The sequence below is a fragment of the Sus scrofa genome, chromosome 14, assembly GCF_054392235.1.
Source record: "Sus scrofa isolate SSC_HxYL_T2T_F1_AM1 chromosome 14, Sscrofa_HxYL_maternal_Yorkshire_Landrace_v2.0, whole genome shotgun sequence".
Taxonomy (NCBI): domain Eukaryota; kingdom Metazoa; phylum Chordata; class Mammalia; order Artiodactyla; family Suidae; genus Sus; species Sus scrofa.
This window is the reverse complement of record NC_139396.1, coordinates 37,501,077-37,553,657: the sequence shown is the minus strand read 5'-3', so window position 1 is coordinate 37,553,657 and position 52,581 is coordinate 37,501,077. Positions and strand designations below refer to the sequence as shown.

At 40.2% G+C, this 52,581-nt stretch overlaps 1 long non-coding RNA gene across 2 annotated transcripts; it reads left to right on the top strand.

Moving 5' to 3' along the window:
- The first annotated feature begins 1,636 nt into the window (after window positions 1-1,636).
- LOC146396498 (uncharacterized) lies at window positions 1,637-36,787 on the top strand. 2 transcript variants are annotated; one of them, XR_014826558.1, is made up of 4 exons: window positions 1,637-1,728; window positions 15,264-15,380; window positions 29,466-29,559; window positions 31,860-36,787. It is a non-coding gene; the product is annotated as an uncharacterized LOC146396498 (long non-coding RNA). The 2 variants fall into 2 exon arrangements; XR_014826557.1 differs by lacking the exon at window positions 1,637-1,728 and adding an exon at window positions 13,608-13,702.
- The last annotated feature ends 15,794 nt before the right edge of the window (window positions 36,788-52,581 follow it).

The window sequence follows — 52,581 nt, the reverse complement described above, 5'->3', positions numbered from 1 at the left end:
CGCTTACGTGAAGTATAAAGTCAAACGCCCGTGATGTTCTCTTTATTTCAACCATGATAAATGGTGTTCATTTGTTTAAGTGCATGTGGCAGCTTTAGTGTTCCAACTATAAATTTTGGTTAACTTCTATTGACACGCTGTATTAAACTTAAGAAAAACAAATTACACTTCACCCGTTTTAATTGACTAAATGTGTCAAAAACACAGTAAGTATAACACGAAAGGTCAGAGCCTTCGTCTACACTGTAATGGGTGTCATGGCAGGGATCCAACTTTTCTTGTACATTTCATTTTTCACCAACTTTTAGGACGAGGCATACGTTTAGCATTCACTTCCACTTCTCATTTGTACTTCAAAGTTTATCACAGGCTGTGTGACTACCAAGAACACTTTTCTCTTGGGCTATTTCAAGTTCTCCTCACGCTGACGTGCATGCCTGGAGAATGCCGACGTTCTCCTGTAAACAAGGGCTCGAGAATGTACCGCAGCATTCTCGGGAACGAAACGCTGATTTATAGCTCAGCGCAGATCACTGTGGCACCACCTGGAAAAGACCTGGTTTGCCTATCTATTCCCCGCTTCCACGAATGAACATGCAACCCAGTGGCTAGGTGCTGGATTAAACCTGCACCCTGGCCTCCCTTGGGATCTGATTAAAGTGACCAGTTGGAATTCTTTTGCTTTACATCCAATGGTTTATATAGGTCTTTATTCCTCTGGGAATTTATTAGCTTGCGGCCGGATGATTAAATACTATTAATGAAGCTTTCTCTCACCTGCTGCCATCCACCCTTTTTTCTTTTTTCTCCTTTGGTCTGGTGTCTTTTCAATTCCTTTCTCAAAATGACTTCCTTTTCAAGGATTCAAACCTGCATTTCCAGTGCGAATTTACGTCTGGAAAAACTCTAATCGGGCCAGGTGTTTGCCAAGTGTTATGTTTCGGATTGCAGAAAACAGGGATTCTAAATCCTAACATTTATGCTGTTTTCATCACTGCTTGTCACAGCCTCATTCCTTATGACCCGCTCAGCCAACAAGAGACCCCATGTTTTATGTTGGCAATCACAGGAGACTGTCAGTATTTGTTCTGCTCTGATCAGCTTCGGGGTGGGAAGTAGACAGCGGTCCTTCTCCAAAAAGCTCAGACACCTGATGCAGGCTAATCAGGGGTTTCGATTCTCCTTAAAGAAAGGATGAGACCACCCTCCAGCCTTAGGTCAGGGGATCACGACCACTGTGAAGATTCGACGAGAATGCGTCTGGTTCTAAATGACGGGCTGGCAGACTTTCCCCCAAGGGCCAGAGAAGAAAACTTAGCCTTGAAGTCCAGATGGTCTCTGTCACAACTCCTCAGCTCTGCCATCCGAGGCACAACCTGCGGCATTATGTAAACGCATCGGTGTGGCTGAGGGCCAATAAATATTTATGGACAATGAAATTTGAATATCATATAAATTTCATGTGTCATGGAACAGTCCTCAGACTTTTTTCTAAGCATTTAAAAATGTCAACACCTTTCTTTGCTGGGGGGCCCTACAAAAACAGTCAGCGGGCTGGAGGTGGCTGGAGGGTCCTTGCGTGCCAACCCCTGCTCGAAACAAATATAATACTCATTCTAAAAGGCCCGAGAAGGTTAGACTCAGGAAGTTTCTTTTTGAAAGAATGTGGCTCTGGTCTCCTACAAATAAGGATCGTCTTCCTCCCTCCCCTCCGTTTTGAGTCAGGAGGTAAATATGTGTGCATTTTCGGTCTAATCCTGTGAGCATGAGGTATAGTGGGGTGGTTGGTGCCTGGCCTGCATCTACTCTGCTTTCGCCATGCCCATCACACCCAGCTTCTCTGCCACTTTGTGCAGCAGGCACGCGAATTTCTGTGTGAGGTTTTCTTTGGCTCCTGGAGCGCTTTGGCCCTTGGGGAGGCTTAATGCTGGACATGCCGCGACTTTAAGGCCCTTTGGGAGTAGCCCTGGGCCAATGACCCAGTGAGTCAGAGGGTAAGATCCCCAGCCTGGGTTCTCTCTGAGGGGTGGTCTGCTCTGTCTCCCTGGCTCCTCAGTGGGGTTGGAGTCCCCACAGCTAACAGCTTACAACCTGCTCCAAAATATCCCCTTTATTGGCCTCCTTCCTGCTCTGTTTCACCCCCACTCCTCTCCTGGTTCCTCTCAGGCTTCCTTCCCCATTAAACCCCCTGCGTGCTGGATTCTCACAAGATAGCATGTTCTCTTTTTTTTAGAGTTCAAGTTTTTCTTTTCTTTTTTTCCTTTTTAGGGCTGCACCTGCAGTATATGGATGTTCTGGGGCTAGGGGTTGAATTGGTGCTGCAGCTGCTGGTCTACACCACAACCACACCCACATCAGATCCGAGCTGCATCTGCGACCTATACTGCAGCTTGCGGCAATGCTGGATCCTTAACCCACTGAGTGAGGGCAGGGATCGAACCTGCATCCTCATGGACACTATGTCAGGTTCTTAATCTGCTGAGCCACAATGGGAACTCCAAGAGGGCATATTCCTAAATTAAAAAACTGCCTTTTGTAAATAAGGAAGGCTGCTGGATGTGGTTATAAATCTTAAATGTGTGCTTTCTTCTTTTGTATCTAGTCAGATGAGGCCACCTGTCCTCCAAGGATGGCAGGGTTTGACCTCTTCTATCCTCAGCTGAAGGGCAGGTATCAGAATGATGGTGATGGCCATCTGAATGACCACTAACCAAGGAGCTTTCCAAGATGTGGGGTGACTTCCCCACCCATGTCTCACTGATTGTTGTGCCCAGTATGCTGTGACACATGGCACAAGGAAATAGGCAGAAGGGACATTGTGCATCCTCTACCCCTGCTCCTTTCTGCTCCTGTGACATGTCAAAGACTGTGGCTATGACAGCTCACTTTCTCTTTTCTGTTGTGAAGTGTAGGATTGGGATGAAGAGAAATAACATGGCCTCTTTGAACTCCAAATCTTGGATAGATTTTCACCATGCGTCTAGCCCATGATAGATTTCCTGACCACCTTCTGCAAATTTTCTTCCAAATCACCTTTGTTTTGTGGGGCTAGGACAAATTATTCAGAAAAAAAAAACCAGTCCTTAAAACTCTTTAAAAAGTAGTTAAGAGTTTTTCCCTGACAACACCCTAGCTCCGTATGGTTCCTTCATTAGTAAAAAGCATGGATATGCTTTATTAATATTCCTTCTACGGGCTCCCATTTTTGAAAAGTACATCTTCACTACTTGCAGTGTAACTGAAAAAGGAATAGGGGTGACCGAAGCCTTTTTAGGTTAAACTTTTCTTGAGGAAAGAGAAATAAAATGGAGAAACGCAAAGGAGAGACACGGGTTGCTTTTAAAGCAGCAAAAGAGGATGGGACCAAGATTTGAGACCATTAAATACAGAGTTTTTTATTTTATTTTATTTTATTTTATTTTATTTTATTTTATTTTATTTTATTTTCCCACTGTACAGCAAGGGGGTCAGCTTATCCTTACATGTATACATTACAATTACAGTTTTTCCCCCACCATTTCTTCTGTTGCAACATGAGTATCTAGACATAGTTCTCAATGCTATTCAGTGGGATCTCCTTGTGAATCTATTCTAGGTTGTGTCTGATAAACCCAAGCTCCCGATCCCTCCCACTCCCTCCCCCTCCCATCAGGCAACCACAAGTCTCTTCTCCAAGTCCATGATTTTCTCTTCTGAGGAGATGTTCATTTGTGCTGGATATTAGATTCCAGTTATAAGTGATATCATATGGTATTTGTCTTTGTCTTTCTGGCTCATTTCACTCAGGATGAGATTCTCTAGTTCCATCCATGTTGCTGCAAATGGCATGATGTCATCCTTTTTTATGGCTGAGTAGTATTCCATTGTGTATATATACCACATCTTCCGAATCCAATCATCTGTCGATGGACATTTGGATTGTTTCCATGTCCTGGCTATTGTGAATAGTGCTGCAATGAACATGCGAGTGCATGTGTCTCTTTTAAGTAGAGCTTTGTCCGGATAGATGCCCAAGAGTGGGATTGCGGGATCATATGGAAGTTCTATGTATAGATTTCTAAGGTATCTCCAAACTGTTCTCCATAGTGGCTGTACCAGTTTACATTCCCACCAGCAGTGCAGGAGGGTTCCCTTTTCTCCACAGCCCCTCCAGCACTTGTTTAAATACAGAGTTGATAAGAGAGAATGGTTGTGCTTACCTAAAGCCAGAGATACTTAAAGAGAAGCAGATTTATATGTACTTTTTAAATTTTTTAAAGGGGAATGTTTAAGGTTTTTTTTGTTTTTTGTTTTTTTTTTGTCACACCTGGGGTATGTGGAAGTTCCCAGGAGAGGGATCTAACCTGAGCCATAGCAGTGACACCAAATCCTTAACTACTAGGCCACCAGGAAACTCCAAATTTATATTTTAATCAAGAGTTTTAGTTTTTATTAGAAGCCCCTACCACAACTTCAAGCTGCATGTCAGATTTTAAAGAATGTATGTTTGAATAATTATCACTGTCTTAACTCCTAATCCCTATGAACATTAAATCAATGTTTACTTGACCAAAAATTTCTTAGGTACTTTGGCCTAGAGGATGACGTGAAAGGCTAAGGTAAGAAAAGGAAGACCAATGATTGACAGGAATTATGCTTTCCGTTCTTGGACGCCTCAAAATGAAATAGATGCATTCATATAATTTAGAATGGGCCCTGCTGTATAGCACTGGGAACTATGTCTGGTCACTTGTGATGGAGCATGATAATGTGAGAGAAAAGAATGTATACATGTATGTGTGACTGGGTCACCTTGCTGTGCAGTAGAAAATTAACAGAACACTGTAAATCAGCCATAATGGAGAAAATAAAAATCATTATAAAAAATTTAGAACAGGGCTTTGAATCTACACTGAATATGGCCAGATTGGGTCAGCTGGTGATCAAGATGATTCAGGAAAGAAAAATACAGTTAAAAATAGTCCCTTGTCTATAAAGAACTATGTATTAGATGAAGTCTTTTCCTTTAACATTATTACAGGTAAGAACTTGGATGGATCAATGGATTTCCTTAATTAATTCTATATATAGGCCCAACGCTGGGTACTAAAGACGGGTTTAGGACATGGTCTCTGGTTTAGGCAGCCTCTGGTGCCTTTATGAGCAGCACCAAAAATGGTACAGGAAAACCCAAGAAGTGCCTTACACTCTTTGATGGGTTCCACTGCATCCTACTGTGTGGTCTTTGCTTTGCTTGATCATAGATTCATATTAACTTCATCCATTCATTCACTCAGTATTTTTGGTTCATCTACTATAAGCTAGATATTGTGCTAAGTGTCTCAGATGTCCTCAGGGAGCTTACTCTCTTGTCTTTAGGACAAACCAACACTGAGATTTAGGAATACATGAGAAATTCTTGAGGTCCAGGAGTCATTAAAATTGAATTATGATATTATTGAGTCCCAATATTATCCAGATATGAAAGCTAAATTATAGATGACAGCCTTTGAGGACAGCTTCCTGACAACGTATCACATTGTTTCAGGAAGAAGTAGAGTCACATGAAAATGGGAGGTGAGTTGAAGATAGGACATCTTCTAAAGTATGTGCAAAGGTTTAGTCACCAACTCTTGTTCTTAATACTCTATACTATCCATGGATCAACATTCAGCCCAATGAGTTTTCAAGTTTCTTACTGGTCATTTCTTTTTTTTTGTTTTTAAGGCCATACCCATGTCATACGGAGTTTCTCAGGCTAGAGGTCTAATTGGAGCTGTAGCCGCCGGCCTACGCCAGAGCCACAGCAACGCGGGATCTGAGCCATGTCTGCAACCTACACCACAGCTCATGGCAATGCCAGATCCTTAACCCACTGAGGGAGGCCGGGGATCAAACCCGCAACCTCACGGTTCCTAGTCAGATTTGTTTCCACTGCACCACGATGGAAACTCCTCTTACTGGTCATTTGAATAATCCTGCAGATAAAGTTTTTTGCATTATGGATGGGATGTCCACTACCTCAAGATTACTGCCAGTCTCAGCTGCACCTCATCATACATCATCAGCTTTCAGCCCACCCTGCCCACCTCATCTTACACTTCATCATGTCTTGCATTCTTTGGGAGCTCTCTGTTCTGTTAAGGAATCTGTCTCTATTGTTTATGAATTCACTATTTCCAAACTGAATATAAATTAGCGGAACTTTATTGGTATCCAAATTAGTTCTTTTAAATTTATCAAAACAAGGACTATTGCACATTATCAAAAAGGAATAATTCTTATGATAAAAAGTGGTCAAGAAATATTAAATGATACTACATAGTTTCTGGATGTTATTCCTCTCTAGTTGGTTCTATAAACTTGAGCAGGCAGCTTATTACCATGCTAAACAGAAAGAAGTTAAAATACTTGCTAACTGCCCAGTAGAGCTGCCTGCATTTTGAGTTGGTCAAGTTGCTTTTGGTGACATTGACTTGAGCAGGTTATTGCGGGGGGGTGGGGAGAGTCACCTTCTTTACCTTAAACAGCTATGTAATTTTTTTTTTTTATTCTGATTGACCAATCCGGGCTGAATGTGAACTAGTCTGGATCATTTGAAAGATAATCTCTATACAAAATTAAAAAACTGGTTGTTACATGGTTTATTAAGTAGATTTTCCTGAGTGAATTATTCCTTCAAATTTTCTAAGGCAAAATTGTCACCATATATTTTATTATATGATGGAATTGGTCATAGCAAATTCAAATAGAATCAAAGGTTGTACATTTAGAAGTTCATCCTCCCCCCAGGGTTATCGAAATTCATTGTAATATTTTTATTCACAGTCATTTCACTTTATCCATTCAGATTTTCATGTATGCTATGTGTAATTTCTCACTATTTGCTAATATAAAGATCTCAAATTACTCACATAGATTTTCCATCTTTCTGTGTATCTTAGTCTGTTCAGGCTGCAAAATACCACAGACTGAGTGGCTATCAATAACAGAAATTTATTTCTCACACTTGCAAAAGCTGGAATGTCCAAGACTAAGGTGCCAACATGATTGTGTCGTGGCGGAAGTGCCCTTGCTTTTCACAGCTGGTTGTCTTCTTGCTGTGTTCTCACATGATGGACAGGGCCGGGGAGTTCAGTGAACAATATTTCAGCTTAAAAAATAATCAAACCTCTGCAAATTTAGGATTATTAACCTTTACCAAATCCTCCTTGGGTACCTCATTACTGCCTAGGCTGAAAGCATAATATTAATCACACATGTTACAACTAAACAGGCAGGTGTGTGTGGTCAATTTTTAATTTTGTTTCTATTTTACTCTTTGGTCTGTGGAATTTAAGACTGTTTATTCAGAGGATGATAAGAAAACTCTGCCTTTGGAATACTCCATGAAAATTTACAGAGACAATGCTTTTTTCTTCAGTCAAAACAGTGTATTTCTTTTATGTTAATGATTGCTTGATGTTGTAACAAAAACACTTTGGTATTTGTTAGCGATTTTTAACATAAGATGGGCTGGTGAAAGTACAATGAATTGATAGGTCTTAACTGATGTTAGAAATTGAACTTTTCAGGAGTTCCCATTGTGGCTCGGTGGAAAATGAATCTGACTAGGAATCATGAAGTTGCACGTTCCCTGGCCTCACTCAGTGGGTTAAAGATCCAGCATTTCTGTGAGCTGTGGTGTAGGTTGCTTGGATCTGGCTTTGCTGTGGCTGTGGCATAGGCTGATGGCTACAGGTCCAATTAGACCCCGAGCCTGGGAATCTCCATATGCTGCGGGAGATTTTGTCAAAAGACAAAAAAAGACACACACACACACACACACACACACACACACACACACACACACACAAAGAAACTGATCTTTTCAATTTAATTTTAGGAATCCAAGAAAGTACATGTTAAGATTTGCGGAATAAGAGGATATGATATTATATAATCAAGTATACACAGAAATATTCTTAGATTACTGTGTGTGATCCAGAATGGGAAGTGTGTGATTTATAAAAATTGAGGCTGGCAGTGTGGCATTGATATGTATAGGTAAATGACGAAGGGAGCATGCTAGAAGAATTGTGTATAATCTCAAACTGCCAGTAGACATAAAACTTTATGACTGGGAGTTCCCGTCGTGGCGCAGTGGTTTAACGAATCCGACTAGGAACCATGAGGTTGCGAGTTCGATCCCTGCCCTTGCTCAGTGCGTTAACGATCCGGCATTGCCGTGAGCTGTGGTGTAGGTTGCAGACGCGGCTCGGATCCCGCGTTGCTGTGGCTCTGGCGTAGGCTGGTGGCTACAGCTCCGATTCAATCCCTAGCCTGGGAACCTCCATATGCCGCGGGAGCGGCCCAGGAAATAGCAACAATAACAACAACAACAACAGCAAAAAAGACAAACAAACAAACAAACAAACAAAAAAAACCCAAAAAAAACCTTTATGACTGGATTCTAATGCAACTGGTGAGAAGACTTGAATGATGACTTTTAGAAGGCCCACAGCCAGTCCACAAAACCCCAGTGTCTACCTAGAGAAGACCAAAATATCACCTATACTTGCTACGTGTTCAGCAAGTGTTTCTGGAGTCCCTGCACTGTGTTAGGCACAGGAGATAGAGAGATAAAGATACTAAGACACTACCCTTCCTCTAGAATGGGGTTATATGGAAATAATGAAAGTAGTAGCAGTCAAGATAGTGAGAATCGTCTATTGAACTCCTAAAATATGCCACTACCTAAATGCTGTTATCCCCAACACAATGATTCTGCAAAATATCATTTGCTCCAATTGGCCAACAAAGAAACAGCCTCAAAGTGGTTAATTAACTTGTCTGAGTCACAGAGAGCAAATAGAGAATTTGGATTGGAACCTTGTTCAGATCCAAAGGTCTAAGGTCAACATTTTGAAAACACATGGGTCAGATCATGTAGGACATTCCATGTAATTTATATTTTATTCTGAAGGCTATTGCATGCTGCTGATTTTAAACAGCATATGGCATGCCAGGGTTTGGGTTTTAGAGAGAAACTTCTCACAATAGTATGGAGAATGGGGATGAGACTTGGGGCAAAAACTCTTTGCAGAAGTTAAGGTGGGAGAGAATGAAGTCCTGACTTAAGATGGGGCAGTGAGAATGGAAAGAAGTGAATGGATTTAAGGCATATTCCAGAGAGCACTGCTGGCATGCGGAGTTTCCGTGCCAGGGATTGAACACATAAACATAGCAGAGACCCAAGCCACAGCAGTAACAATGCAATGTCCTCAACCCACTGATCCACCAGGGAACTCCCAGGTTCAGTTTTTTAACATGCTTAATTTGAGGTGTTTGTGGGACTTTCATGTGGAATTGTCAGATGCATTTGTGGTCTTGGCTCCACAGTGAGATCAGGGCTTGAGTTGTTATCCTATAGGTGGGAGTTGAAACCCTGATGGGGTAACACAGGGTCAGCAGGTAGAATTAATGAGGGCTGAGGAAAGAGCCTTTGAGGGTGCTCAAATATCTAAGAAGTGGGAGAAATAGGAGATGACTATCCATCTCCATCCATTCTTTATGTAAAAGAAAAGGAGATAGGATGTTAGAAAAGCCAGTCAAGAAAAGAGTTTGAAAAAGTTGTTCATATTGTCAATTGTGGACAACAACAAAGATAGGGTGGATAAATACCCATTGGCTATATCAGTTTAGGAATAGGATGAACAGAAATTTTGTCTCATTGAGAATAGTGATGGTATGGAGTTCCCTGGTGGCTCATTGAGTTAAGGATCCAGTGTTATCACTGTAGTGGCTCAGGTAGCTGCAGTGGCCCGGGTTTGATCCCTGACCCGGGAACTTCCATGTGCTTTGGACATGGCCAAACACCAAAAAAACCAAAGCAAACAAACAGTCAAACAAAAAAACCTAGCTGTTGTAGAGTGGTGGAGAAAGAAACCAAATTACAATGAGTAAAGAGCTAACTGGAAAGCAAAGGCCGCTCTTAAGAAACTTGGTTGTGAAAGACAGGGGATGCCAGAGAGATTGCTCAGGAGATACATGGGGTGGAGAGAAGGACTATTTTTTCCATGGGAGAGAACTGAATCACATGTGGAGGGTAAAATCCAAAAAAGGGAGAGGTTCAAGGACAGGGGAAAGCAGAGCTGATTGGTGGTGGAAGATGTGGGCTGCATCACTAGCTTTGAGCAGGAGGTGGGACATTGCATTTTCTGTGCCAGGTACAGGTGTGTGGACATACCTATGTAGGACAACAGGGCTTTAAGAAAATTTTTCCTAAATGGTTTCTATTTTCCATGTTAAGAAGATAATCTATTGCAAATGAGAAAGATGGGGTTTGAAAAAGGAGTTTGAATAGGAACAAATGTAAGTGGTAAGAAGTTGTTTGTGATAAAGGAAAAGGAGCAGACCAGGGACAGAGAAAGGATTGCTGCTTGTCCCCAGAGGCTTGATCAGAATTGGAAACCATATTTTTTCTTGAAGCCAGATTTCATGGCTATGTGATTGTCTTCAGAGAATTCAGATGTAAGAGTGTAGTAGCTGATGGTTACATTGATCCAACGGTTTTCGGTCCTTAATGCCTTGGAAGAGAGATTGACAAAGTCAAGAACCAGTTGATATTAACACGGGAATGTCTGAATATTTGAATAGATCTGGAGACTCAGGCTAGGTAGGAGAGAGAAGGGGAGGAAGAAAAGACAGGTTCCCTGAAACCATCCTGTGATGTAGTTTAGCCTATTATATGGAGAACACTGCAGTGTCTATCCTATTAGACTATGATTTCATCTGTGGCAGTGACTGCATCTTATCTGTTTCCATACTCCCAGTGCTTTGCAGTGTCTGGCACAAAGTAGGGATTTGGTGATGTTTATTTCCTCACGTAGACAGAGATCATCAGGAAGACTTCATGAACTAAGTGTGTCTTGAGCAACTGGTTGTTCCTTTTTTCCCCACAGTTTCCCATGTTCGATGATCTCCCAAAGGATCAATATAGCACACAGTAGGGGCATAGTAAATATTTGTAATATATTGATTACAAAAGAGAATCCTTCCTTTTTTTTTTTCCTGTCTTTTGTCTTTATAGGGCTGCACCCGTGCAATATGAAGGTTCCCAGGCTAGGGGTCTAATTGGAGCTGTAGCTGCCGGCCTACACCACAGCCACAGCCACTCCAGATCCGAGCTGTGTCTGTGACCTACACCACGGCAATGCTGGATCCTTAACCCACTGAACAAGGCCAGGGATCAAACCCGAATCCTCATGGATACTAGTTGGGTTTGTCAACCACTGAGTCATGACGGGAATGCCCCAAAAGGGCAACCTTCCTTGATGGTAGAATTTTGGACACTGCTTTGTTGTTATTTCTGTAGATCTGCATCTGTGGAACTGTCTGTACACGGATTCCATTTACTTTTCTTAGTTCTGATAAAAAATGTGCTTGATTTTCTGAAAATGTGACTTTGGAATATGGGTTCCATACCTTGCTAAAGGCAGTTATCACATAAATCTGATGCTGTAGGATGATTTTTTTTTTTTTTTTGGTCTCTTGTCTTTATTAAGGCCGCACCTGTGGCATATGGAGGTTCCCAGGCTAGGGGTTGAATCGGAGCTGTCGCTGTCAGCCTATGCCACAGCCCCAGCAATGCCAGATCTGAGCCGTGTCTGCAACCTACACCACAGCTCACAGCAATGCCGGATCCTTAACCCACTGAGCAAGGCCAGGGATGGAACCCGAAACTTCACAGTTACAGGATGATTTGGGTAGGAGTGATATGCTCTATACAATGCATGGATCCAATCAGAGACCTAGGACGCTTGCAGTCATATAGAAGTTTACCGAGGACACTTCTGAGAATGGTACCCCTGTTGATTCAAAGCTCACGTCTACCTCACAAAAGTGGAAGGTTGAATTTTTTTCCTTTTTTTTTCTTGATAGCTCTACACCAAAGTCATTGGATAATTACTCAAAGAGTTCAAGTGCAGTTTGGGTCAATCAACAGTCTGGGCAATCATTTCATTGACATAAGATGGAAAAAATGTTGCCACTTATAAAAAAGGTGAAAAAGTCATTTTTAATTATAGGAATATTTGTGGACTGGAATCACCAGTTCCTTTCAAGTGCACAAGCAAGTGTCAGAACTTATCGGAATGTTTGGCTGGATTCTGTGCCATAGCCTTCAGGATTCTTGGCCCCATTCTCAATTTTAGGGGGCGCTGCTCTTCTTGTCTTTGACCAAAGTGGCCTCCTTTATTTTTAATGTTTGCTGAGAACTCATTATCCTTCATCCATTTATCAATCATCTAGAGAAGTTTGAGCTATCTGGTCCCTAGATGGCTCTTATAAGTATAAAATTCCACTTAACCCATAAAGGGACCCAAGAGGATGTAAGCATCAGTTGATTTCAGTATGAACTTAATTGAAAGTATTTCTATATTCCATGGCCACAAATAGCCACATCCCAATAATAGTATCTTCAATCTTTATTTTGGCCACTGATTTGAAAACCCCAGTAAGGTCAGAGGCCAGATACATTAGAGTTCTATAGCAATTTTAAGATTTCTGGCACAGACTTAGTGATGACACAATGCCATGCATGACAAACCAAGACAAATTGTTTCTTTGAAATCTAGATCAAAACATCAGTGTTGGTTTTTTGAGAATTTCATCAAACACAGTTTCGATCACTTTAAATTTATAAACAGTATCCAGAAGGAATAGTCTCATGAAAAAGAAATTGAAGCCTGGAGCATTTTAATTAGTTTTTTGTTGTTGTTGTGTTTTTTTTTTTTTTTTTTTTTGCCATTGACTTAAGTATCAACGTTTACATAGCGGACTATATTTTTTATAAAATGTCGCAAAGTAAAATAATTATGTGTCAGTTAATATTCTCAATTTCTGAAACAGCTGAATGATTCTTTTTTTCCAAGTTAAAGACTTTTCAAAAAAGATTTAAATAAGTATGCAATCCTAACCAGATGTTACTATAATCCCTCTGAAAGAATAGTCAGTAACAATTTTTTTCATTCCTGATTGCTTGTTTTGTAGACAAGACTTTGCAAAATTCTTCTTGGATCCTAAGAAACAACAACAACAAAAAAAGGATTTGGGAGGGCATACAATCTATTACTTCCTGCTATTAAGTTAGACAATTTGCCTTTGCTTTTTCAGATTTAGTTTGTACATGTTTTCCTAATGTGTCAGGAAAGCTGGACTCACCTCATGGCTCTGGTTTCACCTCTAAGTGATTTGTTTGGGGGTCAGTTTTCCCTATGTCTGCCCCTGCATTCTTATCTGAATCCAAACCAAGCTTTGAAATAACTTTTGATGTTGCCGACTGTAAGTTTCTAAAAATCTGCCTCTTCGCTCACTCTTCCCTTTTTCCTATACCCCAAACACCTATTGATGGGATGTATGGACAGTGTTTTTTGTCTCCTCTTCTCCTATTTTAATGTATCTCTGTACCATTTTCAAAGACCTATTTCCCCAAAATAATCTTTTATTACCTCTGATCATAATGTAAAATCATATGTCGTAATACACAGGCCATGAGTCACAAACCAAACACAGAATGTGGATGTAGAGTTCCTCAAGTGAGCTGCTGAATTAAGAGGCTCATCATCTGTTGTCTGTCTACATGTTAGGTGGCAACAACGAAAGAAACTAGTTGTTCATCTGGTGGAGTAGGAAGTTAATGAAAATTAAGATATTTCATCCTCCTCACAGACCTGTGATAAAGGTACTCTTATTTTTCTTGCAAATGAAGTTGATGAAACTGCTGTAAAGAGGTGAAACAACCTTCCTTGGATCACACAGTTAAGAACTGGCAGGTTGGGGGTTCGACCTCAGTTCTGTACAGTTTTGAGGACTGTTGTATACTCTTGACTATGATACAACATCAACTCAATCAGGTATTGAGAGACCCTTTCAATAGATCATTAAAAAACTGTTATAGGAAAAGTCAAAGCTCAGCTTATGTGAAATTGGATGAGCCCACCTGCCTTACATAGTACTGTTCAACGATGCCACAAATGTCTCCATTGTGTCTGGAGAGAAAAGTATGGCCTCCCTTGGGTTACACTTTGGGAAACCAATAAAAACACCTGAGAGATTGATTTATAAAATGGAAGTCAAATCATTTCCATAATGAAGAATATATATCTACAGGATTACAAATACTGACCATCTTTCTTTAGCAAGGTAGATTCACTTAGGAAATCCATTAATATATTACAAAGTTTCTATAATCAGAAAAAGAAACTGTGTTCATAACAGGTTTTACTTTAAACCTCTACAGCTTTTGGCTGAATGATTGTTATGGGCTGAATTATTTCACTCTCAAATTCCTATGCTGAAGCCTAATCCCAAAGTGACTGTATTTGGAGTCAGGCCCTTTAAAGAGGGAATGAAGGTGAATGAGGTCATATGGTGGGCATGAATCCATTAGGAATGTTGTCCATATAAGAAGAGGAGTTTAAGAGTTCCCATTGTGGCTTAGCAGGTTAAGAATCCGACTGGTATCCACAAGAACGTGGGTTTGATCCCTGGCCTCACTGAGTTAAGGATCTGGCATTGCTGCTCGCTGTGGTATAGGTGGCAGACACGGCTTGGATCTGGCATTGTCATGGCTGAGGTATAGGCCAGCAGGTGCAGCTCCAATTCAACCCATAGCATATGAACTTCGATGTGCCACAGGTCCAGCCCTAAAGAAAGTTTAGGACACAGACACACCTAAAAAAAGACCATGGGGAGAAGGTGGCTACATGTAAGCCAAGGAGAGAGGGTCAAATGGCACACACCTTGGTTGTGCCCTTCCAGCCCCCAGAACTATGAGAAATACATTTCTGTTGTTTCCGCCACTCAGTCTGAGGTGTTTTGTTAGGACTGCTAATGTGATTAAAATTTTTATTGTACAATTATTTACATTTCACTAAACAATTAGGTTTACCTTCTCTAAACCATTTTAAAGATACACTGAATTTTAATAAATTTCCGAGATTCTGTTATTTGCTGATCTTTTCACTAAAAAATTATATCCATGTTATTTTATCATTAGATTTGCTAAACACTACACCAGCATGGGACAAGTATAACATAATGAGAATCATAAACACTAACATTATTATTATTTAAGTTTCTGGTAGCCAAATTAAAAAGTAAAGAGAAGATAGGGTATATTATTATATCACTGCATGTTCATACATGCTATATTTTATATATAAAATATTGTATGTGATTTGTTAAAAAAAAAAAAAAAGAATCATTTCTCTTTTCTTTTTTTTTTTTTGGTCCCACCTAAGCATGCAGAGGTTCCTAGGAAAAGGACCAAAACCTTGCCACAGAAGAAAAGAAAGATGCTGCAGTGACAAATTTCCTGCCTGATCTTCTTAATCAGATGCTCCAGAAAGAACTACAAGGTAATCTTTTAAAGAAGACAATACAAAAGTGATAGTGAGACATTTAAATACAGAGTCTTCACTCTCTGGAGACTTCACACACTCCTAACTCAGAATGCCTCCCGGTCCACACCCAGGGCTACATCTTACCCTGCCTCCCTCAGAACTCCCTCACTCTCCTCGCTCAGATCTCCCTCACCTTCCTCACTCACAGCCCCCTCACCTTCCCTCACTCAGAGCTCCCTCTCACCTCCCCACCAGAGCCCCCTCACCCTCCTCACTCTGAGCTCTCTCTCATTCCCCCACCCCCAGATCTCCCCTCACAGTCCCTCTCACCCTCTCCCCGCTTTCTTTTCCATTCTCCCCCTTTCAGAGCTGACTTCTTATCCTTCCTCACCCAGAATTCCCTCTTCAAACAAACAAAACAACAAAAGAAAAGTAATAAAAATACTTTACATCTAATGATTGTTTTTCTCTTAGACTAGTTCCCATTTTGGAGCATACATTTCAAATGCTCAATCTTAAATCGACTAATGAATGGGAGAGCTCTAGACCTATTATGGCGACGATAAAAATACCGTTCTTCACATGCAATGCATTGGCTCATCTTTTTTTTTTTTCTTTTCTTCTTTTTATGGCTGCACCTGTGGCTTATGGACATTCCCAGGCTAGGGGTTGAATTGTAGTTGCAGCTGCCTGCCTGCACCACTGCCACAGGGAGGCCAGATCTGAGCTGCTTCTGTGACTTTCACCACAGCTCATGGCAACACCGGGTCCTTAACCCCCTGAGTGAGGCCAGGCATCCAACCCACATCCTCATGGATCCTAGTTGGGTTTTTTTTAACCCACTGAAGCACAAGGGAACTCTCTGAACATCTTTTAAAGTTGGTGCTTCTGCAGATGTCTGAGGTTATTTCTTGTATGTTGGTTATTTGAAGTTTCAGTTTCAGAATGTGATACTTGTTACCTGAGAGCACACACTTAGAGTTGTCTGACAAACATGTCCTTCTGACAAAATGTCATTGGAGGAAGTCATCACCAATGTTCAATCAGGGAACTTTTCCTGTGAAGAATTACTGGAAACATTCCATGATCCTCAGTAGATGTTTATGAAATTGCCTGCTACACCCAAGGTATTAAGAAAGAGAATGTATATAAGAGAGGAAATTCATTAATTTTCAAACTGAGTTATCTTAAATATTGAAAATCTATAACTGGATTAAAGGTGAAAATTCTTCCATTTCTGTTTCTAAGGATGTGGTCTCTTATGGGATCTCATTCATCCCTTAATAATCTTGTGAGCATTATGCAAATGAATCAACTGAAGTGTGAAGTATTTAGGTACATTTTCCAAGTCACTTTGTTCTCAGCTTGTGACGTCACTCGTCCGTATTTGATTTGAAAATATTCACCAGTTGTTTGTCTTATTCCAGTGCATGTTTTATATTTTAGACATTTCAAAGCAACATGAAGTGTATATGAATTTTATAGAAACCTTTAGTTTTCTTTTTGAGCTATTTGAACTTCAGAGGACTGTTTCCTCATTGAGAAAATGAGCATCAGAATAGTTCCTATCTCCTAGAGTTGTGTTAGGAGGGAGTGAGCTACTGCAGGGAAAGCACACATAATTTCTCACCAAACATTAGCTGCTTTTTTTTTTTTAAATCATAAGCAGTGATAAGTACATATTAACTTCCAATTTACAGGCATTTTCTTGACCACTCATATATGTTATGTATTTATACACTAAATATGATTAAGCAGGGAAGGGTGAAGTACTTTTCCATAATTTACAGCTTGAACCATCTTAGAGAATGAGAACAGCTCTCAGAAGCAGAGCTGATCTTCAGCGACAGCTGGGGCAGAGGACAGTGCTGCTTCTGAGAGTTTTATCCTACAGAGGTGGTGACCCTCACAGCTTTATCCTACACAGGTGGTGACCCTGATTTCTTTCTGAAAGATACCTGAATGCCAGCCAAGGCTGCTTTAGGATCTGACACACCACCTGACCCATCTAAGTGGAGATAGAAGCACAAGTTCTTTCCAGAGGTCACAGCCAAGCTGTGCAAAGTGTTTTATGTGTTTTTGCTATGGCAGAAGATTGTATTAAGATGATTATAACAAAAAACAGCAAAGATTAAAAGGAACCAATGAACAGAATGCAAGAAACAGAAAGGGGAAAAAGAGCTTCTGTCTAGGATTCAAATACTTCCAGCTGTCAGTCTTAACCTTCTTGATAATTATATTACGTGCAGCAGCAGAGAAACAAAAGGGGATAAGGGTCTTAAGAGTCATATTGATAAACTACGTGTAGTGCTCAAAAATGGCACGGAATATCTTGTTTAAGCTGTAAAAATATATTAGCATGTCATGTTATCTTCATAAATTCTTCTCACACGTAGGGTGGGAGGAGTTCCCAAATCCCAAGGCACATCACCAATTGGGCTGGTCACTGCAATTCATCAATGGTTTTGTCACATATTTGCAGGCTCACAGTTGGGACTGAGGTATTATGATTCTAGGGGGTTTGATAATAGGTGAGTTATTAGCTGTTGGGGACAGATTTGTTTCTGAGCCTTTCTGTGGCCGTCTCTCCTATAGGAAGGCAATCATTCTCATGGAATTTGCTCCCTCAGACTTAAAGAGATTCTGACCAGAGCTTGTAATTTTTTTCCTAGTAAAATTTCATTAGTGGTTAATTATGACTGGTAGAGCTTTCCGGAAGTTCAGCAAGTGTGTTGAGAGTTCAAGCATGTCAAATTTTAATCAGTCTCACGATGAAACGGTCTTGGGGATTCTTTGTCCCGTGTTTACACACATTTGTGTTCCATTCCTGCATGTATGATCACATGTTGAACTTGAGATTTTTAACCTGTTTGGAAAATAAAAAATTTTTTGGAACTTATTCCCTCCTAGGTTGAGCAGTTTTACTTTTTGGTTTTTGAGTGTTCAAACAACATCTAACTTAGATAAGGATGCAAGAAGTTAAATCCTTTTGTATATGTTGCAAATCAGGCCAGATGAAACCAAAGTATGCTTAAGCCTGGCCATTCCTATCTTAAAGCTTCTTCAAGAAGCCAGATCAGCAAGGCAGATTAAGTAGAATCAATTTCTCCTCAAAGGTGTATATTTGTGGGAAACAGAAGGGAGATAAAACCACAAAGGAATGTAATAAAATTCTCAATAAATTCCTGAAGTTCCAATTTTCTATTTTTGAAGAGTTTCTTCATACTTGGTGTTTTAATATCTTAGTTCATGCATTGTCATCAACTCCAAAGTTAGCTTGATTACTAAAATGTTACTAATTCCTCATTTTTTTTTAGTGGGAATTGGAAGATATGCAGATGATGAAGGGTTTCCAAAAAGGCAGCACAAAGTTCAGTTGCATTGGAATAATTAGATGATTAAATACTCAATTTCAATTATGCTGAATCCAAAGTTTTTGCCAGGAATACAATGCTGTCATGCTTTTGTGTTGTTTTTCCTCTCTGTTTTAGTAATGATTGGGTTTATCTGAAAACTGTGTCTAAAGTGTTCTACCTGGAGGACACAGAAGGGGAATATCACACCTGAATTAAAGATGGATAAATGGTCACCTTGGCAGCAGAACTCTCTAGTGGCAGTTGCATCTCTAGCAAACATTCTAGAATACTGAAGTAGATTTAAAATACTATCAGGATTTTCCGTTGTTGCTCAGTGGAAATGAATCTGAGGAGCAACCATGAAGACACAGGTTCGATCCCTGGCTTCACTCAGTGGGTTAAAGATCTGGCGTTGCTGTGAGCTGTGGTGTAGGCCAGTGGCTACAGCTCCAATTTGACCCCTAGTCTGGCAATCCCCATATGCTGCGGGTGCAGCCCTAAAAAGACAAAAACAAAACAAAACAAAACAAAACTATTAAAGCATTTTATGTTCTTTTGTTGTGTTGGGATACAAATATTTTTGGAGTGAGAGGCATTTCTGTTTCAGCATTGAATTATGTGGCTAAATTATCAACACTGAGATTCAGGGCCTGAAAAATATTGGATTATGTAATATTGAAGGCGCATAATCGAAATGAGGTATGAATCCCAGACACTATATATCCAACAGTTATGTGAATTATTACTGATATGTTACTTTGAAGGCTTTTGTCAGCCCTATACCTCTCATGCCATTTTAGAAAGACTTTATCAGAGGGCAGAATCATATTTTCTAATTTCAAGAGCATTATGAGGGATCCAAAAGAAATTTAAATCATAGACTATATTCTAGAAACTCATAGTCTATTTTGGGAAGGCAGCACTCCTAAGAGCAGAGAGAAGGAGAAAACCAGTGAAAGCCTGAGGCGCTAGAGAGTGATTTCACTTGGATGGCAATGAACCTAGAGGGTGATAATCCAGGCCTACGGTGGGGGGTGGGGGTGGGGCAAACTGACTAGGTGTTGAGGTTGAGACATGTCAGGCATGAGGAATTGGAAGGACTTCTCCTTCTTATCTACTTGTTTAACTCAGTTGCTCATTCAAAACATGGGGGGTGGCCATCAACTGTGGGCTGTGTACCTGGTAGAGAACATAGTGCTGAGGATGGTGGACGTGGTTGTGCCTCCAGAAGTTCAAGGTCCATTGGCAACAGGCAGATACATGGAAACAAATAAATGCATCTAACAGCAAACCGTGGTGAACAACAGCCAAGAAAAGCAAGATGTTAGGAGAAAGTGTTTGGCTTGAGGAATGAAGCCCTGAACAAGAGGCACTTAAGCTGAGATTTGAAGGATGTATTTATTAAAACATAAAGACACACTTCTTCCATAGCATATGCTAAAATGATAGATAGAATTCTTTATGGAGTTGCTCTTTTATAGTCTGATATACGAAATAAAGACATATTTAAGGCACACTCATTTAATTCAGCAAGTGTATCAGCAAGTGTATCAGCAAGGGGTCCAGCAAGAAATAGATGCTATGTGTACCTGGAAAACTTGAGGAAAGGTTGACATGTTGTACAAAGCTGTGGGGAGGGATAATGCAGTACTTACAGGGCCATTCATAGCAGAGCTGTTACAAATCCCTAGACTCAAAGGCACAGGTGGCAGGGGCATGGTTACTAAGATCTGCAAGGAGGAAGTTGTCGGGAGAGGGGCAGAGACCTTAGTCGAGGGACATGGCACCCTGAGGTGACCACCCTCCCCATGCCCAATCCTCTTCCTTCTGCTCTCCTGGTAGGTCTCCTTCCTCTGGATTGAACTAGAAGTCAGAGGATGATGTGTTACTTGTGGGTTGGCCTCCCAGTATAGAGATCAAGGTCCAGAAGGTGGAGCCTGGGGGGTAGGGGGATGGGGCAAGACTACATAAGCACCTCCTGAGGGCAAAGCTCAGAGGTGGGGATGCTGAAGAAACAGGAGCCTTGTGAAAAGATTTGTGAACCTTTGCTCTGCTTTGTATCCAATTGTGTGGGCATGGTGTGGTTTATCAGAATCAAAAATACTGCTGCCTGGATACTATTGCAGACCTCTCTTCCAATATTTCTCCTCCTTGGTAATCCAGACTTTGCTCCTAGCAGCTGTGTTTTCTCTTCAGTGTCTGTTATAATATGACCCAGATCTGGCTGGAAGGATACACTGCATGTGATGCAATGTCCTGGGAAGTCTCACAGCCCAGCCCCTTGTGATCAGGCTCACCCAGGCCCCTACAACACATTCGTATAACCCCACCTTTCCTTGTGGCCATTGCTCTGCTCTTTCTTAGAGAGGCTTTGCCTTTTTTGTTGTTGTTGTTTTTTTCTCAGCCAGGCTGGGACTGTGGCAATGCAGGGAGGCAGGAATGGAAATATGTTGGTAATATCAGCTGACATTTGAATGTGGGGATTCCTGTAAGAGAAAGAAATGGCTATATTTACCAAGTAGCCCCAGTTCCCTTCGCAGCTTTGGTTTCAAATTCTGCAGGAAAAGAATAGCTCTGAAAACTGATGAGCCCTCATTTGCTCTTCATTAGATGCTCACAGGGGAAGCAGTGAGTACCCAAGCCCATGGTCTATGGGTCTGGAAATCTTTGTAATTTTATAGGAAGGTTCACCGGTGGCAGGAGGAGTGATGAGATGCTGACAATTTACTTGCTCACCAGGAAGGCCGTGATGTAGTTCTGCTAATAAGAAGGATGTACTTGGGAGTTCCCTTGTGGTTCAGTGGGTTAAGGATCTGGTGTTGTCACTGCTGTGGTTCTGGTTGCTGCTGTGGCTGGGGTTTGATCCCTAGCCACCCTAGCCTGGGAACCTCCACATGCCATTGGCAGGCCCAAAAAAAAAAAGGATGTACATGTGTAGGGTGCTCTTTTGTTATAAAACTACTTCCCCAAACATGAGGATTTCAGGTAATCCTTATGTTGATCCTTAGCCCTGCTAAGTCCCATCTTAGATGAGAAATTACGTCTTGAAGACCAGCTGACTTGCCAGCGTCTTGCAGCTGAGAAGTGGCAGAGGTGTCGGGAACTAATTCCAATTAAAAAGAAAAATCACAAGTTTCCAGTGGAAGATTTCAAAGCAGAGAACATTTAGGATTCTTGCTTTGCTTGGAAAATTCGAGGGTGTTGGGATAATCAGGAGCTTTTCTTCTGTGTGTAAATTTGTCCAATGGAAGAAGAACTGCGGTTGGATGGAAAATTCCACTCTGTTGGAACGACAGTTCAAATGCCTCTTTCCCGATTTTTCTCTCTTGAGAATTCCAGGCCTTCAAGCTCTTTGAGGATCCTCCCGGGCCTGTTCCCCTATTAGATATCACAAGTGTTTACCCTTACAAGTACCTGGTAACTCAGTTTTTAAAAGGCTTCCTTGGCTGCTAAGTTGAGAACAGACTTGGGGATGCAGTGGAGGCAGGAGAGGCCGGCTGAGGGACTGGTGGTCTCGTCAGAGGGAGAGAGAACCTCGGTGGAGTTTGGATGGGAGGGGAGCCGAGGAGTGATAAGAAGTGTTAGGACTCGGATATATTTTGAAAGCAGAGCCAGCAGGACTTCCTGAGAGTGTAGATGGTGTGGGGTGGTGAGAGAAGGAGAGGAGTCAAGGACGATGAAGACAAGTGTTCTGGCCTGCCTGAGCCTGAGCGTTTTCAGGGGAGGAGGGGCCTCCCTTGGAGATGGGGAGGCAGGAGGTGGAGCCAATGTGGCCAAACTTCTGTCCTTGTCAAACTCTGCTTCCTGGGGAGTACTGTGTTGATCAACTCTATCATCGATTTAGATAAAATTGTTGTGGCACTGATTACATTCAGCTTAGCACAATGTCATAGAGCATTTAAAAATTTTCAGTGCATATAATTGTTCTCTGGTAAGTTTCCAAGATGTCTGAAGACAGGTAGGTTGTGCCTTTTGTTCTAGGCATGGTAGATCTTTTGTTGAACAAAATATTTTATTCATTCAATCAGGCATCAGATACTCAGCTCACTATAAGCCAGGGACTGGGCTGAGTAGTGGCGTGCCAAGTGTTACTTGTTATTTATTAATTCAACACATGTTGGAGTGCCTAACACCTGCTAGGTGCTTGAAACGAGGTATAAAGTAAGTTAAATTTCTTGTTTGGTGAATCTTACATCTTAGAAAGGGCAGCAGATGATAAAGAAGGAATAACCAATATGTATATATTCTCAAGGAGTGATAAGGACTGTGAAGAAAATGAAACAGCATTTGAACAGAAAACTGAGTGAAGTGAAGGCCGGAGCCTAGCAGATGTCTGCCTGGAGAGAGTTCCTGGCAGAGGGAAGGGCAAGTTCAAGTGCTGTGATGGGGGTGCCCATGGCATGTCCTGGCACAGGAGAGGGTAAACTGTGGCTTGTAGACCCTGAGTGATGGGGGGCTCGCTGGAGGTGGAGGTCAGAGAGGGAGCGGGGCCAGCTCGTGGTGGGCTTTAAAGGATTTAATTCCACACATGATGTGCAGATGTTGGGAGGTTTCGGGTAGGGTACTAATAGGGTCTGATTTATGATGAGGAAGACAAATGAAAAAGATCCTGGAACTGTTCTGAAGAAACTGAAAATCTATTTTTCGAAGTTCTACTCCACAAACATCATCAATGTTTTTATTCAACTATGGAATAAAAAAAGGAAATTTACTAAACGTTAAAAAAAAAATCCCAGCTATGTGTGTAATAGTTTGTGGGCTGCATATATTAGTGGGTTACCATGGGAAGTGGCAAATAGGAAGTTTAAGGAGAAAATTATAGTCTCAAAAGCTATAAAGATGAGGAAGGTAGCATTTGTAAACGGTAAACTCAAATCCAAGACATGCAGTTTTATTCCTTTGAGAAGTGAAAACTGTGGCCTTTTTATTTTAACCTCCATATTTTTGGTTTTCTAAATATCAAGGTATAATTTAAATATTTTATGTAAAAATGTACCTTTCTGTTATTTGAACTATAGTCCCAAGGACTATTAATAAATATTTGTAGCACACAGTTTTCTCAAATAAGGGCATAGTGATAGGTGTTAAATGGATCTGAGGAGTGCGATAGAGAAACCATAGACATAGGAACAATTATATGATCTTCAGGTATTATGTAATTAAAACTATTTTTTTCTGTTCATGCACGAGGTCTCAGGGCTGTACAAAAGGGATCTGGGTTGTGATATTAATTTTGACCCTGATATGATAGGCGACTTTTGGCAAGACGAAACGCTGGTGGAAACAGCCCATGTTCACTGAGTGCTGGCTTTGTCGGGAGCTCTGGGAGCCCTGTGCTTTGTGTGGCTGTTTTCTTGCCAGAGTTCTGAACCAAATGAGAGAGAAAGCAAAACAGGTCATGGGGAGACTAATGAAGCTATTATCAGACAATGTAGCAAAGATAGGCTTCAATCAGGGAAGCCTGGAATGAGATGGATTTCTGGATCCAGTGTTTGGCCCTGCTGGTCGACTGTGAGAATTTTCCACTGAAGGGAGACCTAAGCAGAGAAGAGAGAAGTTGAGTGTTCTGTGGGCAGCTGGTCCCAGGGTCAAGGGAGAGAAATGGTCTTTGCTACCCTGTTCCACGTCCTTCTAAAGTCATAGTCAGATATCTGAGGAAATCCCCCCTTGACTGAGATACGAAGGAGCAAGAACTGTTCTTCACGGTAATGAATGCATTCGCTCACTTAATCCTCACGGAAAGCCTATAGAGTGGGTATCTGTATCACAGTTTTTCAACACAGAAACAAAGGCACAGAGAGGTGAATTAAGTTGCCAAATGTCCCACAGTGAACCTAGGCAGTCTGGCTCTACAGCTCACCATTCTCACCCATTCTGCTTCTCTCACCTCGTTTAGCTGAGCTTTCTTATCTGAAAAATGAAGGGATTAGGCCAGACTAGAAACATCTCTAAGAATTCTTTTCAACTTTAAAACAATTTTATATGCCTTTAGCTTTATTGTAGAAATATCTGGGCGTGTGAACTATTTAAAACTCCGCAGGCAACGGAGACTATGGAACAATATTATATACAGCTTACAACCTTAGTTTGATGAAAAGTCGCAGGAGGTAATTGTAACCCAATTCTCTTTTCAATGTGGAAAACTTAACAGTTTAAAAAGGAGCAGACAGATGGAATTTTGCTAACGTGTCCAAGAAGGAAATATGATTTTACATGCATATTATATGCAAGTTTATGAATGCAGTCATAGTGTTCTGGAACTGAAGTAGGAAACTGTGATGAAAATCAGTGAAGTAAAATATCAAAATAAAACATTGCATGACAACTCCTAATGGGAAGCAACGCTGGCGCCTTTAATAAAACTTGGGGGTATTAATGTGAGACCTAAGTGGCTGAAAGATTCTGAATTTCCCCGGTGATATTCGTATGTCACAAAATGAATGTTAGCTGGCAACAGTACAAGAATTGACACCTTGAAGTTCCCGTGGCTCAGCGGTAATGAACTGGACTAGTATCCATGAAGACATAGGTTCGATCCCTGGCCTTGCTCAGTGGATTAAGGATTGGGTGTTGCCATGGGCTGTGGTATAGGTCACAGACATGACTCGGATCTTGCGTGGCTGGCAGCTATAGCTCCGATTCAACCTCTAACCTGGGAACTTTCATATGCTGTGAGTGCAGCCATAAAAAGACCAACAACAACAACAAAAAGAGTTAACACCTTTAGCACCCAGTGTGGAGATACCCACGTTGTGATCACTGACAGTGAATTGTGACATTTTACTTTATGTCAAATTAAGTAGACCCTTGTATACAACTTCCTAAGAATTTGTTGAGAGCAGAGATTTAGGATTATAGTCTCAACCAAGAATGGAAGGTGTGATTTAGGTCACAAACTCACCTCTGTGGATTTGAAAGGGGACAGATATTATCAACATGTTTCCAACAAAACTGCTTCCGCTGTCTTCCTGCCAGCAGGAGAATTCACTCCACATTTAAATGTACTCTGGGCATTTTGGAAGAGTATTTTTGATCAAAAATTCAAAAAAAAATTACCTTGAATTAATAAGCTTCTAAAAATGGCTTCAAATCAATGTAAGTTCTAATTATGCAATTAATAGTTCAAATAACTTCATTTTTTATGGCAAATTAATTTGGTAGTTGGCAAGTGTTAAATGTCTTTATTTAGTGCAATACATTTAAATTCTAGCTGATGAGTTTCTTCTTTTCTCCACCAAAAAATTTTGAAAGAGTGGCCTTGCCTTTAATATATCTTTGAAGAGTGTGACTTAAAAAAAAAAGCATTTCCTTTTTTTCAGGGGTCAATTTGTATTATGAATAACTCTAGTTATATCTACTCTTGTCCTAATAGTATTTTCCAGAATTCTTTTGGCACCTCAGGGTTTTTCTTGAAGTTTTTTTTTTTTTTTTTTTTTTTTGGTTAAAAAGAGGTTTTATTTGCCTGTGGAACTTCATGTATATTTGCTTTTTCCAAAGTGTGCGTGTGTGTTTTGAGATTATGTCTTTAAAATTATGGTATGAATGGGATGTTATGATTCTTGATTTACATAAAGAGTCTAAGCACAAAAATGATTTTTTAATGACACAATTTTATCTATCTATATATAAAATAGATTACTTCTAATAATATGTTTATTTTATTGCCTAACATCTCAGGATAGAGGACATGAATTAGTAAGGAGTAGAGTTGGCATATTAAAAGGGAAAAGCAAAGTGGTTTAATAAAATAAATGGAAAAGGACCAGAATTTTTTTCTTTTTTGCATGTTACAGAGTGTAATAAGGTCTCCAAATGTGTAGCAGAGAGTGATCTAAAACTACATTATTGACTTCTAATAAATTTTGTGGATGTGTTTGTTCATTTACAGATAAATGAAGGGTAAGCAGTAAATATAAATGTGTAAATAAGTTGACATGTATTTAAAAAAGCCTAATGCTGTCCAGGATGTAGTGACTAAAGATGCCAGGAGAAGAGAGTGCTGTCTGGGTATCGAGGTCTCATCTGCTGCTTATTTTGAGAACAGTGGCTTGGACCTCTTGTGAAATATTCCCTTGTGATTCCTCCACCTATAAATAGCTTGCTTTGGGCCTGATGGCTTCTAATCAGTGAATGATGATTGCCGACTGGGCCACAGTTATCAACAGCAACAACAGTAGCCTTTATGGGGCTTGAATCCTCATAACAACGCAGTGAAGTCAGGATTATAATTACCTTCATTTTACCCACAAGCAAATCAACACTCAGAGAGTTTAGGTCACTTGCCAAAGACCATCAAACAAGGCAAGTATAACTGCTATTTATTGTGCTCCTGCTATGTTCCAGGCACTGTGCTGGGCTGGAGGACAAAACAGAATAAAAGACAGCCTGTGTTCTCAATCCCTGTATAGTCTTCTGGGGGGAAACAGATAGACTCTGAGGCAACTACAATGTAGATGGCTAAGAGCTGATACAGGCAGCGCTGTGTTGGGGAACAGAGATACAGAACATATTCACAGGGCGCTCGGGGACACTTTTGCAGGGAAAAAGTTACAGAGGAGGGTAAAAGAGCTCTCTTTTCGAGTTCCCAGTGGACACAGTGTCCATGAGGATGCAGGTTCTGTCCCTGGCCTCGCTCAGCAGGTGGCAGATGCTGCTCAGATCCAGCATTGCTGTGGTCATGGTGTTGGCCTCAGCTACATCTCTGATTCAACTCCTAGCCTGGGAACGTCCATGTGCCACAGGTGCAGCCCTAAAAAAGAAAAAAAAAAAAAAAAAAGAAAAAAAAAAAACCAGCTCTCTTTCTTGTATATCTTGCTAGTAACAATACATTGTGTTCATCTTTAGTCTTCTGGCTACTTTAGGCTTTAGTTCTTTGCAACTATGTGATAGTGTCCACAACACAGTCTTTATATAGGTACTGCGGGAACCCACCTTACGTTTATTTTCAGGGCTCTGTTTAGGAGGGTACTCATCTATCGTGCCAAAGAAATACACACTTGAGAAAAACACTGAATAATTTGCTAGGTACGTGGAGTCTATGGCCAGTTGTTTATAAGAGCAGGCTACTATTTATAAACTCTCAATTTTTTTTTCTTTTTTTTTATTTTCCCACTGTACAGCAAGGGGGTCAGGTTATCCTTAGATGTATACATTGCAATTACAGTTTTTTCCCCCACTCAATTTTAATATAAGGTATTTTAGCTGCTGAAAAGTGTCTTGTCATTTAGAAATGTTTTAACATGTTGAAGCTAAGGTCAGCATTCCACGTATTTTTCAGTCATGTGGAATGAGTACATGAATTTATAGCATGGGCAGAGCTGTCTGTAGATCCGACTAGATTTAACAATGGTAAGTCATGGAAGGTTCAAGCAGTGGGAGTAGAAATCAGGGTAGTCTCTGCCCAGCAACTCTTTTCTAGGCATGGCCCCTCCTCTCTCAATTCACCTGGTTGCAGTAGATGCCTCCGTGTTTATAAAATGCAACCATTGATTAGGTTAGGGTGGGAAGAAGGTCCAAGCTGGGCTAATCAATTACCCCATTATTTGGTCTCATGCATCAGGCTTGGTTAGTCAGAATCTATTCTGTTTCTACTCCAAATCGCATTGGGGTGGATTGCAATTCTTTTCTGGCGCCAGCTACTGGAGTTAATATCAGACTCCCCAGGTTAAGGGCTCTCACCTTAGACACAAGAGCTGTGGAGTACCCATGTCGCTCACACCTCTGACTGACTTGCTATAAATTTGGGGGTTCCTGTGATCCCCTCAGTTTCCATAATTTGACAGAAAAACTCTAGAATGTTTTTGAGAGCTCTGAGGAAGAGCTCCACTCACAATTATGGTTTTATTGTATAAAATAAAAAGGACGTGACTCAGGAATAGCCAAATGAAAGTTTGCACAGGGCAAGGTCTTGGATGGTCTCAGACACAGGGTTCCCTTGCTTTCTTCCCTCAGAGTCAGGATACCTCATTCTCCCTGCACAGTGATGTGTTCACTAACCAGGAGGAGCCTTGGTGTGCAGAGTTTTTGTTGGGGTTTCATTGAGTAATCAAGATTGATTGGCTATGTGGATTTGTTCAGTCTTCAGCCGCTACCCTCTCCCAGGAGGTCTGGGGGTTAAAAGTTCCAACTCCGCAGCCACATGTCTGGTCTTTCTGGTGACCAGCCTCCATCCTGAAGCTGTCTGGGTGCCTATCTGGAGACGCTTCATTTAACGTAACAAAGACACACGTCACAAAATTCTGGTGGTTTTTGAAGCTCTGGGCTAGGCACCAGGGAAAAAGCCCAGATATATTCTTCATTCTATCACAGAGTCCATCTTTGGAAATCCTGTTGCTAGAACTGAGTAAGAGAACTCAGTCTCTTTAGAGTCCAGTACTGCGATGTGTAAAGCTGCCATGTTCCCCACCAGAAAAACTGAAGCCAAGGTGCAGAGAAAAAAGGAGCAAAGCAGCAGATGCACAGAGAAGAGAAAGGAGAGAGCAAACCCTTAGAGATCTGAGTCCCTTTTCTCATTTTTTCCCATCCTTGCTTTCTGGGAGATGTCACATTATCTTTTACCAAATATCCTTTCACTCCAGCTGTGTTTCTCAAACCCCTAACTGAGTACCTGCTGGCAGAGAGAGCAAGTGAACATTTGTGCGGGAATGGGAGTGTTGTGTATCCTTAAATAATGTTGACCTACTTATGGAGATTTATGTTCACTTACTACGTATTGCTTAAAAAGTCATTTCTTTGCCTTGTACAGATGCTGGTCTTATTCCTCTTCCGAAGGAGCAGGTGTCAGTGTTTGGAGAGAGTGTCTGGTGGTTCCTTCCACCTTCTGAAGCAGGTCTCTCACAGTAAGAACACCTCTCTTTTTATAAGTTTTTCCTTCAGCAGCTACAACAGACTTGGGACCAGCACCCCAACTCTGGGTTTTGCCTGTGCTCACCTCCACTTGCCCTAGATACAGGATTCATTTGATTTTGACCTAAATTTTTGGCACCTAGAAGAACAAACCATTGTATAGAAAATAGTGTTCAGTTCCCAGTCCTTTCAGTCACAGAGCCATTTATAATTTTATTTGCTTTGGTGACCTGTCTCAGCTAGAGCTCTTATGGAGAAATCAAAAAATCCCAGCTCTTATTGCCAACATCTCTGATTCTCTCTTTGGCAAGGGATTATGATTTGTTTTTGGTGATTTGGAAAGCCATTTTTTTTTTAATGACTCAGTTCCCCAAAGGCTATAATTTCCCATAAAATTTTTGTCCACACCAGTAACACAAAGCAACTCCTCCCTTCTATCATGATTTTTTTAAACCACCTATTCCCTTCACAACCATTACAGTTTTGTTAAAGCTCTGTCTTACTTGAGAGTCTTTAAAAAGTTTAGGGGCTATAGGTGAGTGAACGGAAGACGTTATCCTCAAATGAATTTATATTTAATTCAGTTCCAAAAAAATATGAGCTCCTCAGGATTTAGGACAATTTCATGGTCACTGCATCATCAGCTTTCTTGTCGTCAGTGGTAGGCAATCACGTAAGTGACAAAAGAGGCTCATGGCATCCCAAACTGCTTCTGGTGTTCCCAGTTCAAGATGCCACTGCTGCCCCCAGCTGTCCCTCCCAAAGGACCTCTGCTGCCCACTTGGGCCCCAGTACAGGGTTGGGCACTAGATACATGGAATTCTCAATGACCAAACACTCTGCTGTATTCCAGCTCTCAGTTCAGAATGTGTCCTTTCCCCTGACAGCCAAGTCTTTTTCATTAGGTCTGATAGGGAATAACTGACAAGATGACGTAAGTCTTTCTTAGGAGGCTTCTCTCTCTCTCTCTTTTAATGTAATAAACATAATGATTTTTATTTTTTCCATTATAGCTGGTTTACAGCGTTTTGTCAGTTTTCTACTGTATAGCATAGTGACCCATTCACACATACATATATACCTTCTTTTTCTCACATTATCCTCCATCATGCTCCATTTCAAGTGACTAGATATAGTTCCCAGTGCTATACAGCAGGATCGCATTGCTTATCCATTCCAAAGGCAATAGTTTGCATCTATTAACCCCAAATTCCCAGTCCATTCACTCCCCCCCGCCCTCTTGGCAACCACAAGTCTGTTCTCCATGTCAGGAGATTTCTCAGGTCCTCAGGTAAAGAGACTAATATTTCTTGGGTTCATAGTTTTGACATCTATGACTGAATAACTGAGAACCACTGTAGTAAATCAGTAATTACGTGACATTTGTAGGGAATCAATAGCTATGAAGTCCTATTGGGCCATAACTTACTTTTCTGTTCTTCATTTATTGGCCCATAAAATGGCTTCGACTCAGCAATGTTTTCATATTTATAAGTTATAAGGCTATATAAGCATTCATTCAGCCATTTTCAACATATATTCACATAATCATTGATCCTTAATCTATGCTAGGTACTGCCACTCAAAGAGATTTGAACCTACATTCTTGCCCAAATGTATGTGATATTGACCTACATAAAGTATCCTGCCGTAAATGGTAAATGTGGCTTTAACAATGTCACCTCGCCCTAGTCCTGACTCAAACATTTTTCAGGTTAAGCAAGTTTCTTGACCTTTTCCCAGATATCTTGGAAGTGCTTGTAGAAATGGTTGCTTTAGACAAGGCCAGAGGGACCCCTAATCTGGGTTCACCCTTGAGAGGGTCCTGTATATCATAAACACCCTTCAGTTCCAAGGAAATGCTTTTCCACTTTTCTTGCTCTGTCTCCATGAAACAAAAGGCTCCTGTGTCCTGATGCCATGAAGGCTTGTGGATTTCATCACTGCCAATGTCAGAGACAGACACTGCTTTGGAACTGTGGGAAAAAAATATGTAGGTGGAACAAAGTAAATTAATTTGAAAATCCTTTCTATCAAATAGCATTAATACAACATTTTCTTAAATCATGAAGTATTTATTTCCCAGTAGTACTGCGTATTTATAGTCCTTTCTTTCTTGCTAAGGACTGAGCCATGTCCCTCCAAATTCATATGTTGAATCCCTCCTCCTCCAAAGTGACTGTATTTGCAGATGGGGTCTTTCACGAGGTAATAAGGTTAAGTGAGGTCATATGGATGAGCCAGGATCTCACAGGACTAGTGTCCTTCTAAGAAAAGTGATCTCCCTCTTTAGCTTCCCACATGGGCTCAGAGAAAAGACCACATGAGGACCACAGCAAGGAGGCATCTGTCTGCAGCTTGGAAGAGTCCTCTCCAGAAACCAAGCCCTACTGGATGTTGATCTGGAACTCCCAGCCTCCAGAACTGTGAGAAGTGGATTTCTATTGTTTAAGCCACCCAGCCTGTGTTTTGTAATGACAGCCAGCCTGAACCCATATGATTGTGTTCTAATTCCTGGATCTGGAATCAGTCATAAATTAGTGAGGTAGGGAGTTCCCTGGTGGCCTGACAGTTAAAGGATACAGGTGTTGTCACTGCTGTGGCTCAGGTTCTACTCCTGGCCTGCGAACTTCTGCATGCCATGGATGCAGCCAAGAAAATTAGTGAGGTATGCACAAAAATTATACACAGAGTCTGAACAGTATTTTGCAATCTTAACTAACTTATAATGCTTAAAATATGTACACATAGGAGTTCCTATTGTGGCTCAGTGGTAATGAACTTGACTAGTATTCATGAGGATGTGGGTTTGATACCTGGCCTTGCTCAGTGGGTTCAGGATCTGGTGTTGCCACGAGCTGTGGTGTAAGTTGTAGATATGGCTTGGATCCAACATTGCTGTGGCTGTGGCATAGGCTGGCAGCTGTAGCTCCAATTCAGCCTCTAGCCTGGGAACTTCCACATGCCCCAGGTGTGGCCCTATAAAACAAAACAAAGCAAAAATTAAAAAAATTAAAAATAAGTATATATATGTCTACATGAAACATGAGAAGCATGACATTGATTCTTTTTTCCCTAGTTTTATTGAGGTTTAATGGGTAAATAAAATTATGTATTTTTAAAGTGTATAATGTGATGATTTGATAGATGTATCCATTATGACATGATTACTACGGCCAAGTTAATGAACACATCCATCACCTCCTTATCTATTCACTTATTTGATAAACACACTTGACATTTACTCTCTCAGCAAATTTCAAAAATATAATACAGTACTATTAACTATAATCACCATGTTATACATTAGATCCTCAGAACTAATTTATTGTATAACTGCAAGTTTGTCCCCTTTGACCAGTGTCTGTCAATTGCCCTGAGCCCCCAGCTCTCTCCTCTCCATTTCTATGAATTTGATTTCTTGTTGGATCTCACACAAGAGTGATACTATACAGTATTTATCTTTCTCATGACACTGATTCTTTACGTTGATTGCTAGAAGGACATTGAACATTTTGACTATGAGTTTTTTTTTTTTTAATATTTATTTATTTATTTTTGGAAGTTCCTGGGGCCAAATCCACAGTGCAGCAGTGACACAAGCCATAGCAGGGACAATGCCAGGTCCTTAGTCTGCTCTGCCACCCAGGAACTCCATGAATATTTTTAGGAAAGTATTTAATAAGACGTAATCACTTTTTTTTTTGGCTGCACCTGTGGCATGTGGGAGTTTCTCCGCCAGGGATCAAACCTGTACTACAGCAGTGACCCAAGCCAGATCCTTAACCTGCTGTGCAACAAGAGAACTCCTGTAATCACATTGCAAAATACTAAATTAAAATTTCAGGTTCATTTACACCTTCTGATTTAAATTTTGGTAGTGATTATAATTTTCACCTTGCCATTTAATACATTATTTTAAATATTTTAGAAGAAAAATAAGAAATATGAAAAATAGTTTCACATTATCTACATTTGGACTTTTTTATACTTTGAAAACAATGTTTTATTTTTTAATCCTTTAGATCAGGGGTCAGCAAACTACGACCTGAGGGTTAAATCTGATGTCATTTTTTTATATGAAATTTTATTGGGATACATCCATGCCCATATTTTTATGTATTGTTTATGGCTGTTTTCATGCTACAACATCAGAGTTGAGTAATTGCTACAGATTCTGTATGGCGACAAAGCCAAAAATAACTGCCATTTGGCCCTTTGAAGATAAAGTTTTATCTGATGCCTGCTTTATTATTTTTTAACCTTTATTTTTAAAATTTAATTTGTTTATTTAGTCTGTACCTACAGCATGCCAGGGATTGAACTTGTACCACAGTAGTGACAACCCCAGATCCTTAACCCTCTGAGCCACCAGGGAACTCCCTGATGCCTGCTTTAGATCTTTGAGAATGTGTACAATCTGAATCATGATAAAAATATACAATGTAAAAGTAGATCTTAAAATAGGATAAAAACGTAAAAACAGTAAGGGAGAGAAGTTTTTCAAATTAGTGCTTCAAATTTGAATAGCTGGAAACCAGGGAAGTGAGCAGACTTCTGTACAGCATGGCCCATATAAAATTTGCAAGCAGGAAATTCTTTATTTAAAGAAGATTTAATGAAAATAAGCAAAGAAATTTTTCTCATCAAATCCACAACTGGAACTGGTCAGATACAACGGCTGCTGTCAGATTCCCATCAAACGAAGCCATAACCACTGATCAAAACAATGAAAATGGAAGAGAAAATTATTCATATCGAATTCATAACTCAGAGACAGCAAATATAGCTCTGGCATGCTTGTTAGAAGTTGAAGAAAACTACATTCATAAAATCTGCAAATTGGGTAAGAAAGTCAAAACCTCTGGAATGTTACTCTGTTTATTGGATGATGATTCTGGAAAATGGCTGTCATATCCTGACACGAATGTTTCTAGCAAAGCACAATCTGATTCAAATCAATGATTACAGTTTTCCATTGGATAAATGTGGCAGAAAATTTATATTTCATTTTTTTTACAGACTTTTTTTTTTTTTTTTTTTTAGAACAGCTCTGGGTTTACAGCAAAATGGAGCAGAAAGCACAGAGGTTTCCCATAGGTCCCCTGCCTCCCCCCTCCCACATACACAGCCTCCCCATCATCAGCATCCCCCACCAGAGCACTACGTTTGTTAAAACAGATGAACCTACATTGGCACATCATTATGGCCCAGAGTCCAGTGTTTATATCAGCGTTCACGCTTGGCGCTGTACATTGTGTGGGTTTGGACTAATGTAAAATGACGTATATCCATGGCCAATGCATCATACAGAGGAGTTTCACTGCTCTAAGCATCCTCTATGCTCCGTACATTTCACTTTACTCCCCAGTTCTTCAAACTGGGAAAGAAGCTGTTAGAGTCCAAGTTCAAAGTATCTTGTTACTACTGTTATGTATTTTTCAACCAAGGTTCATAATTGGTTTTGGCCAATGAAGACACTTGTGATTGGACACACATTCTTGATTAAAAGAACATGAAATGTCACATGCACATAAAATTAGCAAATACTAGAACAACAACAACAAAAGACCGAAGAAATGACAAACAGTTGATAGTTTTCAGCAAAGAAGTAAATATAGAACAGAATACACCACATTGTTTAAATGTTCTTAAAAGAATATTAAAAGATGATATCATGTGCCCAGTATAAGCACCATGATGGTCGTTGCAGCTCTTTTTTCAGCTTTATTGTGGTGTAGTTAACAAATACATTCTGAAGACATTTAAAGTCTACATTGTGATGATTTAAATACAAATATATTGTGAAGGAAGTCCTCCCGCTTAGTTACCACATCCATCAACTGACATATTTATACATAACACATATTTTCAAGCATCTACGTTCTACCCTGTCAACAAACTTCAATTATACCTACATTGTTATTAACTGTAGTCACACGTTGTACATTGGCTCCTCATAATTGATTCATTCTGTAGCTGAAAGTTTGTACTCTTTTTATCAACGTCTCCTTAATATTTATTCAAAACATGCAAACATGGAAAAAATTTCAAATTTAGTAGAAACAATTTCCAAATTTGTCAGTGGAATGGCTAAACATGCAATGTGAATAAAAGATGAAAAACATGATTTCTCTTTTGGATGGAGTATTCAAATTAGATCATGAACTTATTGGATAAGAAAGTTGGAGAAGAATACACAGTAAAAAAGCAAAATGTTAGTTTAACTGGATTTCAAAAATCACGTTGAGAAGCGCCTCAAATAAAAATCAAATTGTGGAAAATAGATTATGAATTTAATTTTATATGCCCTGTCCATGAAGTTACTAATGTTAGCAAAAGGTAATGACCAGCAAGCCCAAGATGTGCTTGGCTACTTCATTTTTTAAAAAAGGATTAAATAATTAAAAAAAAACTTCAATAAAATGATCTTTTTAAATTACAAGCAACACATGTTAAATATGCAGCAAATGTGGCATTTTATTAAAATAGAAGGAAATTACAAGAAATGAAAGTATTTCCTGACCATGCAAAAAAAATACACTTTTGGAATTATTTATACTTCCAAAACTAAATTCTATAAAGAATATTTTCTAGCCACTAGAAGGTAAGTTATAGTCTCAGTTGAAGGGAGATTGAAACAAATTGTACCACACACTGGTATTTGCAGTTTTGTGTATAATAGCCCAGCACTGACAATTTTAAAAAGAAATGTCTAAGAGATATTCTATGACTCTTAATACTGCTTTAGGTTACTTTGAAAATCTGATAAAAGGGATGGGCGTTTATATCTTGTAATTAAACTATTTGGTCATGGTTTTGTGATAATAATTTATCACAGGCTTCCCTATTACAATGTTTGAACATGATTTATTCATTTTCATCTTCACTTTTGAATCTAATATTGCTTTAACTTTTGATGGACAATTCCATTGCTACTGTCTCAGAACAAAGTTTCTCTTTATTAGTGAATAAAAAGCTATGTAAGAACTACAGTGACTCAAGAAATGTTATCTGATTTGGCCGCCAGTGGAAGTCAACTCTGTGGGAACTGTGACTCTAACTTACAACATGAGTGAATTTGTAGAATTTTGATGTGCTAAATAGATAATTTAAAAATAAATGACGATGTTTTTATGTTTTGTTGCTCACCACAACATTGCTGGCCCATCAATTGAATACCCAGAGATGCATAATAAAATTAAATTCAGTTTTCTTTGCTATTTTGTGCACTTTCAGTCTTAATACAAACCCTGGCTTTTCATGTAGTTTTTCAATTTTGCTGTTAAGAAGATATACTTATTAAAGGGGGAGAATAGAACATATCAAATACTTTAAACAGCTTGTTGGCTTGTTGTCAAACTTAAATATTCAGACATGTGGTGTGTGGGCCTCCAAGAGTCCCTCCAGCTCTCAGGGTAGGGTGGCCCCTCCGCCTCATCTTCAGGGCTCTTTACGAGGAACTTGGATGAGGTGAAACATGGAGGCTAGTTGATAACGGAGGAAGTGACGTACCTTCTCCAGCTGATCCTAGGGAAGGGGGGCTATTTCTCCACACTCGAAGGCTCTGCTATTTTTTTTCCTACTTCGATGCCTTCTGTGAAAGATGTTTTGATTTTGAATGAACTGACCTCTGGAGAAAATCCAAAGAATGTTGCTTGTGGATTTTGCTCCCATGCTTCCAGGGAGGATACATGTCTGACCATCGAGGAGAATCAGCCGTTTGTCACCATTCAAACCTATTAAATTTAACAGTTTATTGTAACGAAGGCTGTGCTGTTGTATTTAAGCAGTTATTCCATATCTTATATGCCAAAGTTGTTAAAAATAGCAAATGACTATTATCTTGAATGTGGGAAACCAAATCATTTTTTAAAAATGTGATTTATTCCGTGAACTTGGACCTTTTAGGTACATGTGGTAAGCGTAGTCCATGGGAACATTCTCAGTGTGGGTCCAATGATGTAAACAAAAAGTTAAAATACAGCTTACCCTCTCCCTGGCATCCATTAGCATAAGAAAGGAAGCTGGAACTAACCATATTTTACATAAAAAGGTTTTAGCAATCTGTGTCTGCTTGCATAGCGGTATTCAATCCGAGGGTGACAACTCTATGCATAGAAATGATTTATTTATAGGCCTATCACCAAAATGTGTTCTTCATTAATTCCTATTTTTCTCAGCCTCACAGTGCTCCTTGAACTCATCCAGGTGGGTTCTAAATGTTGAGGATAATTTCAAACTAAGCAAAATCATACACCCACTATTTTCAGGACTTGAGGATAATTGAATGGAAATATCCTTACTGCTCATTTGATATTTTGTCCATTTGTTTGCCTTTAATTAACCTGAGGAATACCACAAATGAGAGCTTGGCTGGACCTTGGGAGTTAAAGTCCACACTGGGAAGGAAATAAATCTTGCATGCCTTGCCAAAGATATTTAGAAATGTGTTTCTCCCAAGATTAAAGCGGAAAATCCAGAGTAACTACAGTTTATTCCCACAATACAGTTCAATGAAACTGTGTTATAATGAATGTTTCTGTCTATATGACATTCGCTAAAATAGCAAAGTCCTCATCTAAAGCCTTGTAAAGTGACGTTTGCTCTGTATAATATTTTCCTGTGTGTAACGTTCAAAAAGGCCATGCCCTGGAGAACATTACAAAAGGCTTTCCTTGTAGAGTCTGTGCTTGCTGTTAAATTTATTTTGGGTTGTCCTTTTGGTTAGCATTTCATAGCTCTTCACAGATTCTGTCAATATATAATAGGGAAAAAAGGAGCCCTATAGTTTGCCTTTTAATTCTATTAATAGGAAGCAGCAGGAGGAAGATGACATTCCTGGAAGGAATGTCCTTGTGCACACACTTTGGTTCTGATAAAGCTTGTCACCTCTTCCATTTTTTTCCCAGGGAAATGTGTCACCCTATGCTGTTCTCTGCCACTAACAGAATGTTTAGAAATGATCTGATCACCAGAAAATCTTGTTTGTCAAAAAAAGGTGACCCCCTCCATTCTGGAGAGTAATTTTACCCCTACTTTGTGTCTCTATATTGCATTATACAGGCAAAGCCTCTATTTCCACAAAGATAATTGCTCTGGTATGGTTTATCAGTAGCTATTATTTTTCAACATAGCAAATGAGTCCATTAGAGGAGGAAAACATTTTTCTACATCAGCCTAGGTCTTTGAAGTAAGCAATTTTACATATATGGTATATGTGTGTATGGACAATGACATTTGTGCAGAGACAACCTGTCTTCTATTGCTTTTTTTTTTTTTTTTTTTTAAGGGCCATACCCAGAATATATGGAGGTTCCCAGGCTAGGGGTTGAATTGGAGCTGTAGCTGCCGGCATACACCACAGCCATACCAACATGATATCCAAGCCACATCTGCAACCTACACCACAGTTCACGGCAACACCAGATCCTCAACCCACTGAGCGAGGCCAGGGAATGAACCTGCATCCTCATGGATACTAGTCAGGTTCATTAGCCACTGAGCCATGACGAGAACTCCAATTGCTCTATTATTTAAAAAAGTTTTTGATTATAGTTGATTTACAATATTCTGTCAATTTCTGCTGTACAGCGAAGTGACCACTTATACATATATAAAAATATGCATCCTTTTTCTCATATTATCTTCTATCATATTCTATCACAAGTGATTGGATATAGTTCCCTGTGCCATACAGCAGGACCTCATTGCTTATCCATTCTAAATGTGATAGTTTGCTGTATTATTTTGTGGTTTGTTTTGAGCTAATGTTAACCTTGAAGTGCCTTCTCACTCATGCATTCATCTATTGACAAACCTGTTTTGAGTTGCCTACTATGTGCTATGCTAGACATAAGGCATAAGAGTGACACTGTCCTTACCTGCCTGAGTATTGGGACAATGAACGGGGCTTGAACAGAATGTGAAGTCTGTTGACTTTGCAGAGGTCAGGAAGCTACAGGGACAGACAGCAGGGTGATCTGACCTGCTTTATGGGGGGGTGGGTGTGGTGGGTGACACTTGAAGGATGATAGGGACAGGCCGAGGGAAGGGGTGGGTGGAAGGTTGGGAAGGTTCTCAGATAGAGGTAACAGCCCTTGGGGAGGCTCAGAGGCCAGAGAGAATGTGGCTTGTTCAAGGAACCCAAAGTTTGAGGCTAAGTGTGAAGCAGAAAGCTGGGAGCATGATGCCAGGTGCCTGTCTCAGCATGTTTCAGGCAGAGGAAATGATCTTTACTGAAGTAAGCCATAGTATAGGGGTACAGCTGCTGAGCAAAGCATCAATTCTAATTGAATGCATCTCTGCACATTCAACTTTGCCAGGCATGAAATGTAGACTTTCTAAGGGCAAGGAGAGATTATGCAGGGGTTTTTGATGGATAATCTGGGTGCCAAGGGGAGTTTGCTCCTGCCAAATGTGGTACTGTTGAGTCTGTGGGGGAGGATGTGAGCCTGGACACACATCTGAAAAGGAAAGGGTGCCTTCAGGTGCCAAGCAAGGAGGGCAAGTCCCCTCTCTGTCCTCTTGGTGGACCTCATCCCTGCCCTCAGTATCCCATCCTCAGGGATGCACATGGATTCTATTCTCTGTCTCACTGCTTCCCAGTCTGGGGATCAAGGACACCCCAGATCCCAAGGTGGCTCCCTTCCCCCTCATAAGGAAGCAGGTGGGAACCAACTTTTCAATTTTTAATATTTGTCATTGATGAGAAGTTTATTTTGAAATAACTTTTGAAATGACTTATCAACCAAACATTTGCAAGAGTTGAAATTATATTTTACAGTGTCTAATAGATTTTCCTTTTTTTTCTATTGAAAATACCTAAGGCTAATGTGCAAGGATTCCAAATCTAATGGAACTTTTTCATACCAAGTATTTCAAACTAATGAGGCTCAAAGTCAGAGTTGTCATCACGCAGATGGCTTGCACAACCCTAAATGGACAATCAACCATCAACCATCCATGGGCACAGGAATTCAACCTGTGTGTACTCAGACCCAGGCCCCCACCTGTCGTTCAGCTAACCAACATCCTCCATCACCCTTGGACCATGCCTGACCTCTCCAGTCCCCATGCCGACTGGTTCCTGAGCCCAGTGCTGCCCACCTTGTGCCCTCCCACCTGGGCAAAGGAGTACAAGCTTTTCTGGCAGCTGAAAGGCCTCGAACGGATGCCTGGAGTGGATGTGTGGGTGGCAGAGCCCTCAAGAGGAATGGAAAGTTCTGAGATGATGCTTATTGTCTGGCCTCTGGGGAGGAGTTGGGACCACGTAAATTGCCAACCCTGGATGAGGCACTTGATGCTGGAGACTGTATCTTGGGGGCTTTGTACTCACCAGGGGGTTCTTCCCCCCAAGGCTGAGGACACCAGTGTCTCCACTCAGGGCACACTGGCAGGAGAGCCCAGGACCCAGGATTTGGAGAACAGCTGCTGGGTCCCATCGCCAGTGTCTGACCCAGTAGGTCTGGGGGTTATCTCAAGAATCTGCCTTTCTGAGGCATCCAGGTGATGGTGACTGCTGGTGGGGGACCACGCTTGAGAACTACTGCTCTAGAGCATGGGGTTTCTAACAGGAATGATGTCATTCCCCACTTTTCTTCAATACATTTCTAGAGTCCATCTTTTAAAATCTGTATCCCTCCATCTTTAGGAATACGTATAGTGTCCAAAAGTTTCTCTCCATTTACAGATTTAAGATGTGCAGTTTTAAAATATGAGATCAACCCAAATAAAAGAATTCTCATTTTTGCCAAAACACACAATCGAATTTAACTGCCACCGTGCATTATGAGCTGGCAGTCAGGAGCGTGACTACTCAAAGGCTGGTGTCAATGATGCAAAGCTTGTTTGTGTGCTACTTAAGGCTATTGGACCCTTTAAATGAATAATTACATATCCTCATGCTGGGGTCACCCACTCAAACTCCTGAGGATCCAGGGAAGCACATAAGTGGAAAGAGCCGAGTGGGGGATGTGGGTGAACTGATGGCCTTGTGTCCATTCAAGAACAGAAGGCTGCCAGAGCTCCAGCCGATGGAGGCCAGGTAGGAGGATGGGGCTGCTTGGAAACCCAGACTGTAACATGAAATCCGCCCCCCTTTTAATGTAAGCCTCCTGAATGTCCCCCAAAACACACATTTGCAAGCCAATTCTAAATTTATTTTTACCATCCAATAATACCCCACCATTCGAGCAATAGTGAAGAGTTTGGAAGCCTAGCTCTTATGAATGTCAAGTACTCACAGTTCCATCTTTTAGGAGGGGTTAGTTTAAATATGTGCCTGCCCTTTACAGGAATTTTATTTTAATGAAGGGAAAGACGTGGACTATGGGCTTTCATTCCTGTGGCAGGAGGCTCCTCATAGAAAAACTCAAACAAACTTGAGAAAAGATGATTTCCATGCCACGAGAATGCCTTCTGGCTCCAAACAGAGATTGCGTTCTCCACGCTATGGCTTATCATTATTCACATTCTTTCACTAGCCTGAAAATCATTTTGGGAAACAAACCTCCAGTTGTTGAAAGCAGATCTAATTTTCCTTGAGTGAAACAATTTGCCATTAAAATATTTTTATTCAGGGGCCCAAGTTGCCGTATGACAGCTGAGGTGTTTACAGTCCCACCTCCAATTATCTAGGACTAGGCTGTTGGATTTTCATATGAACTCTCTTTTCCTTGGCCTACCCTTTGACTATTTTATTGCTCGCACCCTGGCCAATCATAAGCCTGGCTGACGGAACGGTAGGATGTGGTTTTACCAGCAATTCTTTGAAGAGTCAGGTTGAGAGGCTCTTGGAATCAAAGCCTTAATTTGAAGTTAGGGTTTTGGCATTTTTCATTGATATGTTTTCCTTGCCAATCCTGCTTTCATTTAAGTAGCTGAGGCTGACAAAGATTTGCGTTTCTTCTCTTTCCAAAACACCCAGGATTTTTGGTGTTTTGCCTCGAGAGGGGAAGATGCCCATCTTTTTTATAGGAAAAGCAACAGAATCAGCACTGGCTATCAGTGAGAGCTAACGAAAGTGTCAGTGTGCGGCGGGGCCAGGGGCATCCTCGCTCAATCGTCACACATATCTGGGCTGAGAAAACCAAGAGGGTGGATGGGCAAAATCAGCCATTTCCCAAGCTGGGGAGGGGGCATCTCACTTCTGCCTCTGCATCTACAGCAACTGCTTCCATTGGCATGAAAAGTTTATGCTGCAGGTAGTTTGAAAACCACAATTTTTGTTTGTTTTTTTAATTAAAAAATTTTGAATATTAGTTGATTTACAGTGATCTGTCAATTTCTGCTGTACAGCAAAGTGACCCCATTATACATATATATATATATACATTCTTTTTCTCATATTATCTTCCATCACGTTCTATCAAAAGTGATTGGATATAGTTTCCGTGCTGTACAGCAGGACCTCATTGCTTATCCATTCTAAATGTAATATTTTGAATCTACTCACCCCAAACTCCCTGCCCACCCCACTCCCTCCCCAACCCCTCTTGGCAACCACAGGTCTCTATGTCTATGTGTTTGTTTCTGTTCTGTAGTGAAAACCACAATTGTTAATCATCACTTTAGAAGAATTTGAGGAGCCCCATTTACTCATCATGGAACTTCCCTGCTCACATCTTCTTGTGCCCTGTTTTTATGCCGCGTCCCCTGCAGGGATGCTCACCTTCCCATTAGTAGACTAGCCAATCCCTATTCATTTAAAATTTTGGTCAATATGCCTACTGTCTTAAATACACGTAGTTTTCCTTGAAAGCAGGAATTCGTTTACACTATCCCAAAGGTCCTAAGTGTACAAGAGAAACGTCCTCATTGATGCATTAGACTCTATTCTTAGAGTTTACTCAGTGAATATATTGGTATTACTATCAGCCTATACACCCAGGTAGGCAAGGGCCATAACTTTATTTTCCTCTAATGCGTATCCATTTCTATTGACAGTTCCCCTTCTACCATGGTGAGAGAACTTTAATCTTAGTCTTTGGGGCTCCCCCTTCCCAGGGTTGCATCTTAATTCTGGGAGGTTACTTAGTGTTGAAGCTGGGAGGTGGAGGCGTTGTAACCCTGGCCTGAGATTTCAGGTTGTTATAGAGATAATCCCAGTTGCTGTCCACGTGATCCTTCCACACGGGCTCCTCTTTCTCTGGTTGTGTCCACCTCTGTGCCCTTCCCAGAGAGCACGTCTCTCCTCCCCTCAGGCCAGGCTTTTATTTACTTTTTTATTTGTATCATTTTTTTTTGGTCTTTTGTCTTTTTAGGGCTGCACCCGCAGCATATGGAGGTCCCAGGCTAGGGATGTAATTGGTACTGTTGCCTCCGGCCTATACCACAGCCATAGCAATGCCAGATCCTTAACCCACTGAGCGAGGGAACTCCAGGACAGGCTTTTAAAATCTGGTTTTAGGAGTTCCCATCGTGGCTCAGCGAAAATGAATCTGACTAGTTTCCATGAGGATGAAAGATTGGTCCCTGACCTCTCTTAGTGGGTTAAGGATCTAGCATTGCCATGAGCTGTGGCGTAGGTTGCAGTCATGGCTCAGATCCTCAGCCCTAAAAAGACAAAAATAAATAAATAAATAAAAAATAAAATCTGGTTTTAGGGAGAAGCACTACTCTTTTTTTTTTTTTTTTTTGCATTTGTTTGTTCAAGATTCAAATAAGGTCCATACATTGCAATTTGTTACTATATATTTTATATATATATATGTACATATATATGTACATATATATTTTCATTTCTGGCTTCCCCACGGCTTATGGAATTCCCACGTCAGGGATCAGATCTGAGCTGCAGTTGTGATCTACATAGCAGCTGCTGCAACGGCTAATCCTTTAACCTACTATGCAGGGCAGGGATCAAACCTGAGTCCTGGTGCTGCAGAGATGCCTCAGATCCCATTGAGCCACAGTGGGAACTCCAGCACTATTTCTTTAAATGGAAACTTTTGCCATGGAAGCTCTCCCCTAATACCTGTCTATGCCTAGACTTTTTTTTGTCTCACTAGGATTTCAACTCATAGACCAAAGCCATGGGGCTCCTCTGTTTCTTCTTTCAGCCCTTTGTTGCTGCCCACTTTGGTGATGAGCACAAAATGCTCCTGAGCTCCTGAGTAAAGGATGGACATGGTATGGGTGGGGAGAGAGAAACAGAAACACTGACCCAGAGAAAAAAAATTAGTCTGCAGGTTTTGAGCTAAATGGCTTGCAAAAACTGTGATGTTCCTAGAGGCCAGGGTTTTATCTTAAATATTCAAATTGAGTAGATACTGTATTTACTCAATGTAAAAAAAATGCTTCAAGATACATTAAATAAAAAATTACACGTCTACAATCTTCAAGTAAAACGGATGCATCTAGAAAGGTGCTGTGTGTTGCATTACACATCCCTAGGTGCCCTAGTGCATTGTCAAATCAACAATACAAGTTTTACTTTAAGAAACTAGGCAGAGAAGAGAAAATTAAATCCATATATTTGCATACAGTTTTAGGTGATTTTAAAAAGAATATCCTATCATGAACTTCAGGTTAAAAATCCCTGATCCTTGAAAATGAATCTTAAATTTGTATACCATCCTAGAGCTCTTTCTTGAGCTCCAGAATCTCAGGTTTAAATGTTTGGAGGACATCCACAATTAAGTATTTCACATGTTGCTAAAAATCAAAACTTACAGAGGTAGTAAATTAATTCTCTCTCTCCCTCCTCCTTTCTCCCTTCCCCTTCTTTTTTTTTCCTTTCCTCTTCTTTCCCTTTTCTAAACCTAAAGCAATGAAATGGGGCCACTATCCACTCTGCTGCCCATATATCAAAATCTGGATATCTTCCCTCTCCTTTACTCCCACATCCAATCAATCACAAAACCCCACTTACTCCACCACCTAAAACTCCCTCAAATGCACCTCTTTTCCTCCCTTCCTGCTGATACTAGAGTAGGTCACCAACATTTCCTGGGTAGATGGTATTGTAACTTCCTAACATATCTCTGCTGCCTCCCCCCAACCTCTGTCCTCTTATGTATCCACTTGCACTAGGCAGTCAGGTGATATTTCCAAAAGGCTAACCTAACACCCTGTTTATGACCTTTCCCTAGCTTCCCTGTGTTCTTGGGCTTAATTGCCTTGTGTTTAGCATGGGTTATAAGACCCTTTATGATGGGGACCCTATGTATCTTGTGGGCCTTTCTCTCTCCTCCTGTTCTACTCACTTCCTTTTCCACCCATGGTGCCTATCTTCCTGTTCCCTCAGTTTCCTGCTTCCTCTTTCTTCCAGGCCTTCAGGGATGCTGTTCCTTCTGTTTGGAATATTTATTCCCTAACGTTTTCCCTTTGCACCCTTATGCCTTCTGCCCTCCGCATTTTATTAAATCATTCCCATCCATCCTGTAGACCTAGTTTGGCGGTTATTTCTGTCAGGACTTTCCCCATCTTCCTTTTGCTGCTTTCCTGTTTCTGTCTCCCCAGGGAGCATGTTGCCAAGAGTCTCATTACATTGTATCATATGAATTGTAACTTCTTACTTGTGTATCTCCCCAACAAGACTGTAATAAAACGTTTGTCCTTGTAGATACAATTGTGGTGCTTGCTTTCTTTTTTTTCTTTCTTAGGGTAAGGTAAGAAGGATTCTGGAATTCTTAATTACCTGGGAAAATCTATGACAAAAATAATGTGGTATAAAGTAAGATTGGTAGACATTTAATAAATATTTGTATAATTAATATTCTTTATCTGTGATTACATATTGTCATATGTCATGATCATAACCTATCCTCTCTCAGATTGTTTCCCTCTTTTATTAACAAGGAAAAATATAACTTTTGTTAATAACTGTTGGTGCTGTGTTGGATTGATTATGGAGAAAAATTAAATGTCAGAGTTTTCTTTCAATTTTCTGGTATATTTTATTGTATTTCCCTTTCACTGAGAGGAGTTCTGAGCATAGAGTTGTGGATATTTGCTTGAGAATCTATGATGCAAAGACCTTAGCATCCCAGCTAAATGCAAAACTGACGGGCTTTGGACAGTACTAAGTCATTTTGCTCGCCTTTCATTTTTTTGTATTATTTAGCTGTAATCACCCGTTCTCTCATCCCACTTTACTGTGAACGTTTAACTGGTCAGTACTAAAATTACACCATGCCATCACCGAATGTCCAGCCCCAGATCCTTATTAGGCTAATGGCAGATCCATTAATGATGAGAAGGGGTCAGTATGCCCTTCTGGCATGGCTCTCCTACAGCATACTCTACTTAGTGGAAAAACAAAATCATCAAAATAAAGTTATGCACAATTAGTCATTAAACCATGTTGTAAACACTTGGCTCATTTAACTAGTCTTGGTTGGCTGTATTTGTTCGCCAAGTTATGCTGATTAAAGTGGCAAAGAATTTAAAAATAACCAATAGTCATATGCTCATAATTCTAGTTTTCTTTATAACATGCTAGGAAGGAAATCAACAGTAAAATCAATGTGGTCAAGGGTGGTCAAGCTCTATTATTGTGTCAGCCCTCACCACAAATAGAGCACATTCGGAAGTGTCCTGTTTTTCCATAACCCTTGAGCTCTAAGGAGGAAAAGAAGTATCCGTCATATGGGAAACGAATTGGATCCAGGCAGTGATGTTTTACAGGTATTTACTTTCGCATAAATATGGTATTCTAAGAGATTATTACCAACAATTAAAGCTTTCATGTTTTAGCAGATCTGAGCATTTTAGTCTGATGTTGGCTTCTTTTTTTTTAAATAGAATTTTTTTGCTCATCTCAGTCAATGATCAGGTCATTGGTATTACTCACTTATTCCTTGAACTTTTATCCATTTAGTATGTATCAGGGACAGTGAAGTTGAGGCTTCAGAGATGCCTAACAATGTGTGACGTCAAGGGGGTAGAGCTGAACGTAGACTAGCTGTGTGCGCTCTTTGCTTCTGTTTGTTTCTCTCTAAGAAGGTCATCCTCTCCGGCCTCCATTTGAGGAGGAACTTCGTCCCGGTGCCTCTCTCTGGAGCCCGGCGGACGTGGTAGGAGAATGTTCCAGGCAGCTCTGGCTGCCCTGATTTGGATGCTTTCCCTTTAAAATATTCAGAGGACTCCATGTTTGGCTTTGGGTTATCATTTTTCCTCAAATAAATACTCTCATTATGTTTAGGTTTCTATTGATCTTCTACTTATTTTAGAAAGAAGTTTCACTGAAGCATTGCATTTGTTGCTATGCAATGGCAAAGAATACTATCATTATGATTGCTACCATCTGCAGAAAATGAGGAGAGGAAGAAGCACGCCACAGGGCTGAAGATTCAGCATCTTTCCTGTCACTGACAAGGGCCATGTTGAGACACTGCCTCCGATTTGGTCCAACCCGCATGCCAACGGGATAGATAGATTTCTCTGGGCTTTTAAAATTTGTTTTGTTTTGACTTAAAGGTTTTTCCCTTTTCCTCCTGGGAAAAGAAATATGTTTTTTCCATTTTACAGGCAAACCACTTCAAGAGAACATGGCTGGCGGCCATATGGTCACATATGAATCCAACAATTAATTTAGCAAAGAAAACTGCTTGTAACAAGTTTTGAATTTGCTATCCCAGGTAGTACTTTGATGATTAAATAAGGAGATGATTGCCAAGAAAATGACAGTAACATTTATAAAAAGATATGTTCCCTTTAGTCATTTAACGATAGTCAAATTATTAGTTGCCATCTATTTGAAGTGAAGTCCATGGCGCTTGTAGGAGGTACTTAACACTTTTTATGTATAATTTTATAGCAAAAATATGGTGTTAATTTTCAAGCAGCTTACAGTCCAGTAAACTCTTGAATGAGGGCTTGCATGACCCTTATCTGGAACTTCTAGGTCTAGACTTTAGGCTGGCATGGCTTCCAGAACTGGCTTTACGACTGGATTTCAGAACCAGTGATCTAGCCAAAGCTAATAAGTGTGGAGTGGCTTAAAGATGGAAAAAAGAAAAACGAAAGAAAACTGAAGTTAACTAAACCCACTAGAATCTCATAAAGGGTTATGAGGAATTTGGGGGAAACCATTCATACCAGTTTTTGTTTTATCTCACAGATTGTCGCCTCCCCGGATGGTTCCTCCAGCTCTGACGTTTGTAGAATCAAAGCTTTCGCTATCCAGTCATCACTCCCCACACGCAGGGAGCACAGATGTTGTGTGGTTAGGATCCTGGCCTTTTATAATTCCTTGACATTAGGAATGGATAAAAGGGAAAGCAAAAGTATCATGGGATTGTGTGACTTTTGCTAATATTTTACTGGAAGTTAACTGCTTATCCTTTGTCTGAGGGAATTGAATGATCCACAGCCATTCAGAGGCGCGAGGAGTGCCCAGTTATAGTGATGCAAACACTATGATGACATTTCCTTCAAAGAAATCTGTAAGTCTGTTTCTGTTTAATTCTATCAGCTATTTTCGGTAATATTACGACTTAAACATTTAGATATTTATTGCATGTGCCATAAATATATACTGGTTGAATTTCTGAACCTAAACTTGTGGTCAAGTGCTAAAATCAATAGGATATTATTGACATGATGGCTGCAGAACTATCTATGATATACCAACAGGTCTGACTTTTGAAAGGAGATATGAACATGTCCTCAGAATATTTTACAAGCGGAGAAATTCATATAAATGCAAGGGAGTCCTTGCCCTCCCCTTTATTGTATAAAAATGGAATTAGCAAATGAAGTACTTTTATACATAATACATTTGTAACATATAAATGTATATATAATGCTACTAGGTTTTTCTAAGCACCAAGCATGACAGCCAGCTGCAACCAGTAAAGTTGTGCAAACATGAGCTCAAAGGACAAGATCAGAAAGTGTCCCAGGAAACGTTGTTTCCTTTTTGAGAGAGCTGTGCACCAGTCATGCACAGGGTACATGACCCGAAAAGGGTTAAATGATGAGACCATCATTCTTTCAAAGCTGTTTTCCATGAATCTCTCTCTCTCTCTTTTTTTTTTTTTTTTTTTTTTTTTTTTGCTTTTTAGGGCCGTACCCATGGCATATGGAAGTTCCCAGGCTAGGGGGCCAATTGGAGCTACAGCTGCCTGCCTACGCCAGAGCCACAGCAATGCCAGATCCAAGCCGCGTCTGCGAACTACACCACAAGTCACGGCAACACCAGATCCTTAACTCACTGTTGGAGGCCAGGGATCAAACCCGCAACCTCATGGATTCTAGTCAGATTCGTTTCTGCTGTGCCAGGAATCTCCTTATTTTCAAACAGTTTGGCACTGTGTGACTCTTTCAACATGTGCAAGTCAAGACATGATCCAGGAAGTCTACCAAAATGTTTATACTATTTATTTAGCCTGTAGCCAGTCTTCCAAGGCATTTACAAAGTGCTATAAATTCTTTAGAGGATACCAAAAATGAAAAACTTACAGGAAAGTTGTAGAAAAGGATTAAAATATGCCATAAATATTAGTTTCATATCTCTTAAAAAACCTGTTTTACCCTAGTCATGTCACCTAACTTTGAATTTGAATTCAGACTTGGGTGCAAACAATCAGATTTTATACTTCAAAACGTAATCATTTTTTATGGCTACAGGAAAATTATTGTAATGGGAAGAATTTCTGATATGGGAGAAAATTACTGCCATTGTAATAGTCTTATTTGGATTTAAGAGATACCGAAGTTTAGGCTCTGTTCTTGACTTGTATTTGGTTTAAACTCTTTACATCTTTTATAAATATCTTCATGTATAAAATGGAAAAAGTAGTAATTTCAACTTGTCTTTTGGAGCTCTTGTAAAAATTAATAAAATAAAAAGTAGAAAAATCAATCATGGTTAGTATTTTTTTTTTTTTTTTTGAGAGGCTGGCAGAAGTAAGTATTTTACCAACACTACTAGCTGCAGCCCAAATTCTTCAAAAGGCAGTAGCTAATTTTCAATGAAACTTTTGGACTTGTCACATCTTAGTAGGGATTTATGTTGAAATGGGTTAGAAGAATACACTTTCTTTTTCTTTTTTTTCTTGCAGTCTCACTTACGGCATATGGAAGTTCCCAGGCTAAGGGTTGATTTGGAGCTGCAGCTGCTGGCCTACACCATAGCCACAGCCACCGCAACACCAGATCCAAGCCTTGTCTGTGAACTACACCACAACTCATGGCAATGCCGATCCTTAACCCACTGAACGGGGCTAGGGCCAGAGCCTGAGTCCTCATGGAGACTCGTCAGGTTCTTAACCTGCTGAACCACAACAGGAACTCCAGAATACACTTTAAAAGAATGGAGAAATACCCTTCACATGCCATTAGAGTGATCTGTCTAAAATGCAAAATTTATCATTTATTTCAGTGTTCAAAATTCCTCAGTGTTTTCTCCATCACATTCAGGAAAACACAGTACTGCATGATACAGTCTCGACTATCTTTTTTTTTTTTTTTTTAGCTTTAGCTACCACTGTCGCCTTATGTACCCTGTACTTATACCAAACTTAATACAGATCCCTGAATGCATGGAGCGCTCCCAAGCTTTCCTGTCTTCATATAGTGTCTTCTGCTGTATCTTCACATCCTTCCATCAAAGACCTCCTGAACTTCTTTTCACCCTTCAAAACTCAGCTTGTATCCCTTTGTCCATGTGCCTATTCCTGACCTTCCTTTTGCCTGAAAGAAGGCTGTCTTTGTTTAGTGTCTCTCCCTGCAATTCAGTGTGGCCTCCTGAAATGAAGATTCCATACTTTATAAACTTTTGTATCTCCAGAGCCCAGCTCAGTGTTGCTGATTGAACATATAAATAAAAGGATGAAACTCTGCTATGAATTAGGCAGTGTCATTCTGGAAGCATCTGGAGTTAGGTACTAATGATAAATTAAGCCGCTCCACTCTTCTAAGTGTTGGGACAAGTTGAGAGATGGATTGAAGATGGAGCTAAGAATCAGGCACTTGAAGATCAAACTGATGGCTTTGCTGTTGACAAGCCTGGGTTTGATGGTTTGGGTATGTGGTAACAGTGGGTTTCCCAGAAGAAGCTAAGTAGTAGACACAGACTTTCTCAGTCAAGGCATTTCTGGACAACCACTGGCCATCTTTGTATTTAGGTATACAAAGCGTATTTGTATTTGTATTTAGCATCTGGACCACTAAGTTTATGGTATGACCAATAGTGGACCAAAATATATGTGTACTGTCAGATCTCAAAGGGGGAATTGGGAGAGCTGTGAAGAGCTTTCTATTTTTTGTTAAAAATAGAGTTAAGTCAACTTCTCCCCTTGGGAAATAATTGGTATAGTGGGTGTCCCACTACATGGGAACATGAGATTGGGGAAAAGTAAGCTTCCCTCATTTGCCTTCTCTAGTGCGCCTTACCTGTCTTTCTATATGCCCTTTTTCTGTCAGTGGCTTTACTCTTCCTCGATATCCAAGTGTAAGTTGAGACACTATTCTAGTCTGTAGCTCACCCCCTCAAGAACAATTGACAATGACACTGCAGACTATAGCCTCTGTCCTATATCTGCTTGAAAATATTTTTCTATTTTTTAAATATTAAAGAAATACATGATTATTTAGAAAATTACAAATGATTTCGATGTACAAAAAATAAGACTCCATCAAATACCCTAGTTTCTCAGCCTTTTTTCCTTTTCTGGAGGTAACTCTTGTTCATGTATGCATCTCTAAATTTTTTTCTAGGCATTTTACATACTTAGACATAAAGATTTTTAAAAACCACAAATACTTAATAATTATTGATAGATATTTTCTTATGTCATATTTTATTAGTTTATATTATTATTTTTAATAATCCCTGAATAATTTATTAATAAATTAATAAATAATTAATAATTTATCAATTAATTTATTTTTATTAATTTATTTCAGCATTCCCCTATTGCTGGATATTTAGGTTGTCTCCATTTTTTTTTACTACACAGAATAAAGATTCTATACATCCATCTGTCTTCTCTTTCTATAAGAGAGACTCCTATAAGTAAAACTGTTGAAACGAGTAAATTGTGCATTATAATTTCAGTTGGTAT